This window comes from Larus michahellis, chromosome 4, assembly GCF_964199755.1.
Source record: "Larus michahellis chromosome 4, bLarMic1.1, whole genome shotgun sequence".
Lineage (NCBI taxonomy): Eukaryota > Metazoa > Chordata > Aves > Charadriiformes > Laridae > Larus > Larus michahellis.
Genome location: NC_133899.1, coordinates 39556581 through 39628044, shown reverse-complemented (window position 1 = coordinate 39628044; position 71464 = coordinate 39556581). Strand labels below are relative to the sequence as shown.

Here is a 71464-nt window from a genome sequence, read left to right as displayed (position 1 = left end):
CTGGCAAGGGAACTGCTCTCCTCCTGCCAACCACCATTACATTTGTCTTCGCCGCTTAAGTCAGAGCCAACTGCTCCCTGCGCTGTCACGCTTCGCCCTCCTGGGCAACCATTAACCGTCTCCTTCGCACAAGATTTCCAACCGAGAGAATACGGCGTCCCCTGGGACTCCCAGCTCCTAGACGTTGAAACATGGCTCTAAATTGAGCAGACGAAAACAAGGATAGCGAGAGGAAGCACACAGCATGTATGTACAGTGATCCAGATGCAAACAGCGTGGGCTGCATTTTGCTTTCATCACTGTCCAACAGCATCCTCGGGATAAGGCTGTTCCCCAGCAAATTCAGGTGACATAAGGGTGCTGCTGCTCTGCTTCCCCGGGGTGGCCAGCAGCCCCAGGATGACCTCCAGCAGGACCTCAGCCCCAGCAATGGGTTGGGACTGAAAATGGACCCAGTGCTTGCACAAGGGGCACAGAGGCATGAGGGAGAGATGAAGATGCTCCAAAACCTTTCACCTCCCCCCACCAGGCACTCCAAAATTGCGGCTGCACACCAGTACGTGACTGCTGAGCATGCACGGGTAACTCGGTGCTCGGAGGGCTCTGGCAGAGGGTTTTAAGCAGACAACTTAGGTCTCAGTATGATCTTTGCTTATGTTCAATTTTTTCTGTTATGAACTTTGGTTCCCGATCTGCATGGGTGTAATCACTTTCTTCCCTTTGTCTGGGAACAGGGAAGAAGTGAATCGCAAGCCAGCCAATGTGGTCTTTCTGTACTGAGTTTTTTGTTTGAGTGAAACTTTGCAGCATCCTCTGTGAGATGATGTTCTTGAACTTCTTGCATTTTCCAGGCACTTAAAGACACCCTGAATTACAATGTAATTGAAAAATGAGCCTGTTTCTTAGAAATGAAGTGTAACCAATAGCCCCGGTCTGCTGACTTAATAGAGAAGCTTAACATCATTATATCTATATTAATAACAAGGCCAGTTAGCCATTAGCAAGAGGAGTTCATTCATTGCATCTCTCTGACGCTTTCCAGCTTGCTTTTTTTCATGGTAAATGAGTGTTGCTTGTCCTCATTTTCTATTCAGATAATTCCCATTAGCAAGATAAACATAGGAGTGAGAGATCCTACTTCCCCCTACTTCTAAATACGCGCTGTTAGCAAGATGATGATAGAAATAATATCAATCCATGACAGAGGAAAATGCAAAGAGGAGGAGGACCCATAGAGAAAGCAGTTCTGGGGCGGGAGGGCAGGGAAGGATCGGGAGGAGGGACCTGGAGCCGTGACCCAGAGCAGTTCAAGCCTTTCTAGCAACTCACCCCAAGCTAAAAGAGATTCTCTAATGGGCAGCAGTACTGGAGGGCCTGGGACACGGAGACAGACAGCTGAACTCGCTGGGAGCTTATTGTGTTTAGCTTTATAGCAAGCTCCTAACTGAATCAATATTAGCCACATATATTCCCACTGGTCTGTCATTCTGCACCACAATCTTGTTTTGAATAAACATCTTGGCGTTTGAGAGGCAAGTCAGACAGCTTGGATGTATTTCATTGACCAGATGCACTTAATATAATCTGCTTGATATAACGCTGTGAAGGATCTGTTCCGTTTTCCTTGTCGCCGGCAGATAATGTGTACTCAACAGGTTAGCTCACTTATCTCAAAAAAAAAAAATCACAATTCTGCTGGAGACTAGGTATTACCAACTCAGCAAAGTCATCAGTTTAGTGGTGTGTAATAATTTCCTCTCTTCTCCTCACAAAGCTGCTCAGGGGGTAGCTGTTACACTCTGGGCTGCAGGACTACATCGTGTCTCCCCTTCTCCATCCACCTGCTCCATGGGTACCAACCAGCTTTTGCTCTTAATCAGTCAGCACTGTCGTTTAATCAGTTGTAACTAAATTAAACTCAGCTTGAAGCTTGCTGCCTGTTTCAGACCAAAAGAACGATCTCTGTGTTCAGAGGCTTACCTGCTTTTCCGACTGTATCAGTTGCACCGATAAAATGAATTTCTACACCCTTTCGCCTTGCTTCCATCTGCCTGAGGCAGAACAGCATGAAGTCTGGCAAATGGCAGTTCTTAAGGAAAAGCTATTCAGCTGCTGATGTGGAAAATGCAGATGCAACTAAACAAAGTGCAGCCTTTTTTTTTTTTTTTTTTTTTTTTGTGTCAAAGACACAGCAATCAGAATTTATTTTTCCTACAAGCCTTCCTGGAAATGGATTATCTAAATCTTCTGCCTGCAAATCAATATTCCCACTACCAAGCAATCTCTCCAGAGCCAACAAGCATTCAGGCTCTTAATGCTCACCACAGTTGGTAAACACCGGGCTGGTACGGCTTTTGTACTGGTGATTAGGGCTGCCTGCACACTGCAAACAGTGTTTGTAAATATTTGTGAACCTTCCCCACCGCCCCCCCCCAAAAAAAAACCCCACACTGCTGGATTCGTCCATGTTCCTGATCCACACACACTAGTTACTTTTCCGGATATTTCTAGAAAAATCCACCCCTTCCTTTATAATTAGTGGTGAAATAGATTTTCCCGACGGGAGCTCAGCCTGTAGAGGAGACTAAAGCAAAGGACAATGGTGTGCTGGTACGTTAAGGCTTCTGTGTACCACAGTTGAAAAAAAGAATGCTGAGTGGTTGATGGGCATGCTTGCGCCTTAAAATACAAAAGCGATTTTAGAAAAGAAAACTTCTTAATTTGTTCAGTTCTATTGGATCAGCATATGCCTGTGTTTTTCTCTATTTTCACTCATTTTTTGGTCACAGCTATTCCTGGCAAAACAGTTCAGATAACAAAATTACTCAGTCCACTGGTGACAATAGGTGGTTAAAAGGTTTTTAAAAGTCACTGTTAAATAAAAAAAAAACAATGAAAAACCCCAACCAGATAATTGTGCTGATCATCTTGTAGGGCCAGTTAACTTCCTCCCTGCCCCCCCCCCCCAAAAAAAAAAAGCTTTGTAAAAGGGGGATGTTTCATTCAGGGTATTTGGACCAGGTCTGCAATGACATTTTCAAACTCCACTTATTCCCTGTGCAGCTGGCGTGTGGCATTCACCCCGTGGTGGCTGGCTGCACTGGCCTGGATGTAATCTTGTTTGCAGAGTCAGTCACACACAAAACCAAGAATTACTCTACTGTATGAACAGGGTATTCATTACTTGCTACATCCCATTTTAAAGGTTTCATTCACCCAATCAAGAAACAAAAATGACACAATGTGACCTGGCTGAACTGAGACAAAATGAATTAACCCATTAGCTGGAATGTGGATTACCTAAATAGTCCAGGAAGTCATAACTGGATAATTAATGACTAATTCTTAGAAAGAAAAAGAGCTTTATTTTAGTCTCAAGTAGTTTCTGACCAGTGTGCTTGCATAAATATAAACTAAAGGAATAACAAGAATCGTAGAATCGTTTAGGTTGGAAAAGACCCTTGGGGTCATCGAGTCCAATCATCAACTCCACTCTACAAAGTTCTCCCCTACACCATATCCCTTAACACCACATCTAAACGACTCTTAAATACATCCAGGGCTGGTGACTCCACCACCTCCCTGGGCAGCCTATTCCAGTGTCTGACCACTCTTTCTGTGAAGAATTTTTTCCTACTGTCCAGCCTAAACCTACCCTGCTGCAGCTTGAACCTCTTGTTCTATCACTAATTACCTGTGAGAAGAGGCCAGCACCAACCTCTCTACAATGTCCTTTCAAGTAGTTGTAGAGAGTGATGAGGTCTCCCCTCAGCCTCCTCTTCCTCAAACTAAACAGTCCCAGCTCCTTCAATCGCTCCTCATAAGATTTATTCTGCAGGCCCTTCACCAGCTTCGTTGCCCTCCTCTGCACTCGCTCCAGCACCTCGATATCTCTCTCGTATTGAGGTGCCCAGAACTGGACACAATACTCAAGGTGTGGCCTCACCAGTGCTGAGTACAGGGGAACGATCACCCCCCTACTTCTGCTGGTCACGCTATTTCTAATACAAACCAGGATGCCATTGGCTTTCTTGGCTACCTGGGCACACTGCTGGTGTGGCACACTTCTCAAGAAGAGAAGGAAGAGACTAATGCATCCACATCAAGCCAGTGAAGCTACTATGCCAGAAATTCTTGCTAGTATTCAACGAAGCCTGACCTAAAGGTGGCACACAAAGGTTAAACAGCAACAATTGTTCGGGGACAGTTTTGTTCCGAGATGTTCTGGGATCACACCAGGCCAATTCAGCTGATATCATAAGCATCACCAGACTCTTGTTAGATCTAGCGCTTCTTCCCTCAAAACACATTTAGCAGCGTCCCCAGTTTGACCCACTGAGTTGCTTGCACTGGTGGAGACCCTGCACAGGGAACAGGGTCTGGTCCAGGGTCTGGCACAACAGGCCACCTCTGAAGCAATTCTAACTGGTGACAGAGGTGGGACACTCAAGTGTCTGTGCTCCTTTTCTTAGTGGTGGCCACTGGATTGCACAAGATACCAGCTATGTTCAAAATCTTGGAACAATGTCTGTCAGAAATCCTGTTGTCAGCTTTGCCCTTAAGATGACATTGCAGAATGACAATCTTTAACATGTTGTTGATTCTGAAAACAAACGAGGTTAATAATAGCAAATCCCCACAAACTATGAGTAAATCAAATTCCTGAAGATCGTGAGAAATTCTGTTGGAAAATAAAGATTCTGCTGAAAGGATATTTCCACCTGCTCACTGCTTTTACCAAGCCTTGGCTACTTGTCAGTGATTAACTCTGGTCTCTTCTCAACACTTCCACACCTAGAAGAATGGCTGATAAACTTCCTTCTGTTCTTCCAGAGTCCTCTAAATCCTAAATTGCATAGAGATGCACGTTTTTCATTGATATTTCTTATTTATTTCTCTTGTCTATCTTTTTAGTGATTGTTTCAAGACTCTGCTAAAGTCCAGCTGCAGTAAAAGAGAAGTTTGTGCGGGTGTATGTGTATTTGGAAGGAGATCAGACAGCTTGTGAGTTATCTAGGTCTGAAAAGCTGACAATAGGGTTCTAATGTTTGAAATGAATATTGCTGGGTTCATTACCAAATAAATCTTTGGAAATGTTCTGGGGGCTGATGGGGTACTTCTTTTTGTGGACAACATTCCTCCTGCTTTCCTTGCCTTTCATTATTTATACCTGCCTGATATTGTACCCTTGATGTTCCTGGTATTCATTTATTAGAAAACAGGGAAAGGTTACTTTCCATAATAGCTTTTCACGTTGCATAAGGTAGAGTGCAAAATGACTGCTTTTTGGCTGGAAAAAAAAGAAAAAAATCTCTATTGTCACAAATCACTGTCTGCATTTTACGATACTATATCTCTCTGAGCAGCTGCAGTCTAGTGTAGGGATTGCCCTTCTTCAGCAGCATGAAAGTGTCCTTAAACAGCTGGAGATAAGGGAATTCAGAGCCTTACTGAGAACACACCATCGCATTTCCATTGGTAATGAGCAAAGCATCTACGGTACTTTCCATCTGAAATGAGCTTTATTGTAAGCTAAAGATACCAGCAACCAAGAAAAAATGTCATGTCAGGTGGGCAGTGGCCTCCTGAAAGCACCATGGCTCTTGCCCATACACATTAGCCATCAAATTCATCCCTGGGATATCTCCATTATACACAGATGCTTACTTGCACCTACAAGGGAAGGTTTTCTCATTCCTGGGGTTATGAGAGAGATGATTTTGAACCAGAGAAAGGTGTCAGACTGTAAACAGCAGCAGTACTACATGACAGGAAGATGTAAGAATTACACAGTTGCTATATGCAGATATCTCTATCATTTTTTTTTCCCTCTTGGTTGCTCAAGTTCTGGTTCCTGTGTTTACATGGCAACTTTTATCAAAGACTGCATGAGACAACGTGCTGTGCAGCAACGCTGCCTGAGCAATAGGCTGCGTTTGATTTTTCTGGATCAGGGATCAGTGCTCATGGCAGAGTCTGGATCCAAACATCTCCCTCAATCAGTGAGTTTCTGCGGTGCTCCCTCAGGTCACATACAGGCTCCCGTGGGTGCCTGTGGCATTGCTTAGGCTCATGGAGCTCCTGCAGGGAAAGAGGAGTCCCCATGGCCACAGCCGGGGGCAGGCTGGGTTTGAGCCTGCAGGGATAGAGAAAGGACCCCACACTCACCTGCCCCATAATTTACTCTTTATGCAGGAGTTAAGAAAGGAAGGAAAAGATGACTTGGACATCATTGTGCTCCACTCTGATCCTTGGTGGTTTTGGTATGAAAAGCTCCTGAATTGGCTTTATTTCTCATGGGTTACAGTAATGTTGGTAGCAGCCGAAGAGCCTGCTGAGCATATAATGACGGCTCCTACCACTTCCTTGTTCTGGATGGCTGTTACATGGAAACGGGGCTGGCTGAAGCAGGAGCAACATTGCTGAGTCGAGACCCCAGAAGTAATTGTTACTAAAGGGAATTCTAACATGAGACATCTTTCCAGCTGTTTTTCCATGCTGGAGCAACACAAAAGCACCCTCCACTCAGTCCCTTTTGTAAACATACCTATGGTGTTTGACTCACTGGGTCGGATGAAGTGACCTTATAGCCAAACTTTGGGCTACACAACCACCTCTCACAAACATCACTGGCCATTTTTCCTTTGTGGCACTGCAGCACTGGGGCTGGGCTGTTGGCTAGACACGTTCTCTGGGCTCTTCAGGTCAGGTGATGTAGGAAGATGCACCATTAACTTCCTGAACAACAAAGTTCCTCAATCCCCGCACCAAGAGATCAGCTTCCATGGAGATGTGCAACAAGGGGAGTTGAAATGAGGTGTCAGGGTGAAGCTTTTCTTTTCTCTCTTGTGTCAAACTTCCCCTGCTGCCCCACTGCCCCAGGGTCCCCAGAGGAGGAGAGGTACCCCTCAGTGGAGAGGAGGCAGGTTGATGGCACATTTTTCAAATAAAGCTGCATCTGGATTTACATGAACAAGCCACCCATTGAAATGCTTCAGCATTTTCAAAAAACCTGATTAAAAAGCTGGACTTCTAGCTCCGAGCAGGAAAGGACTGCAAATAAGACATCGCCTCTCTCCTCTCACTCTTCTATTGGGGGAATTTTACATAAATTAAAATTAATGCATTTTTTCAACTAGGTCAGTGGAATGTAAATGTTCTGTTCCAGGGAGGATTATACATCGTAACTCAGTTAAGGGATGCACAGCACAGTTCAATCCTGCTGCATTTATCAAAGCTGAGCTGTTTGGAGCAGAAAGCAACCAAAGTTTTCCTACCAAACACTTCATTGCAGTATCTGAAGGCTCACGGGGTTGAGGATGGGTATTTATCTCGCTCCTGGGAAATCTCAAAAGCTTTGGCTTTTGTCTATGTATCAAATGTGTCCGCAAAAGTGGTCATGAAATCTGTAGGAATAAAATGGGACAGCAGAAACAGCCCATCTCAGTGCTTTTTAGCTCCAGCGGGAACATGCCTCCCCTGTGTTTGCAGGCCAGGCAGAGCAGCTCGAGACTCAGCGGCAAGTTGAGCAAAATTGAATTTGTGCTGCCCCAGGAGCACGGGGCTTGGCTGCTCCTGCCGCCAGGCCCACATCTGGCTGCCAGCTGTGTGCTGCCCTCAGCCACTGCCTACTGCATTTATACTTTGATCCCATAGTCAGCCCTAGATGCAGACACTGTGCCACTGAAGTACCACATCTGAACCCTTGATGGGGGTCTGCAAACCAGCAAACAATAAAGAATGTAATTTTGTGTGTCTCTATCTCTCTGGCTTGGATTTTTTCCCAGTTCCCCAAATCTGCAAGCATGTACACACTCATGTGTACCGAAATGAATGGCCACCCTGACTTCCAGTCACCCTGGAGAGATGCTTCAGAGGTGAGCAGGCGTGTGGGCTGTTTTCAGAACTGGACTGGGGCTTTTGTTTTGATGGGCTCAGTACTGTGTATTCTGGTGTAAGAAAAAATACAACAGCAATCAAAACAAAACCTTCTCAAAAAAATAACCCATTTTTTCATGATGGATGACACTTTGAATTATGTCTTCTCCCCTTAGAGCAACCTCATCTTTCTTGTAAAAAAGCATCATAAGTAAATTTTTCAGAGTTGCAGACTTCTTTTTACAAGCATCAAACCAAAATTTCTATGAATGCAGAATAGCCCCAAACAAACTTGTCAATACCAGGTGGAAGGAAATGGGACTTTGTTTTTCACAAGGTTCCAGTACACCTTCTCCTTGCCTCGCACTGCACAATCATACCCAGGATGCATTTTCCCATTCCTTCAGATAATAAATGCTCTGGTGAATGAGATGAAAGGTCTCTCTAGTCCAGTATCCCACCTGAGATGACAGCCTATGTGGATATTTAAGGAAGGACAGAGGAAGTACGCAGTGATCTGTACCTGATATCCTCTTCTGGCTTTTGACAGCCAACAGTTGCAGAAGTCCCTAAGCTAAAGGTTGAAAGTGGACTTTTCAGCTTAATAATGGTCCTTTATGGCATGACTTTGTCTAAATCATTTTTGATTTCATTTATACTGTGGCAACAAGTCCCACGGTTTAACGCATCATGTGGAAAATTCCTTCCTTACGGTTTAGACCTACTGCATGATAATTCAATTTGTTACCCCTAGTCCTTGCATTGGAGAAACATAAATTAACCTTGTCCTCTTTGCCTTCTCCATGCCATCGGTGATTTTGTGCATTTACATCAAGCTCCCTCAGGTAGTTTTCTTTCCAAGCAGAAAAGGTCTGCTTTAGTCTTTCCTCGTCAATAAACTGTTCCAAACCTCAGGCCATCCTTGCTACCTGTTTTATACCTTTTCTAAAGTTATTAGGGCAGTGCTGTAATACTGTTTTTTATTCTATTTTATTGTGTTCTCTCATTCAGCAATTCCTGCTATCCAATTTGCCTTTTGACTGCTGCAGGGAATGAGTGATGCTTTCAGAAACCTCATACCTTAGTTTCAGTTACCCAAGATCTCTTTCTTGAGTGCTGCTATCTAGAGCCCGTCACTGCAGATGTATAAGTAGAGTTATTTTTTCCCTAAGTGCCTTACTTTGCACTTGTCAATACTGAATTTCATCTGGCACTTCACTGTCAGTTGGTATTATAAGCTCCTTCTGCAACAGTCAGCTTTAGCTTTGATTATTATGAATAATTTTGTATCATCTGCAAACTTTGCCAGCGTTCACTGTATTTGACATGCCACATACAGAGATGGTGAACAGCACTGATCCCAGCGTAAGCCCCTGGGGCACTCCTCTGATAAATCTGCCTCCAGTCCAGAGGAAGTGTTGCTTTATTTATTCTGTTATTCATAAAACTACCTCTCACATTACTCACCTTTGTTCCTTGGGGTGGAGGCTGGCGGAAGCTCTGCGTCGGTAGCTCAGCAATTTCATATTTGAGCTCTTTTAGCACATTTAGTTGAATGACATCTCGTCCTTGCGGTTTGATCCAGGTCAGTTTATCCAAGTGGGTATGCTTTACAGAGGTTGTCCCTGCTTCTCTTTACCAAAGATGTACCACCTCACCGTCAAAGCTCCAGCTCTGGGAATGATGCAAGTGTAAAGACTTGTTTACAAGAAAATGCAAACTTTTGCATCTTCCTAATCCCTAAAAGAAGATCCCTGTACACCTAGGTTAAGCTCTTAAACTGAGGGTGATTTCTCCACCAGCTCAGGCCTGGGGACTCCTTCAGTATCCAAAATTTAAATTCTATTAATTATAACTGGAGAACTGTTTTAAATATATTGCATTGTAAACCTGAAGGGCTTGAATTAGCCTTCTATTGAGCATGTAACAGAGTGCAGTAATGTCCTTCTGAGAACTATTGTCCAAAAAGGGGAGTTAGGGGGAACTGACTGCTGCTAATCAAATGTTAACTTTGTAGAGTCCACCTGAATAAGCTTGCGTTGGCATCTGTTGAGTTTCACATAAGCTTGTGCTTATGTATTTCCCTGAACTGGGATCTATAGCAACACATATGTAGGTTTATACTTCTTACAGGTGGGAAGGAGACTCCTAGCTGGACAGCATGCTGCGTTTTGGCCCTTCCTTTTCCCATTTACTTTCAGTGCAGGCAGCTCTACGGTCTACAGATCTTTCTCTGGTAAGCAGATGCAGAGTTTTGCTTCAGCCAGGCTGGCAAACTGGTAAGCCACTGGTCTCTTCTAGTTTACCTTGTGCCATCCCTCTGTGCTAGAACAAACAGCGATCGCTAAATTGAGGATTGCCAAAGCTGAGCCAAAGTATTGCTTGTGCCACTCTCTTGGAGGAGAGATCCACACAATGGTGCACTCACCTCTGTCCTCGCAGCCTGGCTCCACAATATACCTCGTGAAGAAAATAACACAAATTCTGACTAAGTATTTTAGGTATGAAAAACTCCTCAGATATAAAAGCTTCATCAGATATAAAAGCCTGTTAGATTTTGTTGCTAAGGTGCAACTCATACTGCAAGTGACAGACATTTAAGCTACTATTAGAAATAGCTGTGAACACTTCTCATTCACCACGAGCTACTGATTATAGAACTTTGTGAGTGAAGCGCTACTTTAAAGCATCATCTATCCGGATTGATTTCTGTCGTCCCCATGATGGATCAGACCTGGTTTCCCAATACCACTGTCTCTCCTGTGGAGCCCTGCACATGCCTGGCAGCTCAATGCACCGTTCTGGCTTGTGCAACAGTGACAGACTTTCCCATGTACCAGATCCACTGGGGCAGAGAGAAAAGAAGACAAATGGTGGACTTGGCATCAGACTTGCAAAAATTAGTTTGGCCACCCAACTTGGACAAGATATTCCTATTGCTATTTGTTGTAAACAAATAAAATATTCATTTTGTTTCTTTATTAGCATTCTCTCTGCAAAAGATGATTGAAAAGACTGTGTTAGGGCCAATAAACATTCAATAAACATTCTTGTTCTTTCTTTCTTTATTTATTTATTTAATTTGTTTCAGCGTATTGCTCTCCTGTTCTAGACCCTTTACATTGCTGCCTCCCATCAACACCCACCTATAGCCTCCCAGTGGAAATAAACACTGTGATATCCCAGACAAGCAGAGTGTTAATCTACTCTCAAGTATGCAGCTTTTGTGATTTTAATGGAAAACTCATGGGGGAACCTAATTTGGCACCTGTAGAAATCCATGCCCAGCTCAAATTTGGCTTCAGTGGGAGTAACAACCCCAGAACTGCTGTAGCAAACACCCGAGGTCCAGCGGAGAATTATTCTGATCACTGATGCTTCACTTAATAATGGCTTTGTGATTTATTCAATTTCTTCACTGCAGACTCCATTTTCCTCTGAAATTCTTCCTATGAATGCAGGATGGGCCCCAGAGGGCTGGACTTGAGCATCTGGAAGGTGCTGAGCACACTCAGGCACCAGAGAACTGAGGAAGCTTCGAGGCTGCGCAGGGTTTTGCTCAGGCATCTTTGAACCTTTTGCTCGTGCAAGAGAACTCCTGAACACAGAAGCTCATTTGTTTGCCTGCAGCAGCTTCTCCTACTGCGCATCGTTTAAGAAGCAGCATGTGTCAGGAGAGCATCTCCCAAATGCACTCTGGCATCACGGCGTAAAGGGTGAGAGGAAAGTAAGGGAATTTTCCCTGCTAGTTTTGTTATAAAAAATAATCGTAACCCTGATGTTGGCTTTTCTGGCCAGAGTAAATCGCTTTTCTTTGGCAGCTGCTGCCCAGGCAGGATCATTGGAAAGAGGAAAACGAGCAGCGCGAATTTGCGGGCGCGGAGGCGGTGCCAGCCCGGCTCCCACAGTGCGCTCTAGCGGCACCGCCGCGCCAGCGCCCGCGGGGGCCGGGGGCGACGGGCATCAACGCCCACACTGCTGGCGTCTGGGTCTTGCTGTAAAACCAGCTGGGGACTCAGTGCCTCCCTGCCCTTCCCCGGAGATGGTTTCAAGGCCAGGCTGGACGGGGCTTTGAGCAACCTGGTCTAGTGGGAGGTGTCCCTGCCCCCGACAGGGGGTTGGAACTAGATGGTCTTTAAGGTCCCTTCCAACCCAAACCATTCTATGACTCTATGATTCTATGGTTTATGGAGACGCGAGTGCTGCTCCCTCCTGCTCTGTGGTTTCGAGGTACAAATACCATCAGTGCACTCCTGAGAAAGGCACATGGGCAGAGGTGGCTGTTCCCTGGAGCAGAGGGACGTGGCAGACAGGAGTTTTCCCCAGCTGATGGCCACGTATCTGTGTTAGAACAGCCTGTGAATCAAATGCATCACGCCGAGAGGCAGCCCCTGGCATACCAGCTTAGCCCCAAGATGCTTGGCACAAGGCTGCAGGTTTGGGCACCATCAGAGCAGTGAGGACGGAAGCAGGCAGCACTGCAGAGAAGCGCCTGTTTCTCCTGTCCGTATGATAGCCATTGCCTCTCCCGGGAAAGTTTCTCCATCTAGCCACCTTGCAGAAAAGTGGGCCCTGCAAGGCTCCTTGTCCCTGGGTTGCTCAGCAGGTGCAGCATGCTGTTTACATTTCCCGGCACTCATCTCCCGGGGACTCTTCCAGGGCTTCCCAGGGCGACCATCAACAGCAGCTGCAGCCCTCCTCACCTTTCCATACTCCTTTGAAGCATAAGGACAACTTTGGAGAAGGACATTTCCAAAATCGGGATGGAGGCATGACACTGAACTTGGTGCTACATCCTCAAGCAGCTTCTGCTTACAGTAGAGACGGTTGAATTTCCCAAACTATGAATAGTGCTAAAGTGATGAGTCAAGACAACAGACAGCACAGAGAGGATTTAGAGGTCTCTGTGGAGTTTTTGCAAGGCCTTCTGCATGGATAATTCAGCCCAGCTAGGCTGGACACTGAGCCTTCATCCTAGCATGCCTCTGGAAGGGACATTTGGGGTTGGAAGAGCTCCCCAGTAGCTCCCATATTGCAGATCACCAGGAGAGTTTGACAGCGTGGTCCAAGAAGAGGGGTGTAGTTCATCAGCTGTTTCTAGCTGTCATTATAGGTTAGAAGGGATTTATTTTGATTCAACAATAATGACCCATCTTATTTCTAACTTTGTTTCTCAACAGAGAGAAACTAAAATAGTAGTTAGGGTTAGTTTTTATTCTCTATATCAATGTTATGTATGAAGTATCTCAAACAAGTGTGTGTCTGAGGGCAATTTCTGCTGCACAAACACAGTCTGAGCCGGGATCACAATGTCACAGACACACAGTATGTTACAGCCACTGTGGCCCGTCAATGTGAGGAGAGAAAGGAGAGCAAAGACACATTTCTTGCTCAGACACTATCTTGCTCACCAAAGCTCTTGTCCTGCTCTGCACTCTGTGGGGTGTTTCGGCAGCGCTGGTGGGCAGACGCCTTGTCTGGAAATGCAATGAGACAGGCAGGCAGAAGGAAATGTTAGGGGTATAACCCCAGACTGGTGCCTTGCTAGAGAGCTGCCCACCTGCAGCTCATGGTCAGACCACCGCAGGGGGCCATCTGAAGGCTGCCCCCACCTTGTCTCACTGCCAAGGGCTGCGGGGCAAGGACAAGTCCCTGGCTACGGAAATGCAAGTGCAGGAGTTACGGGGGTCCTTTTCTGGCTGTACCCGAGCTGGAGAGCCTGGCACTGATTTCACTGCAGAAACACCCGCATGGAGAAGCTCCATTCAAGAGAGTGGAGCAGGGAACAGGGCTGTGAGCCCAGCCAAAACGTGGGCAGGAGGAGCACTACCCTGGCATTGCTCTTCTGTACCGTAGGTTTGAGACCCAGACTCAACCCCTGTCCAGAGCTTGCTGTGCATTTCTGTTTTGGCAGATTTTAAGAGAAGGTCTTCACCTTTTCACATGCTCATATTCATATCTGTATTTTTTAATCCTTTTTGCGGCGCTATTTCTCATCAACAGAAGCTCCACGTAGCACTTGGCACTGAATTCGTCGCTGATCTTGAAATACTTAATTACTCCAGAATTATGTAAAGAAACCTATATTTGGCCCTGCTGCTGCTTCTCAGTGCATACCTGCTGTGTGGGGAGGCCGGATTTAAACCTCCAGAAGGACCAAAGCAAGGCCAGGCTCATTTTTAAACAATATCTAATTTACCAGAAAGAGAGGCAGTGATAGGCAGGATGGGATTTGATCACACCTAATTATGTGAGTGTAATATTTGGATACATGGATACAATATTGCCATGGGTGGGGTTTTTTTTCTGCCCAGAAAAACAAAATTTTCCTTAAAGAAACAGCTGTGTCCTGCCTGCAGCCTGCAGAAGAATGGCATTAGTCACGTGCAGTCCAACACGTAGCACAATTGTGAAGTTCGCTCTATGAGACTGACAGGAGCTATTCATATCGGCCCCCTCCACCATCTGCCTGAATGGCAGGCTGTGGGGCAGCAGCAGCCCCCCCTCGCCGCCTCTGCGCGGCCTCAGCACTTGGTGCCTGCTCAAAGTCTGTCCCCAAGTGCAGAAAATCGGGGATTGAAAGCAAAGAGAGGATGTCACTCAGGTCAAAGCAGATTGTCAAGATGAAAAAAAAAAAGGGGGGGGGGAAGAGTTAAAGCTTCGTCCGGTGGGAATGCCAGGTTGCTCTTCTCCTGGGAGAAGAGGTATTGGCTTCAACAAGAGATGAGGAGGGAGAGCAAAGGGGATCACCAGACAGCACGAGTCTGGGAAGAAATCCCATATTCTCTCTCCTTCTTCCCTCCCTGAGCTTAGAGGACTCAGCTCCGGGGCAGGACCAGGCTGTGTGAGGGTCAGTGCCACAGGGAGACATCCCTGCTGCTGTCTGCAGTGCTGGCGTGCCAGGGTGTGGGAAGGGATGCCGAGGGCTTTGGCTGCATCCCTGTGCACACACTGTCAGACATCCCTTGGGGGCTGATGGCAGGGACCACAGACCTGCAACCATAGTCACAATTTGCCTGTCCCAGATGTCCTGCAGGTCCTTGGACCAGGAACCAGGCTGCTAGCTTTGCCCACACCAGTTTTCTCAAAGATGAGTTTCATCCTCAGAAATATTTATGAGGGTAACTTAGAGGTTTTTTTCTCTTTCAAAATGAACCTGTAGGTCCTGGGATGGGCAGGCTCACGTCCCATGCTGGGACCAGGCTCTGAGTCCAGAGAAAAATCTGTTTGGAGGCTTGAACACCATCAGTGCCCACTTTTGAAGGTCAGACTAGATGGAGAGGGATTCATTTTCATCCTATGACCTGTTTTTCCTTCTCATTTCTGGACAGTGACATCTTTCCTCATGGCAGAAACTCCTGCTATCAGTGCCTGAGGTGCGTGGCTCAGAGTTACTACAATCCTCTCCTCTTCCATTGCATTCACTCCTGAGGTCACCCAGTTCTTGCGTTATGATTTTAAATAACATCTTCCATGTTTATGCCATCAGTGCATCATTAATATCCCTCCACTTCAATCACTGTCAACAAGAAATCTTAAATCAGGACCCCAGAGGAAGAGCTTTAGTGGTCTTCCTCCATCCCAATACTTGTCCTCTTCAAGCCAATACTTCTGGTTTCACCATGAGCCACCATCACCTTCCCTCAGGCTCCTGGATCTCCTCAGAACCCTTGCTCTCTCTTTTTCTGAGTGTGGAGACAGACTAGATGCTTAGGAAACAGCAGGTGAGTGAAAAGATATCATGCATCTGAACAAAAAAAAGGGACAATTCACAGGTGGCCCATCTGGGAATTTTCCAGCTTATTTTCTTACCATGTTTCAAAACAATTGGAGCCCATTGTCCCTTTGCTTCAAAGTGCACATTCATTAAGCTCAACAAGGAATCACAGGACTGTGACCCAAATGGGGCAAAATACTTGAATTTTTCCACAAAACAACAGAAATTTGGGGTTTTCTCCTCTCCTCTCCTCTCCTCTCCTCTCCTCTCCTCTCCTCTCCTCTCCTCTCCTCTCCTCTCCTCTCCTCTCCTCTCCTCTCCTCTCCTCTCCTCTCCTCTCCTCTCCTCTCCTCTCCTCTCCTCTCCTCTCCTCTCCTCTTTCCTCAACAGAAGGAAGGAAAAACCTCCAAGGAATTTCTAAGGAAAATCTTTTGACCATTGTTAAGAAGCCTTATTTTTCAAGGAAAAATCTGAAAGATTATTATTTTTTTTTTAATTAATGGAGATTGCTTAGTTTTAACAACCATGGGGCTGTTAAACCTGAGCACCTATTGCTCAGTCTAGGATGGAGAAAAAGCTCTGTTTTAGGGGAGGAAAAAGAATTTTGAGTAAACTAGTGCCAAAACAGTGACTTCTGTATCATCTCTGTACCGCTCAGCTGGGCACTGAGCTGCTCTTTGCTTTACAGACCATTAAAACAACAGTGATTTGGGTGTTCATGCTATTTGAACTGCTCAGGGCCCTTACAGTGGAGGGACCCCGACCCCAGTTAACAGTGTGCGTTGTGGTTAGTGGGTCTGCTGGTGCTGTTAGTGGGTCTGCTCCAGCCTGATGCTGAAATACCTTTGCTGAATGGGCCCCTCAGCCTGGAAATAAGCTGTGGGAGGTTTTGGTGTAGAAGTGGCTAAAGGTTGACATCGCTTACAATGAGTGACACTTTAAAAACACTTCACAGGTATTTTTGTGTAAGGAAATCTTTTCTCTCTCCTTTATTCAGTCTTGAAGGAAATGCCGTGAGTTTAGGAGAGACCTGGCTGCAACTTTGAAGTGAATGGATTTGTTCTTGTGTTTTACTTAAAAAAAGGAGTTAGAAAACTTCACATACCAAAAATTCCCAAGAAGACAGCTGTCAGGGGGTGACATGTCGGCTATGAAGTGGCTCTCCAGCTGGTCCCTGTCTGCATGCTGGGAAGGCATGTGGAGACATTTTTTCAATTGCTGTACTAGTTTGACACGTTCACAGTGGAAAATGATGTATCATTCTTGAGCCTTTGGTTGGTGGACACTTCAAAGTGCATTGGATCCTCAGAGAGGAGTGCCCTATTGTTAATTGTTCCTTTCACATGTACATTGGGATGAACATGGCGAGAGCAGTGAAGAACAAAAGGGCTCCGGTGGCCTCTTAGAGAAAACTCTGTGCAGCTCAACCTGAGTCTGACCTTGAAAGGGTGGGTTGCTCTGGTTTTTAAGTCCTGCTCTCCAGTTCATTCCCCTCCGGCTCCCCGCCGTTACTCAGCTGCAGGGGAATGGGATGCCAGAGCAGGGAGTGCAACGGCGTACGGGGAGCCCCTCCACTGCTGCCACGTGGTGCCAAAGGAGTCATGTCCTGACCAAGCATCCTTCCAGGAGGGGACAGGCATGACTGGAGTCTGGGGGCTTGGAGATGGCCTCTGCAATAGGTGTGTTGGAGGGGTGTCAGGGTTCCCTTATCCTCCAGTAAGCAAGAGAGCCACATCAGCCCTCCTCAATCTAACTGGCCCACTAGCCCTCAGTCTCAGAGCACAGCCCGTGGGTCTTGAGCCCCTGTGATTGGATATAGGGTCTCATAATATGTGGCATGAGTTTCCCAGGCCTCTGAGGACATAGTTCATTAACATGTTGAGACAATCCTTTGCTTCCAGGCACCTGTCCTGTGTTTCTCTGTCTCTCCCTTTCACCCCCTTGGGCAACCAACTAGATCTGTTTAGAGACTGCACTGTGTGACCTGATGTGCAGGTTGTGTTCAAATGCTCAAGCACAGGAGGCAGTTGGTTGCTAAAAACAGAGATGTGATCCCTTGGCGTGCATGTCTCAATGAGCTGGACAAGCTCTCCTGGTAGCCTTAGCTGCAGAGAAGGATCTCTGTTGGGTCACAGAGGGGCCAGGCCCCGAAATAGATGCTCAGGCAGGTTGACTGGAAATTGCCCCCCGACAAAATGAGCAGAATGGAGAAGATCGTGCAGAGATTCTCATGCTGGCGCGAGGCAGATGATAGAGGCTGCAGGCAGAGCTAGCCGCCCCAGGTCTCCTACGGCATGAACGGCTTCTGAAATAGAAGCTGGGAGGGGAGAGGCACATCTGTGATGGCAAATCAGCCACTGTGTTGCAGCCTGCCACAGTGCCAAAGGCTCTGTAGCATCTTCTGCTGCAGGATATCCTGGCCCTGGGGTCTCCCTAGACCTGAGACACCTGAGCCCGGGTGCCAGCACATGTGGCTCGGGACAGACTGGGAGAAATGATGTGAATAGCGATGGCAGCACTGGGCACACCAATATGGGGACACTGAAGAGTCATCCCTGAGGCCTCTGCCCAGAGTTTGTTATAATTTGAATCTTGTCCTTCTCTGAGGAAAATGAAAGTAATAGAAATACAGTAAAATAACCATAAAATGTAGCTGGTTTCAACACTCAGTTCTCAGGCTTTTGGTGCTTTATATCAGTAAGGTAGATTTTACTTTCAAAACGGCTTGGACTTCAGTCCCTGCTTTCCCCAAGGCATGTGTGTGTTTAGTCCAGAGCTGGCAGCACCTCCCTGAGGGTGGGTGCACACCTCCTGTGCCCCTCTCCACTCTTCTCCCCCGCAGGGTGCTGCGGGCTGGAGATGGGGAGCAGTGCTGCTCTGGCCACACGAGACAGCGGGTCCCAGGCTGGCACACGGGCTCTGTGTCCTGTGTCCGGTGCACACCAAGGGCAGCCCTTCTGCTCTCCTCTTCCTCCAGCTCCTGGTTTTACCGTGCTATTAAGTTATTGCCACCCCTTAGGGACAAGCCTGCGAGAAGGCGGAGGGCTCACATAGCTCTGGATCAGTAAAGGAAGCAGCTCAATTAGCATTTCACACGCCTTTTCTTCCCTCTCTTCTTACCTTCCCTGCAGCGGGCATGCTTTCCCCTTAAAGGATTGTCCTGTTTCTGCTCCTTGCCAGCGTTGGCAGGGTGACAGTAGTCGAGTGTGCAAACTTGTGCTATTGTCCCTAGGCCAGGGGGAGTCATGGAGACCCACTAATATGACACAGGAAAATGTTTGCTGATGGCAATTCTATGGGCTTTGTCTAACTCTTTCTCCATCATGACGACTCGATTTAAGTCTCTAACTGTTTGACTACAGATGCAAGAGTACTATCCAACTCCATCCTTTTGTCCGGGTAGTTTGAATGGGTAATTCAGCTTTTGTGTAACTCAATTGAGGGGGCAAACATAAAGACAAGATTCTTGAGCGCTCAAGCTCCCTTTCCATGGATATCTGCACATCTCTTTAGAGATTTGTTCCTTTCCTACCTTTTTCTGACATCATCCTCCCCTTAAAAAAAAAAAAAAAAAAAAAAAGGGCTCTGATGGGGAACGGTTAAAAGTAGGCTAGCCCAGTCCCCCGTATTACATTGTCCTGTGCCAATGAAGCATGGTTAGTATCAGCCCTCAGACAGCTTTGGGGAGTGCGGAGAAAACGGTGTCAAAACTTTCCTAACTCATCCTCAGCGTTTTCACTTCAGCTTGTGCCATTTTTGAAAAGAAAGGCCTCGGTAGGGGTGAAGAGGATAGGGGAGAATGGTAGAAATTGTGGGGAAATGATTGTATTTATTAGCTGTCTTTCTGTGGCTGTCGCCATGGCGACAATTTGTGATGGCAAAGAATGCGAGGAGGGGAGGCTGATGCCTGATTGGGATGCTTTGTATTTGGCAAAGTGGCTTCTGATTGGCCTGGGAGAGCCCCGAACTCGCCGGAGTCGATATTCATTCAGCTTGCTCAAGTGCTCGCTAAACTGCGTCCAAACACTGGCGGGCCCCGGCTGCCTCCGCTGAGGTTGGTGGTGTGTAACCTGCCTAACGAGATTAGCAAGGAAGGGGCTCTTCTCCCCAGCGACGTCGCCAACGCCGCCAGCACCGGCCGGAAAAGTCGCCGCGCGCCAGGGTGAGTGTCCGTGATTGCTTGCGGGGAGGTGGGAGCAGCCGCCCCGGCTTCTTCTTTTCCACCTAAGTGCTATCTAACAAGATTAAGCACCGGGATGGCCGGCGTCCGCCGGACCTTGCGTGCCGGGGCAGCAGTGCGGGGCAGTGGGCTGCGGGCACACGGCGGCTCTGCCGGGAATTTGCCAGCACGGAGGTGAGCTGATGGACAACTTGTTTGTGCGGCTGAGAAGTTTGACATATTCCCCCACTTCCACCCTCCCTCCATTTGCCTAGTGCTATTTGAACTGAGACTTCCCGCTTTTAAGTCTGCCCGTCGTTTTTTTTCCCAGGTTTGTCCAGAGGCGGATTATAAACTTTTCATGGGAAACTCTGCACGGCACATCCAGTGAGATGGCATCAGACAGCGAGGTAAAGACCCTCCTGAACTTCGTCAACCTGGCCTCCAGCGACATCAAAGCAGCTCTGGATAAGTCGGCTCCTTGTCGCCGGTCGGTTGACCACAGAAAATACTTGCAGAAGCAGCTCAAGCGGTTTTCCCAGAAGTACTCACGGATCCCGCGGTGCCACCCCGGCAAAGCCCCCGAAAGCGGCTGGCGCAGGGTGGCGGAGGACAGGGGACGTGGCCCCCAGCCTGAGCTGCCCGACCCCAGCCCCCACGGTGGGGCTACCGCCGAGAAGGCGCTGCGGGCAGCTGGGGCAGAGGAGAGCCTCGCTGGGGAAGGGGTTTTGCAGGAGCAAAACCCCGAGGCAGCCAGGCCGGACCAGGTGCCCATGAGGAAGCGACAGCTCCCCGCCTCCTTCTGGGAAGAGCCGCGGCCAGCCCCGAGCCTGCCGGCCAGGGCCTTTCCTGCCGGCATCGAGGGGCTCCCGGCCCCCAAAGACCCTCCTCCCTATGAGGGGAAGAAAAGCAAACGCAGCTCAGACACCGCCGGCCCAGAGAGCCCCTCTGAGCCTGCCCCGCATGCGGGGGACAAGGACCCTGCTGGCGTCCTCTCGGCCCGGGCGGGTGCCTGGACCTGCTGCCCCTTCCCCTGCCCCGGGCCGGGGGTGTACCAGCCCCCGGGCACGCTGGCCCCATCGCCATTCCCCGGGCTGGGGCTGTGGAGGAAGAGTGTGGCTGCGCTGCCGGCTGAGGTGCCGCATTTCTGCAAGGAGGCCGACAGCACGGGGCAGAAACTCTACCGGCCCGTGGTTTTGAAACCCATCCCCACGAAGCCCACCGTCCCCCCACCGATCTTCAATGTTTTCGGGTATCTTTAGCCCCCCAGGGTCGTGGCGGGTTTTAGAGTCACAGCGAACACGGTAGCTCCTGAGGGTGAATTGAGACGCCCGGTTGGGCACCATGGAGGGAACGAGGCCGGCGATCGCACCCTCTTCCTCTTGGGTGGGCTGGAGTGAATTAGTGACTGTGGGGAAGCTACTCAGGCTCCGCTCTCCTCTCACTGCACGGGTGTAAATCGGGAATAAGCCTTACGAAGCTGGTGGGATGGAGGATGAGGCAAAGCAGGGCTCTTTCATCGACAGGCATTGTCTGAGCCGCAGCGCGCAGGGCTGCGGGCCATTCACACCCACACTCGTAACACCTAGGAGACCTCCTCCATGTGGGAACATCTTCTCGGGGTTGCCCTATGGCGGCAGCAGCAAAATGAAATGAATTAAACCCATTCAAAGAGTTTTTGTACTCTAAAGTAATTCCGGAGAAGTCAAGATATTCAGGTCACTTCCTTTTGCGTGCAAGAGACTGGAAGGACAGTATTTAATGTAGAAACCACGGCTGTGGATTGATTTAAGCTCTTCTTGTATGTAAACACTGAGAGAATTAAAAGAAAAAAATTAAGGGAAGAAAGGAGGTAATTTTATTTCGGTAATTCTGCAAATGCAGTCTGTTTATTCTTGCCCCACTGGGTAGAGGCAGGTTTGGTTTGCAACTGGTGGGTGGATATGAGGGCTGAAATCTCTGCCTATTCAGCGTGAGGTAAATCAAAAGTAATTCTGCTGGGGCTGGGAAATTAGCTGTTGTTAAGCTGGTGAAAACGAAAGCAGGATGAATTTCCACATCCTGAAATGTTCTGCATCAACAGAACAAATGAGAAATCGTATTAGTTGAATACAAAGCCATAAAGTATGATAGAAGAAAAAATGGAATAGCCTGCCTTGATTTCTGGCTCACAGACATCTTTTATCTTGCCTGATTTTAAGATACTATCACAAGACCTGGCTGCAAATGGTTTGCCCGTTGTTTTCCCAATTATTTTAAGAAATTTGCATTAGAAAAGTTAATAGTTTTTTTCTTTTTTTCTAAGTTAGGTTTCTTTTAAGCCCATGGAGAAAGTGGTGCTAAGGCACAGAACATGAGATCTGAAAGGTTTAATACTGCAGGTCTATATCTATTCAGTTATACTGGAGTAAATCACTGAGGTCAGAGAAGTGGATTATGGAGGAAAAAGGGCCAGAGAATGGGCACCTGTGATGTCCCAGGGCCTGAACCTGCTCTTTCTGAAGCTAATGGGAACTTCTCCCAGGATTCAATAAAAAGTGGCCTTGATGGTCTTGGTCTCTGGCTAGCATGGCTTCCTATGACTCTTCGCATCTCTATAAGGGGAAAAACAGGCAACGCTTCGTTTGAGCGCATTTCAGTCAGGAAAAAATTATTGTCTCAAGCAATTATAGAGTATCATTTTGGATCTTCTGATGGGGCTTGGTGTTACATAACCAGGTTGCAACTTTCACTGGGATACGAACTACTCTCAGGCTAAAAATAGCTCATTCTTTCCCCCAACCTCACAGTACATCCCACCAATGTTTACTTTTATGGAAATAACGTCTGTAATGTGTTAGTCCAGCAGGCCAAAAGTAGACACAGACATGGCTTTTGGTGCTTTCTCCCTGCTACCAGCACTTAATATATGTATCAAGCCTGTACAGGTTACTCCTATAGGAGAGGAAATGGCTTTGGTAGCACATACCTGCAACTACATGCAAGGTGCAAGGTGGTAAAGAGCTGATCGAAGGGTTAAAATCAGGTTAGCTCTTGATCCAGAAGTGAGGATATGAATATATTTAGATGTCTTTCCCTTTTTGTCTTTTTGGAAAAAAAAACCCATGAGGAGACTCTGCCCCTCTCCACGAGAAGAAGCTAACAGAAAGCAGGGGCAGTACTCCTGTTGAAGTTGATGTGAGGAGAACTATGGCTCTGAATTTGCAGACCTGCAGGCAAAGAATTCTTTACATGGAAATAGGGGCGCTTTCTCACACCAATAGCTCTGTGGCACCGTTGTAATCCAGGTGAAGCCAGATGCTGGCCTGTCCAAGTGCAGTCAATGCAAAGCAGCCTCCTTGGCATTGGTCTGGATTTCCATCTGGGTGACCAGAGCAGGTCGTGCCACGAACCACAAGTATTGCAGTGATTGCTGTGGACAAGTGTTGCTGCTTGAGTTCAGAAGGGAAATTTGAAAGTGCTGCGAATTGCACCAGAATGTGGATTTCTATCAGAATTAAAATACTTGGCAAAGTGGATAGCCTCCGTAGGAATTTTGTTTCTGAAGAAATCCAGAGAAAGAAGAGAGTTAAAATCAGGTTTCTACCTCCTGGATATTAAATTCTTTGTTTTCTTTTTCTTCTTTTGAACTGTTTCTTATTTGAATATATGTTTGCTGTACATTTTCCATGTAGTAGAATAGCACGTTTTTAAGTTACAATGAAGGATTGAACCAGACCGTTCCAAATGACCTCCGACACACAGATATTTATGCACTTACCCTCAGATTTAAATGGATGTTACTTTTTAAAATCCTTTGTGACATGGAACTTCCCTTCCCAGCCCAGGGCAGGCAGTGGCCCTTGCTGGGGCTCTGAGTTGGAGCAGCAGTGAAGTAAAACACAAATGAACAGAAGACAATTGTTAAGTATATTTGAAATCAATGAATGGGGATGCGTGAGATTTTCCAAAAGGTTTGCAAAGAATAGCAACTCTGTCTCCTCTGTAGCCATACTTACTGTTCTCTCACCCCTGAGATTAACGTCAACATTGTTGATTCCGACTTTTCCTGACTATTTTTGTATTTGGTTGTTCAATGTTGATATTCAGGACAGCTGATAGCCCTTCAGAATCCACTTGTTTATTCATACTTTATTTGAAAGATGGAAACATAACATTCTAGAGCTGCTATTTTACTACAACAATGCAAACTTAAACTGTTAAAACCACAATAGCTTTTATAAATAACAGGAAGGGAGAGGTAAATGAAAAAGCTTTCATACAAAATGAAATAAAAAAATCAAAAAAGTGCACAAGAACATCAAGTGAATTGCACATGTTGCGGTAAAAAAAAAAAAAAAGTACAGTAACCTGGTCATGAAATATTCCGAGAACATTTCACATAAAGTCATCATCTCTGAAGGGGTCTATCTATCACACTAGGTAAAAACAAGTCACTTTACCTTGCACTAGAACTACTGATCTACTTACAAAGCCTGGTTTGTTTGGGTTTTGGGGTATTTGTCTTTTCACTGTAACTTCTAGACAGGTGCATTAAATATACATTGAATTTGTGCAGATTCAGTATTGCTCACAAAATATTGTGTCAATGACTGGAGTGGAGAGGTAGCGTCCATTTCAGTGAGAATAAATGTAAACTGAGTGTGTGAAGATTTGCTCTAAGGATCAAGCAGAAAGGACTTAATAGCACTGTAATCACCAGATTTCCCCTCAAATAGCCTCTTCCCTCCTCAGTTTCTTTGCACAGTGTGCCCTTATCCTTCCTGCAGTTGTGGTATGTTCCCATCAGACCAGTGCTCTCCTGCTCAGGACAGATGGTTGAGAGCAACCAGAACGTGGGTTCCCAATAGAGACAAAGGTCTCTTGGTTGAAAGAAGAAATGGACTTTCCATATTTGCTCCGCTCAAACCCAGTTTCAACTTCTCTGAGGACGTAAAAAGAAATGGCAACTCGCGAGACTTGTGTACATAACAGTGTTGGCTTAGGGGAAATTCCCAGTTTGGGATAGCTTATGAAATTCCACCCCTGTGGTTATAGATGCAGTTGGTGATTGTGAAGCCTTCTATCGGCCAGCGGTCTCCAGGGCTGTCATTGCACACTAAAAAAGCATTTAAGTAAATGGTTTCCAACAAGCGGTGTCTGTATCCATTACCCTCTATGACTCTGCTCTGTTACACTCGTTTAATTTCAAGGAATTTTCTTCTGATCTATATCAATATGAGTAAGATCCAGCTGCTCAGCCCCATAAAGTGAGAGATGCTCGAACTCCACAGGTCATTTTCCATCTCTCAAGCTATTGCTTACCAATAGAGGGCCTTCATTGGCAAAACTGGTCTAAAGATTTCCTGTTCCCCATCCCTTTCCCTCCACCCAGTACTTTTCCAACCTGAAGCAGTTCCCTGTTCACGCTGCAGGAGACAAGGGGGTAGATCCTAAACTGGTAGTAATGGAAGTCACTGGATGAAATTTCAGCAGTGGAGGAATCTCACCTGCCTTTCCAAAGCTTTGCAAGAAGATCGCTGTTCTGTGTGAATTGAAACTCTTGTTTTTTCAACTTCTTTTGCATTTGGGAAGGGGACAGCTATGGACAGGGTGCCTGTAGCTGTAACCAGTTCTTCTTCTCACATTCTGTCCCATAACTGCTGAACACATTTCACACAAAACCATCACAGAATCTGAACCCATGTGCCCAGACAGACTTACATGTGTGCAACACACTTTTAGTCCTGTGTTAAGGCATAAAACTCCACACAAATAAAACTCGGTGCAATGCATTTTCCCTACTTACATTTCTATCTGATAGCATGGATGGTATGCAGGCCAGCAAACAGAACCAGATCTGTCAGGTCTCTGGTGGAGAATTGAAACAAACCATGGTGCACAGCTCCTTTGTCACCTAAGGTAAGAATGAGTGTCCTTCTAGCATAAGATCTGCAAAGACATAGTTCCAAAATTTAGGCTCTTCCATCCTTACTTAGGTGCCTAGTCAGGAATGAGGCACCCATTGAATCAGTGGTGCAGCAAGTCACACCTGTCAACTGAGCTCTAGTCACTGCCAACAACTGTTCATGGGCTCCTCGGCCTCCCCAGCTGTGAGGGAATGTGACTTGTTAAAAACTTCAATAAAAGAATTTCACGGACAATTATAGCAGTTCAGCTGATAGATGGTAACTTGTTAAACTGCCATAAATCAGTTGTGGATCTGAGCTGTAAATAGGTGACCTAATTTTCAAAGAAGCTGAGATAATAACTTTCATCAGTGTTAAAGGGAGCTAATAGACACTTCAAACTTCCAAAGTCAGGAAATTCAGGACTAAATCCTAAGACTTTTATTCTGCCTCAGTGATATTGGACACAAAATGTGGTTCCCATTGGCTTAAGTGGAACTACACCTGGTGCATGCAACATGTCATTGTTCAGGCACCTGAATAAGGATTTGGAAGCCTAATTATGGGTATTCATTTTCATAAATGTCAAAGTCTGACTTTCATAATTCCAAAATAATCTCTCTTTTCTTACAGTGATGGTATTGTTATAGCCACAGAGGTCCAAGGAGCTAAGAGAGGTTGGGTTTTGTAGGGACAAGATCTTCTAGCGGAGGAACAGGTAAAGTTGGTTTAGCAATGTTGCCTCTCCCTACGTACCTTGACTCTCTTGTTCACATCACTTTCTGTTCCTGGTCCTCTATGGCTTTGTCATGTTCTGACACCAGCTTCCTGACAGAGTAAAGCTACTGTTTACAGTGCAGCTACTTCTAATTTACACCAAAAAAAAAAAAAAAAAAAAAAAAAGAAGAAAGAGCTCAGAGTTGCTTTAAAATCTCCAGTCTAGGAAATTCTCTCAAGCAGAATTTCACCTACTTCTTATTGCAAATGTAATGCAAAATGAACTGTATTCGCTATGTGCAACTGCAATTCTTACATCCTTCTTAAATTAACCGTTCCTTGACTTTCAAAGGAATCAGCATTTCTGTATTTCAGTCTATTAAAAAGTTCTGATATTTGAATGTTCAGAAATCAAGTACTCAATAAGAAAGGTCCAAAAAATGAAAGTAAAATTGTTAGCCAGATGGTGTCAAAGTATCAGAGAACTAGCAACCAGCACACTTAGCAGAAAACCAAACAGTAGAATAGAAACGAAAATAAAAATCTCAGTTGGTGAAATGTGATTGTTTTCCCAAATATGTGTACTCTTGACAATTTCTGAATTGTGATCACAGCAAGGATGCTAAGCTCCACCACAACCCCAGGATACCTTTGAATTCCTCACTGATACTTGCTTCAGCGCTACTCAGTTTTCAGTGTTGGCTTTCACTTCTTGTTCTTTGCAGACCAAGCTCTGAGGTGAATCGTCAGCATTTTCTCTTGGAAAACCTAACAACAGTCCTATGTTTAGCTCTCTGTCTCCTCCGTTTTCTTCTCACTCATGCTTCAAAAGCATATTTCTCTTAGATTAGTCATTGGAGGGCGCTTGACCAAGCCAGCAGCAATTTCCTCCCCACCGTGCACGATGTGCGCCCTGGCCATGCTGATGACGCTGGGTTTGCCATGCCGGGAAGCCGCTGCGTGTCCAGAGTGCCTGGGATCACTGTGAGTAATCATGCTGTAAGTATCGAATCAGTCTGTCCGGGAGAGGCAAGGTATTGAGAAGCTTAATGCGGTTTCTTCCAACCAGGCTTCGTACCTTGATGCGGCAAAGATGGGAAAGAGGTCGTGGGGGTTCTGAAAGACAGGCAGGACAGAAACATGAGTGGAACAGGTTTAAACTTGAGTGAGACTGCTTCTCCTTGGGAGAGGGAGGAATTTAACATCACAGATTCAGTGACACCCCACCAATGTCTCTTTTTTGTACATCCTACCTGGTCCAAAATGTAATTCAGTCTTCTGTCAAGTTTAAGGGATGAATAATAAGGGGGGATGGTATCTGAGGTTTTGAATCCAATAGTGGGACTATTTCTGCCAGGTTCTCTCCTGGGTGACCATACCTGCTTTTTCTTTAATGACAGCCCAGTCCTCATAGCTGTCAATGTGCTCCTTGAGCCGGGAACAGAGCTGCACATTACCCACGTAATCCAGGAGAACATCGATGATCGGCCCGGCCCAGCGACTCATCTCTGGAGTAGACACCATTTCACAAAACTTCAAGGAAAAACAGAATGACTACCGTCAGTGGGACATGAATGTACCCATGGATACTGCAATGATAGCAACAACCCCTCTGCGTTGGTTGTCCCACCCTTCTACCAGCTGTGAGAGCAATTACCAGTTTCCTGTCAGAAAATTTCAACTAAAGCCTCTTTTTTTTTGCAACTCAGGGCAGAATCCCCTCTTTACAAGCACATGAGGACACAAAGCCCTGGTGGAGTCCTTGCTCTGGAGCATGGAAAGGATGCTGAATTGTTTACAGGGTCCAAAGGCCCTGCTTCCATAGAAATGGGAGGGCAGAGAAGTGCTCACAGCTTTGCCCCAAGCTAGTAAGGGAGCTGCTGAAAGTTCCACACAGCCCAGGGCGCTATGACCCAGCGCGCTGGGTCCTTTTCCTTTCTTGGGCGGGGCAACTGTGCATAAAGGAGACTTAGGGAAAGAGGGAGATTCAGCAGAGCACAGCACCTCCCACTTCTGGTGAACCCATTGGTATCGGCAACTTCTGGGGACCAAACACCTCACTAGAAACAAGCCTGGAGAAAGCTCTGCAGAGATGTATCCCAGGCAGTTTTACTCACCCATGGGAGAACTATCCTGGGCCTAATACAGGACAGAGGAGGCTGAGGGGAGACCTCATTGCCCTCTACAACTGCCTGAAAGGAGGTTGGAGAGAGGTGGGTGTTGGCCTCTTCTCCCAGGTGAATAATGACAGGACCAGAGGAAATGGTCTGAAGTTGCAGCAGGGGAGGTTTAGATTGGCTATTAGGTAGAATGACTTTACTGAAAGAGTGGTCAGGCACTGGAACAGCCTGCCCAGGGAGGTGGCTGAGTCACCATCCCTAGAGGTACTTAAGAAACGTCTAGATTTGGCACTTCAGGGCATCGTCTAGTGACAGAGATTGTAAGGGTTTTTTTCTGTGTGTGTATGGTTGGACTCGATGATCTCAAAGGTCCTTTCCAACCATGAAGATTCTATGACTCTATGATTAGAGGAGCCTTACTCAGTCCTGGATCAAGCAAATCTTCTGTTGCCCCCAGTGCGAGCTGTAGGGTATTCAGAGCCATTGCATGGAGGGCTACTTACGGAGATACTGAGGAATAGACTTAAGGACCTGACTTTAAGCAGTTTCATTTCAAAAAACTAGTGACTTCTCTTCCCGCTTTAATCTAAATATGCATATTATACCAGACAGCTTCATCTATGTCGGTCAGGGTGCTGCATATGATGAAGGTATCTGTGGACTTAGCTGCATGTGAGCAGCCAGAAAATTTAAGATGAATTAAATCACGCTGTGTGGATAAGAGCTCAGGCACGTGGCTGAGCCCAATTGAATGATGGTGGCTTAAGCACCATCCATCAGCTTAGTCACTGTGACTGTCTGCAGGCACCCTCCAAGCCCACCCCAAACGTGAAAGATAATGCACCAGCTTAACCCTCTTTCAGTTTAAGCTCCTGTAACTAGATCACATTTGATTATACATGCATGAGCCCTAACTCAAAATGCATTAAACTCTTGTGTGGATATGCTTATTCAGAAATAAAATTATATTAGCTCACTTAGGAAAGAATAAAGCTGCAGAAAATTGTAAGGCCATTTTATTTGAGGTGAGAGTATTCACAGAGGTGTTTACTATACTTCTGACTTATTTTTTTCACTGAGCATCACCATGTAATGTTTCTCAGGAAAATTAGGTACAGTAATGTGGGGAGGATGCCAGTGGACAACCCAGTTTCCTACCTGGAAGTTCAGTTTAGTATATCTGGCCGTTGTTCTCTAGCGCATATGCCATTGCCACGCAGTTATCCACAAGATGTGCAAACTGGGGATCTGCGCTAACACCTCCAAGCAGTAACTCCACTTTGTCAGAGTTTACATGAGGACACGTGTAGGGCAATAAAACACTGGATCTTATTGCTTTCCTCTTCTTGTCTTTGCCAGAGACCTTGCCTGCCTTTTTTCCTCTTCCCTATTTACAACTTCAGCCTACAAAAATGTTTTCTGGAATTAGAACTTTCCAAAACATGTTGCAGGAAAAGAACCACAGCAAAACGGAGCCACATAATGCAAATGTGCAACTACAGGCAATGGAACTGACTCAGGGACAAAGTGACTCCGAGCCTGCAGTCTCGGTGGGCCCCTGAATGCCCTCTCGCGGCAGTAGGATACTTCACTGCCCACCTTCACGGTTTTGACACGCCAATTGTGGAAACGTGGAGTGAGACAGCAACCATTTTTCTGCATTCACTTTCTCCAGGATACATTAACTTAGTAGCAACACTAATGATTTATAGTTATGCGTTTTTCAAATCCACTTCCAGTAGCTCACAGTCTTTACTGTATAAAGACTAATCATTCAGATTTATTATCCTTACGTCATCTTATACAAGAAAATAAAAAATGCACATCTTTCGTGTGGAGAAGGCTACAGTTTATAAGATCCTCTATATTTCAGAATACAAATTGTACCACAACTATACATGAAGCTACATTATACAAGATTTAATTTTATTAGACAAATTCCTAGCAGTAAGAACCAAATTTAAAAAAGTATTGGAGAGAAGGGATTGTTTTTTCTCTGTATGCATTTGTCCCTCACCAGTCTCTCACTAGGCACAGATATAATTTTACACAGCTTTTGCTACCTCTGCCTCATGTGGTCTGACCTTTGAGGTGATGACTCTGTTTGTGAGTGACCTAATATTTTGTTAGGCACTAAAAGTAGTGTTAGGTGAGAATCAGAGGGAAATAATGTGCCTAAATAGGTCAAAACAGAACTGGTTTTGAGTGGCTAGGATATCATAGAGGGCTACAAACAAACCCTCTCTCCTTGCCTTGGAATTCCAGCCCACTATTCTTTCTACATGCAACCATATTCTCTATATCATAGAGATGATATATTTTAGAAGCTGATTTTTTTCTTCCCTGATTCTTTGCAAAATGGAAAGACTGCCGTGCTGGGATTTCTTCGTTGTGTTGCATGATGAAGGGTAGCAAATTTTGATTGGAGGGTCGGATTTTGTTTGAGATATACTGGAAGGAGTCAACATACAGAGAACAGGAAAAAAAAATGAAAAAGAAGTGTAATTTGAGATTCTGCAAAGTCCTTTAAGGGATTGAGAGTCCAATTCCAGCCCAAAGGAAGCTGAGCCCAGCTGTGCTTTGGAAAGGACTGCAAAGATACACACGTAAAATGTGGGTATCTAAAATCTGTAAGTGGCTTTGAAAATACGAAATCATGCATCTAAATCTCCTAATCTCTTTTCAGAACTTCAAATATAATGTACAGTCATATAGCTAATGTATTGATTTACACTCTCTCTGAAGAGCTGCTTATCCAGTAGACTCAGAAATTGCAACTATTTACATTCAGTAGTTTACACGCATAAAATGAAGCACTAGACAATTTTAATTTAACCAGGAGATTAAATTCCATATCAGACAAAACAAATCTTACAGGGCAAATAAAACAAGCAGGATTCTACTGTCCATATGCTACTGCCCATATGTTACCACCCATATGACACTGCCTGTCAAGAAAACATGCTTCATGCCTGGCACCTCAGGTCCAGAGGAAAAGAATATTGCAGATCTGATGGCAAGGCTGTCAAGATGGCTATAATTCACTGCAAATTCAAGCTAGGGCCACAGCAGCTGTTGCCTACCCTCCTGCTGTCATTGAACATGGACTTGGAACATTCATACACTCTTATTGAGCCTTTTTTTTCCTGTAAATAAAGTAGGAATAAAGGCATCTTCTCTCACAGGAAATTTGGGAGAAAAAATACATTATAGTTGTGAAGATACACGGGTATGAGAGGTCCTCAGAAGTACTTTAGGTAGACAAGGTAGTGCTTACCTGTACTATGGTTGGCTCCTTGGACAGCTGAGGATCATTAAGTCTGTCCCGTCTGTAATTTAATGCAGGGTGTGGGCCGTTTCCATACTGACACTCAAAACAGGAACTTGCGTCACAGCCCAGATCCAGGAGATACTTCAGCACAGAAAGGTACTTCATTGAAAACATGATGGTTGCCGGAAATGTGGTGGGATGGCTTGATATATAGGCATCAATGTTTGCTCCATGGTCAAGGAGCAGTTTCATGGTCTTCAGGCAGCCGTGGCGGATGGAGATGAGTAATGGGTTAATGAGGTCAACATTGGGGTTGGCTCCAGCTTGCAGCAGGAGCTCCGTGGCATAGATATTGTTGTTAAAAACAGCAAAATAGAGGGGAGTGGTGCGTCTGTCCTCATAAAGGCAGGACCGTTCGTTGGAGAGGGCAGTGTTGACGTCATAGCCAGCATCAATGAGCTCTTCCAAGATGTCATCATTGTTGCGTTCAGCCGCTAAGTGCAGGGGGCTGATGCCACTACGCTTGACACGGGTGCGGCTAGTCACAGGGATCAGCATGGAGACAATCCTGCCAGGTGGAGAGTCAGTGAACAGCAGTGAGCTCTAGGGGATCTACAAGCATACAGCAAATTGTAGCTGTATGGTTGTAACCATAAGAGAGAGCCTGCTAACTTGGGCACAGGACCAGCTCTCTGAGAGAAACCAGTGTGTGAACCTGAAACCTGCCAACAACTCCTTATGCTCCTACCTTGCAAAAATGTTAGTTTTGTGACTCCCTCTTTCATGGAGGAACAAGGTTTTTTTTGAATTATAACCCAGTTTCTGTGAGGTAATGGCAGCTACAGGGGTGGTTACGATGGAAGAGACCATGTGCTGGCACCTCACCTACCCTGTTGTAACTTCTCTTAGGTGCCACAGCCCAAATGCCAGACACCCAGCCAGGATCTCCCAGAAGTTCTGCACCTTCATCATGGTGCTGTGGGTAGGACTGGAGGAACAGGTGCATGGCCTGAGGTGCCAGCAGGTAGGCTGTATCTCACCACCTCCATCAGGATTGCTTTATTGCTCGGCAGAGAAGGGTGCCAACACAAGATGTTGGTAGGCCTCATGGGTCCCAGCCACAGCAAGAGCCTTGAAGCCAGAAAGGGGGTGAAACCAAACCTTCCTCTGCATGACTGAGCTAGGATAAACAACCAAATTCGGTTCCCAGGCCTCCCCACAGATTTTACAATTCAGTTATTACCCTGGATTGATCCCCATCCTGGGGGCCCTCACCGTGTGGCTTTTGGCTGTGGCAAATCCATGGGGCTATCAACGTTCAACCCAGATCATGGGGAGCCAAAAAGGCAATTAGGAAAGGTGAGAAAAAGAAATAAAAATATTTTCCAGGCTGGTTTCCATCCTTTAGCCCAAGGAGAAAAAAAGTACAGCCAAGTCCTAAACCCGAGTAATCAGGGATTGCTATTGGAAAGTGTGATGTGGCCTTAAACACAGCAACATAAATCAAGCTGCTCTCGTTACATAATGTCAAGTTCAAATATATGATGTACAGGAGTCCCGCAGTCACAAATCTGTGATCATTTTTATGTCTCCATAGGTGCCATTGGAGCTGCATAACCAGCCCCATGGGTTAAACCCTTATTTCCTGCTCATAAAGTTGGATGGACTAGCCAAGGCACTGGGTTGATTCTGTAAATGCAAACAAGATAAAGCTACTTCCAGAAAGAGCCTAGGGACAATCCAACGTGAGTCTGCCTACTGTCTCAGGAGATGCCCATGCTCCCTATATAATGCCTGCGGAGAGAGGGATATCTAAAAAGGAACTTGTGGGAGCCAAAAAGCTAAACACACCTTCTCCTCCTCTTCTTCCTCCCATGCAGACTCCTCTATCTAGCAGTCAACAGCTCTTCTAACACATCAACATGCAAAGCTCAGTTTCCTACCATGTAGCGTGTCTCCTTTAAAATGCTGTGTATCTTCAGCTTGACTGCAATGGCTGGTCCCAACACTGGGCCCTCGAACATATATTTACATAATGAACTAAGCCAAATATAAGCACTAGTCTCAGGAAGACCTTTGTCTGTGATGCACGGAATGATCCTGTGAAAGACTGAGCCTCCAACGCTCCCAGGAGCTGAAATAAGAGTTGAAGACGCATAACATTTTACAGGATTATCTTCCTATTTACATAATGGACTGTTGATGTCTCCAAGTTACTTCTACATCTCATTTTTAAACAAAAAGGCTTTTAAAATTATGTAAATATCTTGGGAAATTAAACATGGGGTTTTTTTCTCCACGCAGCCTCACTAATCTTCCAGCGCTGTGACGCTCACCAGGGAGCAGGAGGTTTGGGTGCTGGTGAGCTGGCAACTTCCCACCGTTAGCAAATGTTCTGCAAGAGCCACAATAACAAAAAGGGCACAGAGCATTATGAGGACACCATGCCAAGTGCCAGCATTAGTCATCCCATGATCAACTGTTTTGAAGATTTAAGGGTCTGTTTTGTTCTTTCCTTCCAGCATATGTGCTTCAGCCAGCTCTTCACGTCTGAGTTAAAGAGGCATTGCATCATTTCTTTCTGCAAGGAGGACCTGAATCTCACCACAGGGGTGCTCTGCATCCCAATGCTGCAATGTCCCAGACCTCAGTACACTCCCTGTACCCCAGATTTATTTTGAGAGGAAAAGCAGGAAACATCAAGTTTTGCAGCTTGAGCCTATCTCTCTTCCTCATCCTCCAAAGTGGGTTGGTTCAGTAACATTGTGCCTCCACCTCTGCAGTCTTTCAAGTCTGTCTAGAGGGAGAAGGCACCTCAAGTGAAGGCAGCCAAAGCCAAACAAGCCAGACCACATCCTACACCTGTCAGTCGGCTGAGCTTCACGTACAGTTTTGAAATAGTGCTGAGTTTCCCCTTATCCCTGACACCTGCTTCCATGATTTCTATTTGTTAGAAATTCTATGGAGCAGGAGGCAGAGCATCCTTAGTACAAGCATGCCAAGAGTTTAATGACTTGTGCTTACTTAATAAATCTGCCCACACTTCACAAAGTCTTCCCTTCTCAGCATCTCAGTTCCAAGGGGGAAGGAGTTAAATGACTGCTTGCGATTGTCCTACAGCTGATGAGATGACCCTTATGAATTTCAGGTCAGTGTTGACAAGGTGTCATTTAAAATAAACAAACACCCAGCAACAAGAGTTGACAGTTGAGCCTTGGGACCACATTCTTGGCTTTTTGATGGTAGGGAGCCTTCGTGCTCTGGCAAAAAGTTGAAGAGTGGAATTCCTGCAGAATTACGTATTAAATCTGCAGGAATACAAAGAGAGGTCACCGTGAAGGGTGTTATTTTACTGAATACCAAAGGAATTAAGAATGATCAGCCAATTGGGCTAAAGCTTTGTCATTTAGATAAATATTTATAAGAGAAGATCTTTTCCTTTTTTATTTCTTTTGCACTTAGTTTGCAGCAGTTGTGCACAAAAATTTGTGCTCAGTCTTTTACAAATGAAGGAACTCAGCATTTGGGCTGAATTCTGGTTTCATTTGTGCTGCTGGGTGTTGGGAATAATGGATGTGAGGTCTCAATCAGGCCCTTTCTTTCATAACATGGGGATAGACTCAGGTTGCAGAGTTTACATATAAATTACTTTTCAGGTCAGGACGTGGAACTATTGAGGAGAGGAAAAGATTCAGAGAGCTGGTCCAGACTCTACGTACAAATTGGATTCAGATCAACTTATTGTACTTTCAAATGAACTTTTTTGAAAGTGAACAACTGGAGCTGGGTTCTGTCTCTGGCACATTTCTCGTCTAAATATGTTTATTTTCAAGAAAATGTCTTTGTAACTCAAACTCCGGAGAAAATTTTGAACCATGGCTGCAATAGCCTATGGAAGGTATTCATGTACATGCCCTGAGCATATTAACCCATTACCTAAATTCACAATGGGCTGCCCTCTGGAATACACAGCTTGCACAAAGAAGCAGGCCTACTCCAACTACAGAAAGTGAATATCCACAGGTCTAAGGTCTATCAAAGTCAGTTGAGAAGCTTAATTGGGATTCCCAAGTAGACTTAAACGCTAGGACAAAAGATGCTATGGGAAGGTGTAGCGCTGTCAAAAGTTTTCATTCCTCAGACATCGTAAAATATATAAGAATCTGCTCTTGCAGTTGTTTGCAAAGATAGCTTTACTACCCAGAAACAGTCTTTGCAGTTGGATATGCTCTCTCCTTCGACTATTGCTGAAAGGATTTTATTAGAAACTGTGATAGTCAGGAGAGTCCACTACAGTCACCAAAAGGGTCTGTCACTGCAAGATGTGACTGTGTTTTGCAAAAATAGCTGTGGGTCGCTGGCCCTCCCAGCAGCAAGGGGTTAAAGGCAGGAGATAATACTTGCTCTAGGATCAGAAGTAAATGCTAAGGACTTCTTCAGAAGCATGCTGCAGTGTCCCAGGTCTTGAAAGAACTAGGTAAACACTATTTACATGACAGTCCAACAGTCCCATCCCCAGGCAGCATCTTCTAAATTGATATCCTTTATAGCAGGCTTAGCAGAGTTTCTCCCCCTTTACATCTTTATTTAAAACATCTTTATTTCAGAGGACTGGCATATCTACCTGATTCCTGGTTATTTTTTCCATTAGTTACTTTTCTCACTGTTTAAAGAATGTCCTCAATTCTATACCAAACTGGTTTCGTTTCAGAAACAAACCACTGGATCTTTTTATGCATTTGTCTGTTACATTTAAGAGTCATTTAATCACTCACTAATAAAGTGTATGTTCCAGACCGTGAGTAATTCTTGTACTTCTTTTCTGAAGCCTTTCCAATTTCCTGAAAGGTTTCTGAAAGGGAGGATACCAGAACTGGACACCATATTCTAGCAACAATCTCACTAATGCCCTAGAGATTCACTTAACCACTTCCCGCTGTCAGCATCTGAATTATTGTCAATAAAACCTGAACACATCAGAGACGAAAGGAGCATGTTCCGCCTGTGAAGAATAATTACAATAGGCTCATGTAGGAAAATGATTGCAAACTATGCTGCAATATGTATTGAGGACTAACACACGCACTCACCCGCCACCCCACCCCCTTTTTTTAATGTTTTATTCCATTTTTATTCCATCCCCTGCTTTTTTATTCCGCCTCAAGCAAATTTTGTGGAGTTCAGTTTAATTCACTTCCAAGATACGTGAGGTTATGTAGGTGATATCTTGGCAAAGCTAAAGGAATCTTGCACCCCACGTTCCTGCTCACCCCATCTCATCCATCCCAACCCGCAAACACACTCTTCAGTTTCTAATTTCCAACCTGAGCTCCACAAGCGGAAAGCCGCATTCTCAACTGGCAGCTCCCTTGCTCGCAATGCTCAGAATTGGACCTAGGACATTACGTTCTCCTTTTCATAAGGACTTTGCATTCTTGTCTAAAAGATGAAACTATGAAATGAACTAAAACTTACTCGCAAATCCCTTTTTTTGCTGCTATGTGAAGAGGTAACAGGCCATCCTTATTGGCTTTGTTAGCATCTGCTCCTTGGGACAAAAGAAACTCCACAATAGGTACGTGTCCGTTTTTACAGGCTTCATAAAGAGCAGAGGCGTTATCACTGGCTTGAGTATTTATATCAGCACCTAGGAAGGAAGAAAATCTTTATAGCACCAAAAGGTTAAAAACAGACGGAAGAAATGTACTTTGAACGAACACATACATTTCCATGACACTGGAGCTATAAAATGGGCTGGATGGGGATGTGAATGAGGTCATACCAGAGGTGATACAGTCTTATCAGTTATATACAGTTATATCATAGATCTCCACTGGCTTTTAATATGCTGTGAAATTTATGAGGGAGGGTTTAACACGGGTGGCAGCCATTAGCTCCCAATCATGAATCCAGACTCCATTCAGCTGTAGCTCCAAGGCAAAAAACTTTAAAATGTGCTGTTCTTTATATAGCATGGCCTTTTCTTTAGACACAATAATTCCATTAGTATTAATGTGTTTAAACTATGTATATACGCTATTCCTGAGCAGGAGTTTGGAGTAGATGATCTCAATAGGTGCTTTCCAAAATTCTGTGTTTAAGTACATATGATAAATATTTATTGCACCTTGAATACAGTGTCCCATTTTGGGCCCCTCACTACAAGAAAGACATTGAGGGGCTGGAATGTGTCCAAAGAAGAGCAATGAAGCTGGTGAGGAGTCTAGAGCACAAGTCCTGTGAGAAGCAGCTGAGGGAACTGGGGTTGTTTAGCTTGGAGAAAAGGAGGCTGAGGGGAGACCTTATTGCTCTCTACAACTACCTGAAAGCAAGGTGGGGGTCGGTGTCTTCTCCCAAGTAACAAGTGGTAAGATGAGATGAAATGGCTTCAAGTTGTGTCAGGGGAGGTTTAGTGGATATTAGGAAAAATTTCTTCACTGAAAGCGTTCTCAAGCATTGGAAAAGGCTCCTCAGGGAAGTGGTTGAATCACCACTCCTGGAGATATTTAAAAGACGGGTAGACATGGTGCTTAGGGACATGGTTTAGTGGTGGACTTGGAAGTGTTAGGTTTATGGTTGGACTTGATGATCTTAAGGGTCTTTTCCAACCTATATGATTCTATGGTCCTATGATTCTGTGATTCTATTGATATTTATACATATTATTTATAATCTATATATTCACACTGTAAGTACATTTATACTATTTATACTATGTTTTAATTTTTAGTACATATCCAGGCTAAAATAGGACCCTATAACATGATATCTGCAGAGTACCAAGCAACAACTCTAATCAACATTTATTTGGTTGTGCCTTAGTCAATGAATATTTCATTTCAAAGCTCAACACCTGAGGCCGTATCTCTTCATTTCATGAGGGTTGAAGTTAGGCTCCAAATGGTAAGTTTTTCCAACAAAAAAAGGATAAATATTACTAATGAGCTACTAGATTATTTTGGAGCATTTTTTCTTGAAGTCTAGTGTGTTCTTGGCTTAATAAACAACACGCAAGAATAAACTGACACCTAATACTTGGCCAAAACCTATTCAGAACGTGGTGTTGTCTGTGCTGGGTATTTAAGGCCTGAAAACCTGGGTTTCGACTGTAATGTACTGCACCATGGTGTCCTCAGAAAGGCTGCTCTATGTGTATTCTAAATGGGAATGACAGTTCACTGGAGTTTTGCTTCTAAACTGCAATAAAGAAGCCGATCAGTCACCCGTTTGATCATGAAAACTCCCTGCCAAAGAGAACATTTCCCTGTGCTCTCACCCCAAGCCGAAACATCTGTGTTGTGTTTGGCCCTTTGAAGATGTTGTAGCTGGAAACATCAGGAGAATTGCAGTGACAACACATAACACAGGACTATGTTCCTAATGAAAAAGAAATGAAAAAGAAACCCTTTTTATGATGAACTTTGCTCATGCAGTGATATCATTGCTGGAACTCTCAGAGGAGTTTTTCAGGGCTTGAAACAATTGGACAGTTTTATTGGATTTTCTCCTGTGTATTTTTCTCAAAATTGAACTTTAAGGAAATCCTAATATCTATCTAGGTTGAAACACAAATCACATTCTGGCTTAGTTTCTAAAATTGTAGGCAGTATGATGGACTAACTGCTCATATAAAACTGACTTGACAATGCTGGCTGGACAGCAGAACACATTTTTTTCATTCCCCAACTCTCATATTTTTCTTAGCCATACTAACTGCTTCAGAAGTTTTTCTTATCTTCATCACTGTTTGGCTCTTGTTTCAGAAGTGCAGGACCCAGTTCTTACCTACATTGAAGATAGTAGCCGATAGTGGAAATAAAATATGCCTCAGAATAAATAGTAAAGTATGTTGTGCTTATTGTAAAGCTGTTTTACATGAGTGGAGCACTAAAAGGTGGGTTTAGTATAAACTAGAATCAAATTCGCTCAGTTTATATGTTTGAATATATCCACATGAGGAGAGTAGGTTGTCTTCTGCTTCGTGTAAATCCGTTAACTATACAATAGTGCTTTATCTATTTTTGGCAGGGTTAATTAGTGGAGGAGAGCTAACCTTGCCCATCACTGCACATGTTCATGAGCAGATGGGGTTGGCTAATGTTCAGCTTCTGCCATCTATTGCCACCTACAGTTGTCTTCTATGACTGATTGGATTTTAGGCTACAAGTGTGCAGCAATACGGATTTTGAAAGCTGTCAGGCAATGCAAGTAGAGAGCACCACATTCAATGTGAGTAGAGAGCACCATATTACTTCCCAAAGTAAGTGACCATGAGTGAACGCTGAAGAAGCGTGTGTGTCTAGACCATGCTCTCTGAAAGACCCTACACAATTCAGCCATCTGGAGCAACAGGGTTCCAGCACCTCTGCAGGCTAGGCCTTGTCTCCAGAGGCAGAAAAACTGAGCCAGGGGAGAAATAATGGGAACTTTGGAATAGTAAGAATGAAATGAGTAAAGCACATTCTGTACTCACCACATTTTGCCAGGTACCTCAAAGCTTCCAACTGCCCACTTTCAGCCGCCACAAATAAAGAAGTGATCCCATAGGCGTTTGCAGACTCAATCTTGGCACCCCCTTTCACAAGGATATCAATAATCTCCAGGTCATTTCGGGAGACAGCCTCGTGGAGAGCCGTCCACCCTCGATTGCAACGATGGTTTGTGTCAGCGTTGTACTGTACCAGGAGCCTTGCGGCCTCTGCATTCTTGCGCTCACAGGCTGTTTTGGGGAAAAAGCGAAGTGATTAGGACAAGCTTTTGAAAGATTCTGGGTGTTGTGGTACCCATTTCATGTAGCATAAGGTAACATAATACAATTAGGCCACAGTGAGTAAGATCAAAGATCCACCTAGGTCAATATGAGGGCCAAGGCTGCTGCCAAATGACATTGTCTGGGGCTTGCAAAGGATGTGGCAAAGGATGTGGTAAAGGATGTGACGCCAACCGTCAAGCGTGACCTGGGGGAGGCTAAGTATCACGTGTGGGACTGAGGGGAATCCAGCCCAGCACATTTGTACCAACCGGACACCACAGTGACACAGGGAGGTGACAAGGTGCGGGAGGTAATTTATGAAGAACAAACATATTACAGAAATCACGTGACCTGCACACATTTTTTCAAAATTCTGTGCAAAAACTGACTCTGTATCTCACTGCCTTGGACTGCTGATAAAGCTGTATATAGACAAGAAAATAAAAAAAAAGCCCAAGCAAACAGTCTCCCAAAAAGGATGCTTAGCAAACAATAATGGTGTGAGTCAGTAGCTCTCTCTCGGCTGGCAACAATTTATATCGTTCAGGACCATCCTGAACTAAAGTTATTTTCTTGATAATTAATAGTGTTTTGTTGGGGGTTATTCTACCAATTTGCTCCATTGCTTTTTGAATCCCAAATCATGAGGCTTCCTACACATCTGTACTGTGGGACCCCAAACCAATGGTACCTAGAATAAGCAGCCACATTTACAAACCCCAACTAGCACTTGTTTTGCAATGTGCAGAGAGGCCAGCACATTCCGTAGCAATTGATTTTTTTCTTCTTTGAAATAATAGTGTCGTCTTTTCACAGAGCTCCTGTCTTTTGGTTTGATTCTTCCCTTGGGACATCGCCATAGCTTCTGCTCCCATACATAGGTGTAATTTATGTGTACAGAAAGCAACTATCTGATTAGACACTGCTGTAATTACCTATGCATAGCTCTGCAGAGTTTAATTTGCTTCCATACTGGGGATAAGTAATTTGTTATGCTAATTATTTGATTCTTTTTCTTGCTGGAGGATAGACCAGAAGATTTTTGCATCGATACTAGCACATTCTTAACAGGTTTTCTCTGGCTAAAGGGTTCTTTCATTTTATTGGTATTATTGTTGCTATTATTATTACTATGAGTAATACTACTGCTACTACTACCGCTACTACTGTGTGTTTAATGCGCAGCTGAACAGCTTTCCCTTTGTTGACTATAAGCCAGAATTTTAAAACTAAAGCATTTTAAACTGAGCAGCTCTAGTGCCAAACATGCAAAGTTGGAGGCAAGATTACTGTCGAAACCAGCAATATATACTTTTTAATATTTTAGAGCACTAAAAATAATCATGACAAGACCAGTCAATAAAAGTGAGAGGGACACGAAGGTGTGAGAGATCAGCTCCTTCTCGGAATCTTTGTGAAATCATGAATGTAATGCTAAAGTAAGTGTTCTCTCTGACCAGCAGCAAAGTTGTATGTAGATGTTAAATACTTTGTCTTCCTTACTGAATTGTTTATAACTTTATGCATCTCCCATAGCACACAGCCTGGCCTGGCCCACACAGTACATGAATCACTGGCACATCTACAATTACTATATTCCCACATCTTAGTTAGGTCCTGCTGTCTAGAAAAGCATATATATTCCTGTATTACCCGGCTTGCCCTAAATTTGGGACATTGTGTGGACGCCCTGTGCTGAAAGGGCCCCTGCTAAGCATCACCCCAACACCACCCTTAGCATCACATCCCACCCCGCAGGGCAGACACTAATCCCAGCTCTGACGCGGATGAGAAGAGAGGCTGTAGCATGGCAGGTCAGGCATAGGAGATAGAAGGGAGAAGGAAGGGAGGAAGAAAACAGGAGGTAATTGCTGAGTTTCAGCCCCACGCCACAAGCGATCCTTCAGCTCTCCCTTGGTGCTGCCAGAAGGTGCTGCTCAGCATCCCTGGAAACACAGCCTCTCACCTTTGTAGAGCGGCGTTTCTCTGGCCTTGTTGGAGATGTCAGGCTCGGCCCCAGCCTGCAGCAGGGTGAGCAGGCAGTCCAGGTTGCCCCGGCTGGTGGCCAGGTAGAGAGCTGTCTCCTCGTTGAGTGTGCGCTGGTCGATTGTGCCAGGGTACGCTGTGAAGAAACGGTGAGCCCAGAGTCATTATGGCACCTAGTGCACAGCACCATCACCTGTCAAAATCCTTGGAGTTTGAGGTGAGTTTTTGTTGTTTATTCCTTCTTTTCTTTCACTTGACCATGAACAAGGTTAAGAATATACTATAAAGCCCATGTAACTCAGATTAAGTATCTAAACTAGTCACTGGCTCAGATTAAAATGTTCAGCTCTGGCCACTAGTGATGCAGAAAGCTGTTGAGTAGCAGTTTGAAAACAGCCTACAGTAGTTAACCACCTTCAATCACCAGCAAAGAGGTGCTGGGCTGGATCTCCAGCTAGTGGGAAGAGGGGTAATTGCTGATATTAGCAGCCCAGCGGCTCGCAACAGCCAAGAGCTCAGCTACAAGGCTTTAGGGTAAGAAATCCAGGGCTTGGCAAGATCTGTCCAGAGATCATTTTCTCCTGAAGATCCTAAATTTTAGAGGCTTCAGTCTGCAAACCTATTCTCAAAGAGGAGGTGAAATTAATATACACTCAGAGAGGTTGAAAAAAAGCTTCACACACAATCCCAGGCAAGGATTGGGCTGCTGCTAATTCTGCTTTTTAGTTTATTCGTGGTGTTCTCCTTTTTGTAATGAATTACTTTTAACTTCACTGACCTTTTTGCAACAGGCTCAGGCAACCCGCTTGGCCATAGTATGCAGCTTCATGGAGGGGTATCCAGCCGTCCTTATTAGGTTGAGAAAGGTTTTTTCCTGATTTCATCATGTTACATACCGCTTTTTCATCTCCATCCTTGATCGCTGCCACTACAGGGTCAAGTTCTCTTTAAAACAAGATAAAAATCTGATTACTGCTTCCTTCATTACTGATAAACTTTTTTCAGCAACTATATCATTTGTCCAAAATAGTGAACCCCTACAGCCTATATAATATTTGTGGCCCTAACGTGTCTTGTTACAGGGCCTGCAGAGGTAAAATTTGTCTGCTCTAATTTGGCCATTTACAGCAGAATAATCACTGGCTGGAGGTGCTGATCTCTTTCCTTGGAATGTAAGGAAAGTGTAGGTGTGACTAATCTCTGACATAAACATTTATATTTTAGATATCTGGAGCTGGGGGAGACTAGCTCTACCCATGCTCTGTACACTGCCATGAGCGCCCATGGCTGTGGTAACTACATCACTCCCCCATGTGGTGAGGTGTTTCCATATGAGACCTCTTAAACAAGATCAGCTTTGAAGAGGATTGCCCCTCTTCATCCCTGAAGAAAATTTTAACTTTGATTTGCAGGTGGCTTAGCCCTAAAGCAGAAATTCTCCCTAAATCTTGTCCTTGTGTTTTAAAGATACTTCCTATTTTTCTTACGCAAACCTGTTTTCAGAAGTTAGCTGGACCAGTTATGAAGAAGGGAGAGCTCTGGTTAGATCATGTGGACATTACAGTCTTGGTCTCAGCTCTCCAGCCAGGGAGGAATAAAAAAATAATCCACCCACCAAAATGAAATTTTGAGCTTCCCTTCATAACCATGCCCTAGAGCCACCCAGCTGCTATTTCAGCATTGAGCACTCAAGTTTTCAGAAATGATAACTGCTTTGGACTTTATAGACCTTCAAAAGCTTTCAAGAAGAGGATCACTGTGAAAGTCTACAAAAAACATGAAGTGTGCTCCATGGCAGCCAGAAGTGAGACACAATGAGCAGCCTACAAGGGAGCTTTGCTCTGATCAGCCTTCCCTTTGCCAACCAGGCATTCCCCACAGCCTAGGCAGCAACCCATTTCTCTGAGCTCTGTAAGAGCAATTGCAGAGCAGGGCTGACAGGGCACATCAGTCCTTCTTGCAGAGCAACAGCAGAGTTGCTGTGGGGCTCCCGGTCCTGCTGGAGTCACAGCACTGCCTGGCCATCACCCTACCACTGCTCAGCAGTGCCTGCAGTGGGGCCTGGGGTTCCTCTGTTCCAGCAGGGAATGGGATGCTCAGAGAAGACCTTCTCGCTCTCTACAACTACCTGAGAGGAGGTTGTAGCCAGGCGGGGGTCGGTCTCTTCTCCCAAGTAACAGGCGACAGGACAAGAGGAAATGGCCTCAAGTTCTGCCAGGGGAGGTTTAGACTGGATATTAGGAAAAATTTCTTCACTGAAAGGGTTATCAAACACTGCAACAGGCTGCCCAGGGAAGTGGTTGAATCACCATCCCTGGAGGCATTTAAAAGGCATGTAGATGTGGTACTTTAGGGACATGGTTTAGTGGTGGACTTGGCTGGACTTGATCTTAAAGGTCCCTCCCAACCTAGGCAATTCTATGATTCTATGATTCCAGTGCTAGCGCTTGGTCCTGCTGTGGCAGAGCTGTGCTGAGAGAAGGCAGCCACCAAACAGCTAAGCTCCAGGACAGCAAATGCAGCAAAGGAAGAAGCATTTTCCTGGTTCTAATGGGGAATCGCAAAACATGGATGTGGGCTATATTTTCAGAGCGAGAGAACAAAAAGGTGTTGAAAACATAGGAGAGTTTGTGGTTTGAACTAACTCTAAAGAGAAAATCTTGCAGCCTTGAAGGCAGAGAGACTGGGGAGGGAGGTGCATGCTCAGAGAGACTATTAGCATCACCAGGGCAGGAATACAGCGTGTGATGAAGGTCATGCAGGACAGTGATGATGGGAACAACCAGAAACTCTGCTCATAACAGAAGGTCTAAAATGCCACAACAGAGTGAGATCAGAGACAGAAAAATATGGGCAGTTCAACACAGGAGTCTTCAAAAAGCAGATCATTGCTATGACCTCTGCATTTAGTGCAGGTTACAGGGGCAGCACTGGATTCATTGCTTTGCAGGGGCTGGAGAGACCAACAGTGTGAAACTCACACAAGCGTCATTAATTTCAGCTTGCCCAGACATACACAATCTGGGCAATAAATACTGATATTAGCACTGAAAGAAAATTCAGCAAGCTGATTCTCTGAGGATAAACTCTCAGGGCCTGGAGTGGAAGCAGCTGAACACAACAGGTGTACCAAGGAATGGGAAAAGACACCATTTCCCACATGAGAAAGTAGTTAGTGCCACCCGCTCCTTCTCTATAGGTGTAAGCAGTGATCTCAAGACAGCAGGGTCACAAAAATAGCAACACTGGAATTGGGGAAGATATGGGACATGAAGCCAGGCGTTTTGCCTGGGGAGATAACAGCTAGAGCGGGCAGCTGCCTTCCTGGCCACAGCCCACCCAGGAGGAACCGACTGACCTTCTGATAAGTGCTGGGCTGAAGTCCCAGGGACGCTGCTGTATCTCCATGCTGTTCAGAGTACCCTTGGGACTAAACTTAAAATTGCTAGCTTTATATAGATAATAGATTTTTATATAGGCGTTTGGAATTGAGCATTTTGTTGAAGTCAGTTAGCAGCAACAATTGGCGTGTTTGGCCGGGAGAGGAGGAGGAGGAGGTGGGGGATCTTGGTCTTGGAAAGCCTCTGGCAGAAGGCTGCTGGAGCCATCTGTTGTTCCCTGCTAAGGTTCATGTTACACACACAGGGCTGATCACTGCGACCTCCGGATTTGGGCACATGATAGAGTTACCAGCACTTAATGAGTTACTGCACACCAGGTGGGCCACGGCAGGAGGCTGTGCCTGGGGCTGGCACACGGCAAATACAAGGTGGATCACCTTAGGTGAGGCCTCTGGGAAAGCAGAGGGTACCTCAGATCTGTGGTAGGGTTAAAAATGTGTGAAGAATCAGTTACTATTCTGCCTAAGCCCTCAGATGTTGAATGAAGCAAACTTCTGTCAGGCTCCTTGACCTTAAATGATTCCTGAGTAAAATGAGGGGGCTTGCTGGACCAGGCTGTAGATGCTTTAGCCAAGCAAATTCCAGATCAGAACAGAAAGTTTAACGAATCTCCACGTGAAATCCTTGTTTTCTGCCTGGCTCATAGTTGGCTGTTACAAAATAACAACACATTCTGCTGCTTGTATTTTGCCAGATGCAGAAAAAATGAGTATTAGAACTATGGAGGAAGCCTGAAAATGTGATGAAATCTTAACCTTATAGACGAATCAGAAGAATTATTGCATTTCAGAGGCCAGCAGCCAAGATAATAAATACTCATTGCTGATGAGATGTATGGTGGGGTCAGTTCTGAGAGCTGCAGAAGAGGTTCAGTGGAGCACAGAAATGTTCAGGAAGCTCCTTTTCCTGGCAGCCTGGTGAGATGCAGGCAGAAAGAAAGAACAACTTCTCCCCGGGTGAAGCCAACTATCATCCCTGCCTGGCTCTGAGACCAGGGCTATAAGGCAGTCATGCCATCATGTTCTCCTGTGGCTTCACAGCCATGTTTTTTGCTCTCACCTGGCAGCAGAGGAGCCTTATCCCAGCCTTCTTGTGGGCTGAACTCTATTGAACTACTGATGCAGAAGAAAAGCTTGTCCTCCAGTCATCGCACCCAGAGCAGGAGAGTGGCATGCAAGGTGTGCAGAGCACTTAATAAGAGGATGCGATTTCAGCGTGGCCAAGGGGAGATGGCAGCTGGCAGAGGTGAGGGAGGCTTCACGTGTCAGCAGAAAAGAGGTTTTCACAAAGTCGGGGGGGGGGGGCGGGGGCAGCGTCAGTGGAGAGCCAGGGAACGAGCCTGGATCAGGCAGGGTGAGGTGGGGCAGATTGTAGAGCTGGGTGAGGGATGAAAGGAAAAAGAGTGGTGGAGGGGTAGTCACTGCAACCATGCATCCAGGGAGGGACTTGTGAGATGGATAAAACAAAGTGGATTTCAACTGGGTAGATAAAAAAGGCAGGGAAGGGTTTTCTGCAGGACCCAGAGAAATGCTCCAACTTTCCTCTCCTCATCTGGTAGCTAAAGGCAGGTGCGTGCATCTACTCAGCCCCTCAGAGAGCTGTAATAAACCCGTCATGTCCCACACTCTTCCACTACACACGGGCACTGGGCAGAGCTGGGGCCACCCCTTTGCCCGTCTGCTTTCCTCATCCATGACTGTGTTCACCTAAGCTTATTGACGGCCTCTGCCAACAGCAAAACGTGGCCAGGAGGATCAAAGTCAATCAAGCTGGTTTCCTCCCTGGGCAGGGCTCAAGCTGTGGCACGGCTCCCCAGCAGCCCTCCTCAGCGCGGCAGGACAGCGCAGGTATTGCTGGGAACAGGCATGGCATTTTGGGAGCATTTATAAAATATTTACTTTGAAGGACTGGACTTTCTCACCCCTTTTTTTATACTGCAATAAAATGTTTGTTTTCCCCACTCTTCCCCACTGCTGAACCGTGAACTTAATACCAATGGAGTTACTATCAGCACCTGCCTGCCTCATCTACTGTGTTGATACAGGAGTCAGCCTGTATAAATAAACCACAGGCATCGCTTCCCTGCTGTCCTTGTCACCTCAGAGCTACCGAATGACCCAGAGTCCCCAGGACACATTCGCTGGAGAGGAATGAAGAGGGAGGAGAGAACAAGGGACGTTGGAGGTGGGTCACCCACAAGAGCCTGGTCCTGGCCCATGGGAGGTGGGAAGGCAGAGTGGGGAGGCAGCGAGGGTGCAGTGCAGGTACCAGCAAGACCCCTCTAAGCAGGTCATGACCTCCTCCAGGTGAACACCACCATTTCCCCCCACCAGACACCATCGCTGCCTAGAAGAGCTGGCTCCGGGGGGGCAGAGTGGTTAGCGAGGCTTGTTTTGACCGCGGGGGGAAAGCAGGAGAGGGAGAGGGAGGCACTTACATGGGCTGGGATGTGCTGAAGAGGCTGCCGTCGTACCTTCGCCTGACCCCCCAGGCAGCCCCTGAGCTGGACGGCTGAGCACGGCCTCTCGGCTGGGCTGCCAATCTGGAGTGGCGATGACATGAATGAAATAAGGAGAAATACTCCGAATAGGAGAAACAGGTCATGTTGAGGCAGAAACAGAGACGCGCATCCACGGAGACGGAGCGAGAAAGCCTGCTGGTCAGGGCTTTGAATAAAAGCAGATGGCCACGGCTTGCTCGGCACTGGATTCAGCTGCTCGCTCGGCTCGAGATTATTTTTGGCCCTCTGAGGAAGCGTCAGGGGATTCAAATGACCATATAAGACAACAGTGAGGTTAACCCTACCCCCGCCGCACAGGAAGCGGGCACGAGGCGAGATGACATTCATCACCTCCAAAGTGCCACGCAAGCAGGTTGGCGGTGGTGGTGGAGGCGGAGGAGGACCCAGGGCCCCCCAGTGCCTCCTCCGTTTCCAGCCCAGCTCTCCCCCAGTGGCAGAAGAGTTCAGCAATGCTACAGATCTGGAGCTACAAGGATTTTTTCCTGCAGTGGGAGGTCAAAAGCTGCTGGGCTGAGGCAAAGGCAGGGCAGGCTAATGCACAGAACTGCGGATGCTGCCAAAATAGCAGGTGCCAAAGGACCCCCAAGGAGAACAGGAGCAAAGGGGCAGGGAAGCCCTTGTTCTCCCCATATTGGGTCCCCACAGCAGAGCAGACAGTACAAGTAATGAGACCAAGAAGCAGCAACCTTCAGTGGGAGCAGGACTGTCTGCATCCCGATTCTGCAGCTATCAAACATGCTTACTGCTCCTCAAGCTGTCCCCAGTTTCCCAGCCTTGGAAACCAGACAGTCACAGGTGGTGAGGAGTTAGAGGAGAGTAGCGTTTTGAGATAGAAGGAGGAACAAAACTTCAGTTACTCCCAGCTTATTAAAAAAAAGTTTAAAATTATATTTTTCCTTGGTTTGGGGGTGACTTTGTAACCCCTTCCCTCCCCCCGCTTAAGAAATCTGCCTTTTAGAAAACGAAAGGAGAACAATGTCTGGGTTTGAAACTGTCAGCAGGTCTCTGTAACCCACAGCCCAGCACTACAGGGGAAGGGGATGCCGCCACGCTTTGGTATCCGGATCCGCTCCTGGCTGCAAGCGGTGTGCTTGAGGTCAGGCACAGTTATCTGAGGTTATTTCAGTTATCTGAAATAACTACATCCTTTAGAGACTGCAGCATCTAAAAGGTAGCCAGCTCACACTGTTTTATATGCCTGTTTTTGGCCTCTCTCCTGTGTTTTCCCGTAACAAATGCTGCATTCCCTCTCAGGTGAAACTTAAGCTCAGCATACAGTGTGCCCCAGTGGGGGAAAGGAGCCGCTGGCTTCGGCAGGGCTCCTGTCGTTCAGGAGAGCTTGTAGCAGTGCCCCTTTTCTTATTTTATTTGTTCCTCAAAACAGTCAACATCAAGGAATTTCTCATTTTGACGTGAGGGCGTAAATTGTTGACCTCATCGCATTTATGGCAGACTCCGGCTTTCAAGCTAATGACAGACTCGCAGAGCAGCCGCCCAGTAAAGCTAATTAGAAAGCACGTGTTTAGACGAGGGAATTGTTTTCGTTTTGCAGGGACGGCACGGCTCAGGCGGGTGCTCACTCACCTTTGCCATGGGTAGATGCGGTAGGGCGGGTTGTGGCTGCTGGCGTGGCTGGGGACGGCCACCTCGCCGGGACCTGCCACCATCGACTTCTGGTGGCTCTGGGCAGCTGGCTGACCCGCAGGGTCTTCTTCCAAGCTCTGCTGGATGGCCATCTTTATAAGCTCGTCTTCACTCAAGCTGCTGTACAGGCTGTATTCCTCACAGCCTATCGTTTGTCTTTGAGTATTTGCTGCCGTTGTAGCCATTTTTTTTATTTCCTTTTTTTTTTTTTTTTTGCTTTCCTGTAAAAGGAAAATGTGATCATCAAAATCTGGAAAATGAAAGAAAGACACTCAACTACTATCTTGTGCTTTTGTTCAGCTCTGATTAGACCGACCAGAAAACCCTTCAGAAATGCTTCACCGGGGAGAGAACATTATATAAACTTAATGAACTTTATGTCACCTAGAAGTAACTGATTTAGCTGGTGTTTGAAAGAGGGAAGGGAGCTGCTGCAAGCAAGGCAGGTTTTTATCTACTTATTCTGCTTACCACTGTTCAAGAAAAAAATAGGTAAAGGAAATCCACCTAAGATTAAAGAGATACAGCTTTCAAATGAATTTAGGAGAACACCAATGGACATCTTTTTTTGTGTGGTTTTTTTTGGATTTTAATTCTTGCTCTAATTGCAGAAAATTAAGGGAAGAGGTTTGCCTGTCTGTTTGCTGGTTTTCTGCAAGGGCAAGTTCTCCACCACGAAGTGTAAAGAGATTTCATAGAGCAATTTTTTCCACCATTATCTGGATATCTCTTAAGCAACATGCAAAGCTATTCTCTGAAGTGTCTTTCTTTGTTTCACTCATCTAGGAGAGCAAAAAGACACCACTCAGTTTCACTTCTGATTTTTGGTTTTCACAGAACAACGTTCAAGGTCATGAGCTTTAAGACTTATAGTCAGACTCTCTTCTAAAAACTGGTGGTTGATAGCTGGAAATGAGAGAACGGGGAAACATCACACTCAGCAATCACAGAATGACTGTGAACCATCACTGCAGCATGGACTCAAGAAAGGCAAAGACAATCCAAAATTCTGAGGTATTTCCAGCAGTGAGAGGGAAGTACTAATGCCATGAATAGTTTGATGCTCTAGCAGGATCTCATCCGGATGCCAGAGAGCACTCTGGCCACTGGTGTTCAAGTGCCAAGGGCTTATTTCATGGGGGAAGATGAAAAACTTTGCCTCTTTTAAGAATCATAGAATCATAGAATCGTTGAGGTTGGAAGGGACCTTTAAGATCATCAAGTCCAACCTTTAGCCTACCCTGACAAGAGCCACTTCTAAACCATGTCCCTCAGTGTCCCATCTACCCTTTTTTTAAACATCTCCAGAGATGGTGAATCCACCACCTCCCTGGGCAGCCTATTCCAATGTTTAATAACCCTTTCAGTGAAAAAATGTCTCCTAATATCTAATCTAAACCTCCCCTGACGTAACTTGAACCCGTTTCCCCTCGTCCTATCACTTGTCTCCAGGGAGAAGAGGTCAGCCCCCATCTCTCTACAACCTCCTTTCAGGTAGTTGTAGAGGGTGATAAGGTCTCCCTTGAAGATGACAGCCAAGGGGGCATAGGTTTGCTTTTTATAAGCAGGCAGCAAGAACTGTGTAAAATCATGGAGAACATTGGGATGAAGAGCAATGGCTACAGGCTGCCTGTGGACAGCCTGTGGACAGGCATCAAGCAGAAAGGTACTGTGGAAGCATGTCCCCCAGGCACAGAGAGGTGGGGGGGCTGGCTGAGTGCACCTGTGGGGTAGCCAGCAAAGCCCAACCTGGGGGCTGTCACTCCCTGCCCCAGTGATGCCACAGCAGGGCTGGTCTCCAGCTCCCCACAGCCCTGCTGGGCCATGGGCCAAGCCGGGCCACCTGGCAGAGCCACACACATGAGGCTGGCACAGCCAGCCCAGCCTCCTGCTGCTCAGAACCTGCCTCCCACCACGCTGGGCGCCACTGGATGCAAAGCCTTCAGCTCTTCCACCTCGTCGAGTGCCTGGGGCAGCCTGGCTGCCCAGGGACAGGCACCCCCATCAGTGGCAGCAGGGTCCAGCATGCCACGAGCCTCATGCCAGGAGATTGCCCTGCTCTAGAAGTTCTCGCTGCTGCGTGCTCGGCCAAGAGATGGTCCTGACCTAGAGGAAATGGTAGCTCACCAAATCATAGAATCTTTATGGTTGGAAAGGACCTTTGAGATCATCGAGTCCAACCATACAAATGGCAATAGAGCTGTATCTATGCATGTCAGGATGCTTATGTTTGTTTCTTTAACCATAATTTTTAAAAAAAGAAACTAATACAGAGTTTAAATAAACTGAAAGAGCTTGAATCAAGCCATAAGCAACTTAAAATCTTGGATTTAAGCGTTTCACTTCAGAAATGGTGATATATCCCACATCAACAGCCACCTCAGACTCCAAGCACACCCCAGAAGAAGTGGGAAGAGTTCAGGGTAAAGGGAAGCCCAGCAGGTTTCAGATTGACATTATGACTTGCAACAATAAAGGATGTATTTAACAGCCTTGAAAACTGCCAAAATAAAACCTTCTGTTGCTGTAAATAATGCAACCCAGTTTTGTTGGGTTTTCTGTTTTAATTTTCAGCCAGATCTCTCCTGGCTGCTATTGGATACCTTCTCCAGCGAGAGCTGGTGTGCCTCAGCTCTGCTATGACCCTTGCTGTCCCAAGGAACAAAGCCCAGGCATCAAGTCGCTGATGGGTCCCATATGGAGCTGCTCCATAGGCATAGCCCTGTGCCCCAGCCGTGCTGGTACCTGTCCTTGCTTGCTCTCCAGCCCGTCCCTGGCCAAGAACCATGACATAGCTTTGTTTCTGCTGCTGCTTGGCTTGCTCAGCTCCTGGCATGCTGGGCAGCACTTTCATTGTCCGTCAGCCTACGTACTCACTCAGTAACCGGCGCGCTGTGGATGCTTGAAATCCACGGGCTGGAGTCAGAGGGCTTGTCTGCAGCATCCAACTCTGCAATGCCTAAATGTAGGGACCTGGCCCCGGAGGTGACTCAGAGACCAAAACTAAGTTAATGGAGAGGGCAGGATCTGATCATAAGCTCTTAATAGAGGTGATGCACAACGACTCTTGGGAGGAGGCAAGAATGGAGACATAAGTGCTCCTTTGTGAGAACAACCTGTGCCAGCGGAGCGTGGGGCACAGACCCCTCCTCTGTATCCTCCCCAGCCCCACCTGACAGCACAGCAGGCAGCAGGTCCAGCCTCATCGTGCTTCTGAGCTGGGTGTTGGAGTCCCTTCATGGGCAGTCGAGGCTTTAAGGAATGTCCAGGAGACCACTGCCAATGGGACTCTGCACTCCGGCACAGAGAGGCTCACTGATTTAGGTGCCTCACTAAATTTCCAATGGATCTAGGTATAAAGGCCATTTCCGGACACCTTCACCTCCCTCCTTCTTTTGTTTCACACCTCCTTGAGGCACAGGGAGGGGAAAGGAAGATTTTGAGTTCGGCAATCACTCCTATTTCACCCTCTTATTCTTTGTATGGGTTAACTGGGTCCCACCCACTCTCAGAGAAAAGGGAGAACCTCCCCTGCATGTTGGTGATCCTCACTAATCTAAATATTATGACAGGAGTCCCACAGAGTGCAGAAACAACAGTGCTGGCTGCAGCTCCCACCACTGACTCATCCTGCGGGAAGAAACATCATGGGGCTCAAAATAGACAAAGCTTTCATTTCTGCTCATCTAACTGGCACGACCCCAATGAAGGTGTGAGGGTCACATCCCAGGGCTGCAAGAGCTTTTGGGTCAGTCCTGATAGCCAAGGACAGCCTTGGCTCTCCTGACTCCTGGCAGAGACAGTTCCAGTTGGGCTTCAAGCCGTTCTCGCTTCCCTCCACCCATCTCCCCTACCTCGGACTGACCTATGTGGTGTGTCTGAGTTTGGCAGAAGGTATGATGCGTGTGTCCTCCATACAGCTCCCTGTGTGATGGCTCCGAGCAGAGACAAGCCACCACCCTCCCCTTCCACCTGGAGATGCTTTTGTTTGAAGCTGCAGAGCCACAGTGCTCTGTGAAAAGCCCCAGTGAGCCAGCTGAGCTGCAGTAATGGCCAAGCTCATCGCCCCAGCTGGAACACAGGTGGATTAAATTTAACCTTCTTTGGCTGCAGCTGAGCTTGGTGGCATTGCCTGGCACTGCTGTGGCCACCCAGACCCACCCTGGCTCAGCTGAGAGAGCAGGGCTAAGGTAGTGCATCTGTGGCCAGTGCCAAAATACCACAACCTTATGAAAGGCCACTAGACTAATGTGCCATAAGCTACGAGCTTCTGTAATGAAGGTGCGAAACAAAATCAGTCTGGGTTGCTAGGTATGGTTGAATCAGTTTGAATAAGTAAGATCGGGCCAAAGTGGTCTTTCTAAACACAGCTTGAACCTATTTGCTTGCTCTAAGCCTCCTTACTGTAGGTATAAATTATTTGAATCGGATTTATAAGTTGAGTGCTGGGTTTACTGTTCTCCAGGTTTTGGGGGGAGGCTTTAAATGTTTGGCTGCGCCCTGTGTTTCTCTGGCAGCCCAAGAACCCACCTCACAGGCAGGGAGGACACAGCATTGCATGTGCTCTAAATATCTAAATATCACAGCATGTGATATTTAAAGCCGTGGGTATAGTGCCCTTATTATTCCTTACAGATCACTTTGCCTTCAGGTCTGAATGGCTTCATTAGTGATCTCTCTTGGCAGAGACACGTCTTAGGATACCGCTGCCATTTCATAGCTCAGTCTGACAGGATCCTCTGGATCTAAATTTACCATCATTTCCACACAGGGCCTGATTCTTAATTTTGCCATCCCTATTCCAGCGCGAGTTTGTTTATTTAGATGCAGTGACCAGGCCTATGCCATGCAGAGGTGCCTTAGCTGCATCCAGGGACCAGAAGGTAAGGTCAGAAATGAAATGCTTGTGGCAGGGCCAGGCGTTGGCAGATGCTCTGCCCTGCGTTGAGGAGCAGCTGTACCTGGCAGATCTTCGAAACCAAAGGTACTACTCACCAGTGTGACTTAGTTACCACTCACACTATGGCAAAAGCCACAGACAAACGCAATTAGGTTGCTATTATATTTAGACTGCAAGCTCTGTCAACATACAGTGTTTGGGAGAATGGGCCTCTGATCCCTGATGCAACATAAATAAACAACGAGGATTACAGCTGGCTTTGAGCGTGCAGAACCGCGCTATTCAATACCATTAGCATCTGAAACAACTGGTCCCCATTGATAGCACTTCCTTAAAGAAAAGCTTAGCAAGGCTGCCTGTCCTCCTTCAATAGATCCCAGGCAGCAGAATTAGCAGAATTACTTATTGCTGTCAGAGGAGGGTGGCAGGTGAGTGACAAGGTCATTAAGGGAGCAGAGCCAAGGACTTTGCCTGCCTTTGCACGGAGTTTACCCCAGTCAGCTTGTAACTCAATCCAGGACCTCGGTATTTATGGCTCAGGGTGCGACAAACCACATTTCTAAAAACAAAAACAAGTCTTTGGAGGCTGCAAAAGAGGGAGGAGAGGAGCCCCTTGCTCGTTTTGCTTTTTGCAGGGAATGGTTGAGCCCCAGCTTGTGCAGACACGCGTTTGCCTTTCCGTGTGTTTGCCTTTTTACTTCTGAGAGCAGCAGGAGCACACGCTGGGGGAAGGCAAGCGCGGCTGGAAGCCTTCACAGTAAACCCAGCCTCCACTTCTTTACCTCTCACTGCGGCACCTTTCAGGCCAGACCCTCTGCTGGCAACGGCAACCAGACCAATTTGCAGCACTTCCAGTTCTCATACTCACATTTTTTGCTGTGTTTTAGGTCAGTTTCCAGATAACTGTTTGCAGTTCTCAAAGGATATTATATTGGATAACTACTGCTGGGAAGCAAATGGTTTCAGAAAAACAGAAAGATTTTGGTGCCCATCAGATCTGCCGGAGCTGGGACGTTAGGAGAATGACACCTCGTGCTGCCCAGCTGCGGCAGCAGGCAGATCTATTTTGTCATGACAGTTTATGCAAACCCCTCCAGTTCTAGCCCAGCGCCGAAGGAGCAAAGCCAGACTTCCCAAAAGAATCCTCCAGGCAAACAAATCTCCTTGTCCAGCCCCAGCTGTCAAAACAGGTCTGGCATGTGTTATGATGCCATCAAATTGTGATTCTGTGTAAACTCTTTACTGGAAATGCATACACCTGCAAGTTTTTGTTTCTTTTCAGAGAGCATTAATTCACACTGCATTCAGTGCAACATTAGCTTCGTGTCATACCACCTGGAAATTTATAAATGAAAGAAATCGTTTGCTGATGCCATTTCTCTTCCTTCACACTCTGACTTCCACACTACATTGTACGTTAGCATGCCGTTACAATAGTGACAGTTATTTCTGAGCAAGCTATTCCAGGGACAAAGATAAAATCGTCACCTGCAAGTAAAAAAAAAATAAGGAAAAGGCAGACCTACAGTTCTGCTTAACACCAGCGAGTGTTTTATGGCTTATTTGAAAAAAAACCCAAAAGCAAACCATGAAACTCCCAAGATTGCGTTAGGGTATTAGGTTATAGGAATAAATATTTGCATAGACAAAGCAAACTGACAGATTGAAAACGCTAAATAAGTTCAAAACATGCATATTTGCATTACCTTTTTTGTTCTGAAATAAAAGGGTAATAGTACTGCTGAAATGGGTTATCTCCTTGATTAAGTCTTAATTCAGAAAATCCTCGCTGGCATTCATCTCCCTGCTTTGCCTGGATGTTTCGATCAACTGCAGGACAGCTTTGAAACACTCTCGCTTTGAAGCCTGGAGTTTATTTCTGGATCACCCCATGATCAGCGAATACAAGCCAAAATATAAGTTGTTCTGAATCTCAGATTTCCTGTTTGAAGATGCACGGCAGAAACTTTTATCCATCCTAAAGTTCTTCTTTGTTGCATTGTCTGAAGAACTTCATTTCATCAAGCATCCTGTAGCTAAATGACACAAAGTTGACCCTTCTATTACATCATTATTTATTGTCCCTGACAAGAAGACCATATATGGACATGTTTCTGGAACCTAAAGAGAAAAAAAAAAATTGCCGTATAATTTTGAAGTAAAATATGTTGTCCTGGAGAGTTTTATTTACTTGGGGGGAAAGGAGCTCAATTTACTTTTCTTTTAGCTGCTGCTTGTTAAACGAAACAGACAAATATTATGTGGGTATTTATTGATGTTTTAGAGCGGTTCGTATATTTTTAAGGCTGCAAGTTTGAGACTTTGGGATTCCAAAAGATGACAAAAGCAGCTGTGAACCTGTTCCAAGCAGTATTTGTAGGAGCTTACTACTGGAAAAGAACTGCTTTCGTACCACAAAAATGTGAACGACAGACCCTCTCTCAGACTCCTCAAAGCCATTAATGTGAAATGGTAGCCATCTTCGCACATCTGGCAGAGGGCAAGCTGGCCAAGGGAGAGATAGCACTGATCCGGGGATGAGCTAGAAGAAAACAATCAATCAGGCACATACAGGAGAATTGTCACTGTTGGACTAGCTGGAACATGGGAATAATACTCCCTTTGGGAAGGTTTCTATGTATTTGTCCAGCTAATACGATGAATGAAGGAAAACAGTATAATACAGAGTAAAATGATGCCTATGCTTTTTCCTTCAGCTCCTGCTTCACTGATTCCCGTGGCAAAACATTGCATATAAAGAGAATAAAGCCTGGATTGCTTTATTCTGGATCTGGTTTCCTTTCCGAGTACCTTGTCAAGCCCCAGGCTGGCTGTACTCACCCTGTCAGTGCATAAACACCCCCTGGCTAAAGCTTAACAAGAGCAATCTTGAAGGGAATCAATTCAGCAAGACCATATCATCAAATAATAGCTGATCCCTTTCAACTCACCTGCTTTGCTTTTAGGGTCTTCCAGGACCAGCATCATTCCCTCTCCATGCCTGCTCCTCAATCTGCCTTGCTCCAGCGTGACAGGATGGCCAGTACACGACATGTCCACCTTCTCTGCTGCTCGCAAAACCATCTGCCCCTCATAACTAGTTCTAGGGCTGTTGTTTTTTCCAAAGTTAAGGACATTCAGAAGCTACTGTGGCAGGCGAAGGAGCCCTGGATGTTGTCTCCAAGTGGATATGAATCTCTTATGCCCTTGAAAATGTAACAGCCAACCCTCCGTGACTTTTAAACAACACCCAGAACTTTTTTTCCTGATATTACTTTAAGATTGTAACCAGCCTTGGCTTAAAACCAAGAGTGAATGCCTCCCCCATTTAACACTTCTGTTTGCCTTTTGGCGGTCTCACTGGATCCACACCCTTGGCACTCTTGTGTCCGGCTTGATGTCCCACTGAACTCAAGGAAAAATGTCGATATTGTGATGCAGATTTATGTTTGGCAGAGGCAAGGGTGCCTATGTCTTCCAGGATGGACTGCTTGGTTATAAAAAGGATACTGGGGCTGAAGGTCCCATCAGCTACGAACGTTGCGGGTGGTTCCCCATGCCATTCACACCAAGAACACTGCAATTCCCTTCCCTCCCACATTCCTGGGTTTCCTTGCAAAGCCCTGTGCACCCTTTTGATGTATTTGGAGCTCCTACGAATGCTGCTGCACCATTTTCCGAGAAAAGTGCAGGTCTCTGCTTCAGAAGATCTATTTTCAGATACCACTAAGTCTCTCTTTTGTCTTGAGTAAATCATTTAACTCCTCTGTGTCTCATTTGCTACACTAGTGAAGTGGAAATAATCAAACGCATTAACTTTAGAGAAGAGTCCAAAATTCCTTGCAGATGGGAAACCAACGAGACTACTTATATGGATAGAGATTGCCGAATAGGACCTTATTTAATTAGTATCTGTGAAATACTTTGGTATCCACAGAGGAAGATCTCATAGAATTTTGAAATATTAGTTACAGAAACATTACGATACAAGAATGAAATCATACATTTGGGGGTTGATCTTTTCTTGCAATAAAACAATGTTGTGGCTTTATTACAGCACATCCAAAGCATAATAATAACAATCATTATGATTTATTAGCTTTGCATCAGATTTGTTAATATTTCCCTCGGGGCACGCGCGGTTATGGATCTGCATTTTCAGCTTAACCCCAAGACATTCCAAGAGATTACAAAATGTCACCTGCAAAAATAAATACATAAATTCATGCCTTTTTCTGGGACAGATTTCAAACTCGGGTACTGCATATTAGATCTGTTTCCTTTCTCTTTAAATAGAAAATGATGGAAATAGCCAACTCATGCTGATGGGGGAGTCAGCTAGGGTCTCACAAACAGGGCACAATAAAAGAGATTTGAATCTGAGAGAAGACAATGAAGGATGACCACAGGAAAATAATAAATGGTGAAATAAACAGCAAGATTTGCTTTATTCTTCATGTTTCCTCAAAATAGTGAGCAGGTTATATTAGGAAAGTACACCGAACATTTCCTTAAGTTTTGGGTTTGTTCAGAGGCTCTACTTCGATTAGTTGAATCAAGTAGCCCTTCAGCTCTACTAAGTGCTGTTTTGTTTTAAGACAAAACTGAATCAGGCCACCGAGGCTGGTGAAAAAGCAAAGTTCATTTGTGCATCCCGGTAGACCGATGAGGTTGTAACAGAGTCATTCTGTGTGCAGAGCTACCATGGATGTGCCAAAACGTGATGAAATGCAGGTGAGAACTGACATTAGCACAACCTGTATTCTTGTCCATGTAACTACCAATGATGAGTAACTTTACTGCACCCGAACACTCGGCTCAGGGGTGGCTCTTCTGAAAGGAAGACAATACTGATTAGTTGTGACAGTAATGGTCCCTGGACAGAAAATCCTCGTAATACTTTGCCACAGAACAGCATACTGCTTTGTGCACCGATTACCTCAAACTGTTCCCTTGTTACTCGTGTCTTGTCGGAACGTTTTTACTGTAGAAAGACAGCAAGGTGCGTGGCATATTTCACCGAGAGCACAGAGCTGGGGCACGCATCTCTGTACCTTTCGCAGTCGCATGGCAGTGAGCAGAGCTTCGCGTTCAGTGTCGCCACGCCGTGCTTCCATCAGACACTCCCAAAAATTAAATGCGAACACCAGAACCAAAAGCACCCCCGCTGTGCCTCCTGCTATACAACCCACGTTCAAATAACGAGAAGATAGAAACTCCCACGGGGGGACGATGGTTTCAATTTCCTTTGCAAGAACTAATGATTGCTTTGGCCCCAGTCCCCTGAGAGAGGTGAGGAGCCAGAGGCACTTGTATGGGAAAAAGTGCAGGATGTCACACATGCCCAGGGGTAGGGAATACAATATACATCACTTCTTGATGACTCTGCTGCCTAAACGCTGCCGCAAAGAAGGAGGTGTTTCGAGATCACTCAGAACACAGTTCCCCTTTCTGGAGGAATTTATCCCACGCTAATGGCTCCTGGCGCACGCCCCCGCATCAGGGTGTGCTTCGGCTGAGTGTGCAACTTCCACCTCGGCACGGTGGCTCCTTACAGCAAATTTTTACCTTTCGGATACAAACAAAATGGAGTCCTCGCTCCTCTGGAGATATCGAGAGTCCTAGGAGATCCAGGACCCAGTACGCGGGGTCCTAAGCCCCATTTCAGGTATCTGACGACTCAGCCCGGACCTGCCCTGCGTTGGAAGAGCGTACAGCTACCGCAGTCACTGCCTCTCTGCAAATGTCACCATAAGGTCACATCCACTGACTCAGACTGAAAGAGGAATCAGTCAGAGGGAACATGAAATGCTAATACGAAGTGAACACAACCCCAAGACTGCATAAACAAATACATGTTCCTTGGAGGAGGAGGGAAAGTATAAACATTATCTTTTAGTCACTCTTTGCTGTGCAAATACCATTTATCTTATGTTATAATGTATGTTAGTAAGAATTCTAATGAAAGACTTGTCTTTTTCTTGACCTTTACAAAATCCACAAAATTCAGAGATGTTGCTGCAACCCTCTTGCTCCGAGAATCTTGCGGGGGAGCAGGAGGATGAGAATGGCAGCAAGAGACACAAGCTGCGGTGAATAGCAAAGGTCCTGGGAGGAAAAGTGACTCCAAAACAGCAATGATGGAAAAATGAAATTGATTTTGATGGGAAACAACATTTCCATAGTTTTTTTAAGGCAGTCTTTGGAAATATACAATGGTTGTTTACCTCTCCATTTGATCCCTTAGGCTAGTTTATGAACAAGGTCTCTTTTGATGCTTTTCTTTGGTACCCTCTAATTCCTTTAAGACTGGTTTTTTTCTAACTGTTGCACTTGATGTATGCAATGCATTTCTCTCCTTCCCTTCCCTCAAAAACATGAGAACAGCAGACTTTCTAGATACGGATAAACAGCCCTCAAAAACCAAAAGATGCCCCTACCTACATTCAGCTGCTTGCAGAAATGTGTGTAGCTTGGCGCATAATGAAGTTCAAGGAATTATGACTTTCTATATGCTTGGAGTTAAATTAAGTCTAGCAGGAGCTACTGGAGCAGCAAGGCAGAGCAGGACCCTCCTATGCACAGCCCAGGGAGAAGGGGGTGGGTTTGGATCCTGGGAGGTGAGCTCCAGCCTGGCTTGGGATGGATGCTGAAGGTGGCTCCTGGCCAGCCCAACTGGAAGCAGGTTTGCTGCCATGGGGCTCAGAAATTCCAAGCAGGGGGACAAGCTGTCATCCACATTGACTCCAGCCGTGACACACTGGCCTTTTCCCCATGATGGTATGGCCACGACTGGGACATCATTGGTTGCTGTGCAGGCAAGAGCAGCGAAAGAACCAGAATAGACTGTGCTAAAGGACACCGCACCATCATCTCTATTTACCCGGTGCTGTTTTAGCTGTGCGGTCAAATTCATATGTAATAAACACAGTATCTGAAGCTTGATCAAATGAACTGTCCTTTATACTGCCACTGAGAGAGCTTTGTTGCCCTGCACTGTCTGCTTTGAGCACGACTGAGAGAGAACCAGAGGTTTATGCCTCCTTTAATTTCAAATAACAATGCAACAGGTTTGTTTTGCAGGGCTGACATTTAATTATTTGCCCTACATCTCTCAGGTTAAATTTAGACCTAAATTTAGGACAAGTGTCTGGACAGAATGTCATATGACACCAGCGTATATCTGCTGCACAACATGCCATACGAACATGTAACGTTCAACTCGGTTAAAAATAACCGTACACTTACCTAATTCAGCAGGCTTCTGGACTCTATCTACTGAGCCTGTGAGCAGACAGTGCAATAACAAGAGTCATAAGCATACTGAGGGAGGAGACATCATGAAAAGCAAGAAGACAGAAAAAAAAATTCTTTTTCTGTATTTGTTCTCTCTTTTTTTGTATCAAGTAGTAATTATTGTCCTGTAGTAATTCATGTATGGCAGTCTATATTATCTTACAAAAGGGCATGAATAGGGAAATTAGAGTGGAATTGTGAAAAGAATTGCAGAATTTTTTTCCCACCAAAGTGAGAGATCTCTGATTCCTCAAGAGCAGAGTTAAATGGCTGTTAAAACTCCCACCCCAAGCTTACAAGAGAACAGATTCTTCCACAGTAGAGAAGTAACTTGCTACATGCATGGTTTCCTCAGCTACAACAGGGCTAGATGACACCAGTCAGTGTGGCTGAGGCAGGGAAACACCTCCAAACTAAGCATCATTGTCTTCCTGAGCTGTGTGTGGAGATCATAGCTCCAGGGAAAATCTGAGCACAGGGAAAAAAACCTGTCATGCAAGTGTGAAAACCACAAAGTGAGATGGAAAATCTGTTTAACACCTTTACGGATAAGATGAGAACAAGCACACCAGCATGGATGAAGGCTGGAGTAAAGAACTGAACTTCAGCCAGGCTGCCTTGATGGTAGTGAGAGCTGTAACGATAAGCAGGATGCGTTTTCTCCGTTTGAACTGCTGCCATGCTTCTGTCCTTTGGCATTTATCTAGGTCCACTTTGCTGATAAGGAAAGGTTAAGGTGTTTTCCCCAGACCTTGGATGGTGGGGCTGTTGATGCTCTGGCCACGTGTGGGCGATGTCCATCAATGCTGAGCTCTCCTCCAGTGTGAGGAGCTGGTGGCCTCCATGGCTCCTTGCTGTGGAAACATCCTCATAGGTCCCCAGCTGGTGCACAGGGTCCCAGTCCACCCGTGTCCCTGGAGCTACAGCCTGGCAGAGGGAGGGTCCCCGGGATGAGACAGAAAAGGTTGAATGCTGCTGGCCACCAAATGGAGGGGCCACCAGCTGTAATGTGCAAATCGGCTTGTTAGCAGGGTGCCCTGCGAGCACCAGGGCAGTGTGCAGTGCTGCTGAGCAAGCGCTGGGGGAGTGTGGGCAACCAATGCTCCGGTGGCAGCTGAGCAAGGAGAGGGGTTTGTTTCAAGGCATTAGAAATGGGATACAAACCGCTCCCTGGGTCACTAGGGCAAAGCTGGTCCAGCCCAAATGGAGGGGGCTGATGCCTGGCAGTTGCCCAGTAGGTGATAGGGGCACATGCAGGCTCGGTTTGGGTGTAGGAGCAGGGTAATTGGCCACATCATGGGCTACAGCAGGCACTGCCTGGTCTCCTCAGTCAAAAAAACTCTCACCCTTGGGTGGGACAGTCTCTTGGGACCAAAGCAAGGTCTGCTTCAGTGTAGGGAAATCTGTCCATCCACTTTGTGCTTTTTCTCTGGAGAGCAAAGCGCACTGCTATCAGCACAGTGCCTTTCCAAAGTGCTTAAATCATGTGTACCATTTTTTCCTTTAATGAGGGATTTCCTTTTGAACTGAGATTGTGAGACAAGTTTAGACATTTTAAGCTACTCGCACTATATATGAGTGTAGGTGGGTCCATGCAGAGTCTCAAAGATATTTTTATTGAAATGCTGCAAAGACTGAGTCATTTCTTGGTTGGCACGTTCTATTTTTCATGAAAATGGTTTTGCTTTCTCTGCTGCAACTGTACATCATGTCTGTCACATTAGTTGTGGTCACAGCTATATAACATGGATTAATCTCTGATTTAATCTTATTTTCTGTTGTTCAGTACCCGAAAATCAATCAGGCCAGTGGTCAGCTAAAACAGAGCCCATCAGCTGACTCTGACACCGGTCTTTTAGCAGCATTTGCAAGAAACTTCTGGCAGGATACGTTGTTCCCCTCAGAGACATCCTGCCAGCTCGTAAAGACTGGTTTAAGTCTTCAAAACTTGGCACTTCGCAACTCTTCCAAACGTTTTTCTGATTATTTACTTCTCAACAGTCCCTTTTTCATGTAACGCTGAACCCAAATTTGAATCTTGCTAAATTCTTCATCTCCGTGACATTTTGAAGCGATGAGTCCAAGAGCCCCAGATAGCACGTTTCTGGGCTATTGTTGTCAAACTTCTGACAGCCTCTTGCTGTGTACCAGCACGGACCCACATGTGGCTTTGAACACCAGGAGCAGGGATCTCCATCCCTGATGGATGCTGGCACTGCGAGGCAGGCAGCAGGGCAAAGCAGGGCTGCACGCACCAACCCGCCTTTTGACACATTGAGGCCCACGGAAATGACACTGGGGCATGCCGCGAACACGGAGGTCAAGTTTCACAGGAAACCGTGGCCACCTTTAAAACGTAGTCACGGAAAAACACAATAATCCCAAACCCCCCACGTGCATCAAGACTTCACTTTTGCAGGCAGCAGCTCCCAATGAACTTGGGTCAGCCTGGGCAGCACATGGCACCAGCAGAGCTTTAGACACATTCATGTCTGGCAAGACCCAAAACACTCCTACCACCAAAAACTGATTGATAGTGTAAATTTTCACCAGTGCTACGAAATGTCTCTGGCTATTGGTTCAGTGCTCAGGATGTGAACAGGAATGGAGTGTTTCATAATCATTTTATTAATAAATTTTTATTTATTTTTTAAAAAGGGGAAAAAAAAAAAGGAAAGATTTACCAGAAACCACTGGAGTAATTGGAGGGTGCTGTCCTCATCACTGATCTTTGTAACCACACCACATGTTTGGCCTCAGGGTCAGCTTGCTTCTGCTCTGCGTCACATCTGTGTAACAAAGCATGGGAACCAATAATCGTTTAGTGGCGTGTTCAGGTATATTGGTTCAGTACCAGAGAAGCTGATGGAGTCACACCGGAGTAAGTGAGGACAAAGCAATTAGTCAAAACCCACTAATGTCTCATAACATGCTGGAAATAACACAAATATGCAAAGAAAGATCAACCAGATAATACTAACCTTTTCTTTTCCTAGAGTAATTATACTTTATGACAAACTATGTTCGTCTCTTCTGACCCACCTGTCATGTAAACCATACACATGAATAGGCACTCACTGTCTCTCTTTGCATGTACATGTGCACGTGTACTGATACCTTACTGGAAATCGGCTGGACTTGGGTGAAGAGGGTGAAGTCCTTTACCCAAGATATCCATTACAGGCACAAATCAGTGTGGCAAGAGAGTAGCTGGGGAAAATATTGCAGAAGGTGCAGGCTTTCTCCACCTTTCTTCCAATAAAGGATTCCTTCATATAGCTAAAACTCCAGTTCCAGACGCTTTCCATCCATCCTTAAGTTCTTCACTGCATGCTGCAAAATTGACAGACGAGGCCAGGGAATGCAGTCTTTTGCATTTATTTATGTCAAGAACGAGAGGAGCTTTAGCTACTGGAAATCACTATATCCCTGTTTATTTTACTTGTACTTACTCGTTCCCAAAGAAGATGCAGCTCAGGCCGAGGAGCACAAGGAGCACTTCAGGGAGAGGCATGTATGTTCCATCAAGAGATTTTTTAAAATTGCGTCTCAGATCTGTGAAATAAGGTGACATGCAAATGGCATACGCTGACTTGCCATATGAAGTTCTTACAACACATTAAGACTTTTTCTTTTTGAGCTCCAGAGTGATATCATATAAAGAAACAATAAGACCTCAGGCTCTTTGGAGATGAGTGAAAAGCTCTCTGCTGATCCCGTATGGTTCAGGGTAATTTGCTGACAACCACAATCGCAAACAGACCTGGAAAGGACCTGATGATGTATTTGTGCAGAGAGTCCACCACTCTGTCTGAGGACAGCGGCAATGAAATATAAAAAATAGGTGTGCATTATGCAGATGCTTAGGCTGAATAGGAGCAAGCAGAAAAAAACACAGTTTGATTTAGGAAGTTATGTGCCTTTACCATCGTGGGTGGACAGGTCAGAGTTCTGTACTGGCTAAGCATCCTCAGGAAAAAGACACCTACTGCACTCCCAACTCATCGTGAGCGACTGGAGGCCCCCAGCAGTCTCACATGAGGTATTTGCTGCAGCTGCAGAACAGCAAAAGAAAGGTTTTGTTGACCCAGTTGGGTGAATACACGTAGGCAACTTAATTTCAAACTCCACCATACCCTTGAATTTAAAAGAAGAAACCTTTATGGGGACCTTGCTTATTGGGGATTTTCAGAAAAAGCAGTGTTTCTAAAGAATTTGGTACAAAAAGGAAGAATTACTGAGTAGTAACTTTCCTGTACATGATAAACAGCTCTATCAATAAAGTTAGTGCTGTGCATTAAAGGGTGGCATCCCAGAAAATAAAAACAAACTGGGATGATGTCAGTAGGCACTGATCGAATTTAAATCTATCTTGCAACATAGGGAAGGGAGATTGGAGAAGGCAATGAGAAGATTCATCATGGCAAAGTCAGAATTTATAGCAGATAATATGGAGTCAATAAAAATAAAAAGATAGAACACCACCATGCATAATACGACACATATGTGCACAACTGGTTGACTCAGCCCCAAAAAAGCCGAGGACAGATCTGGGAAACTGAGTATGTGCAGCTGCTGCTCATGCGTGACTCCATCTAATCTATCCCTCAACCATGATGTGGCCACCACTGTGAAATCTATTCACATACTGTAGACCTCTGACACATACATGCATCAACCTGCTTTATCTAAGTTGCTGCCCAAACCTACCCACCTAGTTGCCTACATCCAGCTGACTTGCCCATTGTCCTTCTCAAAATGGTGTAAAAGATCCGAGGGTCACAGTCCTTCCCACGTGTGTTGGCAGGATTTCGTTCCATCTCTTCAAATGAATCAGCAACATACCAGACGTACCCGTTAGTTTTGCACATTTCAAGACCTTTCTCTTGCAGCTTGCCCTCAAAGACCTCTGCCACGAGTAATAAAAGACTCTAGACTTCCAAAATTTATCACCATAAACAAATCAAATGCATAAGATCACTTAAGACATTTTGAACGGGACTAACCCTGGAACAGAAGCCTCATTTTTCATCCCATATCTGCCAGGCTTATTCTGTGCTCAGTGGAAAATTAGTAGCTGGGACCATATCTCTTTTTTCCATTTGTAAAACCTGAGACCAGGTACTTTCTCCAAGACTACAGCAGTTGTGTCCACTGAATTAATCTCTGCAGAGGTGGCAGGACAAACATCTCATCTGAAGAAAATCCTCAGGAGAGGCTTGGCATCCATCCATACAGAAGGATGCATTCAAGAGACCATCACACTCTGAATTACACTGATAAATATATGTCAATCTTGCCTATCAGGATCTGGGGTCACAGATTTATAAAATTTCAAATCTTCAGAGTCAGATGTTGATGTCAAACTTAAAAGAGAAGTGCGATATAAAGGCTGTCGCGTGAGGGATTGGAGCATCTCCGTTATGAGGAAAGGCTGAGAGAGCTGGGACTCTTTAGCCTGGAGAAGAGAAGGCTGAGGGGAGACCTTATTAATGTTTACAAGTATCTAAAGGGTGGGTTTAAGGAGGATGGAGACAGACTCTTTTCAATGGTTCCCAGTAACAGGATGAGGGGTAACGGGCACAAGCTGGAACATAGGAAGTTCCGATCAAATATGAGAAAAAACTTCTTTACGGTGAGGGTGACAGAGCACTGGAACAGGCTGCCCAGGGAGGCTGTGGGGTCCCCGTCTCTGGAGACTTTCAAGACCCACCTGGATGCAGTCCTGAGTAATGTGCTCTAGGCAATCCTGCTTTGGCAGGGGAGTTGGACTAGATGATCTCTAGAGGTCCCTTCCAACTCTGAAAAAATTCTGTGAAATTCCGTGAAATTCCATGTTGGTAATTTCTGGGTTGAGTCTTCCTGTTGGAAAACCCGCCAGCCTCCTGAATGCCTTTCCCCATTGAGCAATATGACGCAATGTATTTGCTGCCTGGCCCCTGAGTGCCCTGCTAAAGTATAATCTTTGCACCAACTTGTCAAGAAGCTGGACAGGTCTGTTTTATATTCCCCCAGCCTGTATTTAGTCCACTTCATCCTCATAAGGAGCCCTACCCATATAGATATACATGTTTATAAAAACACCCATCCATTTTGCCCACAGAACATTTCAAAATACTGTCATCTCTATAAGCACTCAGACCAAAACCCCTTTGGCATTGAAAGCACTGATGCCAGAGCAATGAAAGAGACTCTTTTCTTTGTCTCAACACCACCCTTTGTCATCTTTGCTATTGTGCACTACCGAGCAGAGCCAGGCGATTGTTTGCCATGACAATGCATCACACATCATTACTATTATCAGGGTTAAGAAGTGTATCAGGAAAAAAATCTCATCACTGCAAGCTGGTGTTTCTCATACAAAGTCTGATTCCAGAAGCATAGTCTTGATCTGTCTGTAAGCAGGCAGTGTAGTCTTTCTTTAAAAAGCAAAACCTAATAAAATACATCATATTTCTCGTTACATTACCATTTAACTTAATATTGAACCTAAGCGATAGGTTGAAATTGCAAAAATGACTGAAATGACCTTGCTTCATAAAATAAAATTTTCAAAGTAGTGTGATTGCGCTTGAAACCAATCAAGCTTTATAAAAATCAGAATATTAAACTTCCCCTGTCATCAACTCATAAATTTTTAAAGAACTTTTCAAACCATCACGGCATTCAGTATGCTGATGACAGATCTATTAGAGACAAGGGATGCATCCTGCCCTCAGCTCTTCTAACTTATCTCCTTAAAACACCAATGAATGCAACCATTTCCCTTTCAATCTACGTCAGCATCATTGAGCTTATGACTTGAGCAAAGAATTAAATAATTGTGTCTCAACAGAAAATCAGTAACTAGAAATAATATCAAAAGAAACCTGACGAAAATTATTGCCTGATCAGTCTTTGCTGGTAAATAAGCAACAATAATTTTTAAAGAACATGTCAATTGAATAGTTTTTTGGCTGATGCAAACATCTTGTCCCACATTGATGGTGTTACCTGCCAGCAGAGAGAGCCCAAGTCTGGAAGGAAGGTAACCAAGGCGACCTACAATTGTGCCCTGCATGGCCTAGATGATAGACAGCATCGTCAGTACCAACATATGGTCAGTCCCTTCCTCTGGTCCCCAGGGCAGAGGAGAAATGGTCACCTCCAACCCTCTCTGAGAGATGAGGGACGGGTCTTGCTCTCCTTACTCTCATAGTGTGGGTATGAGGCCAGAAAGATTGGCACTCCTCCATGACATTCAGCTTTTTCTGCATGTTCTTGGGTGACTCTCTTCTTTAACAGCTTCACGTAGAGAAGGGCAGCTATGAACTCTTTTCTAAGGGCAAAATGCCTGCTGAAGCCAAAGGCCATTTCAGCAGGTACAGACAAGTGAACATCAAGTAAGAAATTCATGATTTGGTGACGCTTTGGTTGATTTGATTGACTGTTGTGTATCTTCCCAGGGAAGAGGAGGACAAAGGTGTCACTCATGTCTCAATCATCCATGAGGTTGGATAAATCTCTTTGCCTATTCATGTGTATGTCAGACAATCTCAGGGAATGGCATTTTCTCCTTAAATCAACACAAACTCTTAACTCTTAAAATTCTGCCCTCTCAGTGCACAGAGCGTCAGCCAAGCTCAGCCCAGATGTTTCCAGCTATTTGTCTGTTGTCATTTGGATTCAAGTTTGGGCCCCTGGAGAAGTGAGCGCGTGGCACGCTGTTCTTCAGGAAAATTACCTTAGTATGGTGTATCGACAGCTGAGGTGAGACGGTGTCATGAGTGCAGGAAGCCAAGCACACAGTAGATTCAAAGTGTCTGTTCAAATTTGAGCTGAGCCACATTTCTATATGGGGATTTGTCTCAAAGAAAATAATACATCAAAAAAATATGCATTTTTATATAAATACAGCAACCCAAATACAGTTATTCATTATGAGAAAAAGGTAACAAATCAGGAATGCGACCAAAGAAGAAAAACATCCTGTGTTAAGGAAATAACTCTTAGTTCCAAGTCTTCAGCAATAGCAGCTGTAGTTACGGATGACTCCTGTTTGGTTCATGACATTTTTCAAGTCCTACCTCAGGACCCATGAGTCAGTGCTGCATCCTGCACAGGCTGAAGCCTAGGTCTTTGCTTGTGCTGTAAAATTCTTTGGGTTAGGTACAGCAATGACGCTGGGGCCAGTTATTACATGAACATCTTCTCCCAAGCTCCATTCCCAGTGTAGGCACTTCAATCATTTGGGACTTGATCTCCGGGAAGCTAATAAATCTATCCAGGACACTGGACAATCTGGAAGTTTACCAAGTCCCTGAATGGAGTGCCTCATAAAATCTAGAATTATAGAATGGTCTGGGTTGGAAAGGACCTTAGAGATCATCTAGTTCCAGCCCCCCTGCCCTGGGCAGGGACACCTCCCACCAGACCAGGTTGCTCAAAGCCCCGTCCAACCTGGCCTTGAACACCTCCAGGGATGGGGCAGCCACAGCTTCTCTGGGCAACCTGGGCCAGGGGCTCACCACCCTCAGAGTGAAAAATTTCTCCCTGATATCTAATCTAAATCTACCCTCATGCACCTGTTAAATGCACCATTTCATTTCTTTTGTGACAGAACAGGAATTAAGCTCTTAAGTTTGATAAGATTTTATGAGGCTAATGGTGTGAAGAGGAAACGAGCAATCCCAACTAAGAAGCAAAAGTAGAGTTCAATGAAATGACAGAGGGAGACTAAAATAAACTGGCAGCAGAGCTCAAAAAATTGAGAGTCAGGTAAGGACTAAGCTCCCCCTGCCACAATATCAGACTGCGTAATACAGGGCTGTCTCTGTCTGCCCACAGTCTCATCCAGCTTCGTGTATCTCCGTTGTTCCAGTTATGCATTTAATAAATTAGCACGATAGTACGGTATTGGTAATCGGAGCAAGGTACTCAAAAGGGACCCATTGCATCTGTAAGTCTTGTCCCCTGCTGCTGTTAGTCAGCATTTAGTACAGTCCTCATTTGTAATGTAACGAGATGCATCAAAAACAAGCAAGGAAATCTGGGCTACACGCATGTCCTGGTTTGAGACCAAAACCACGACAACACAGTAAGGGGTTGCAAGACCTGCTGAACCAGGCAATGCAAATCCTGATTTATTGCCAAAAGGGGACTCGAGATTTGGGAGCTCAGGTTCCTTCTGCAGTCAGTGGGGATTATCCTCTGTTACCTACCCTGGCGGCCAGTG

General features: G+C 45.5%; 2 protein-coding genes across 2 annotated transcripts; one reads left to right on the top strand and one right to left on the bottom strand.

Annotated features, from left to right (window-relative positions):
- Window positions 1–19571: 19571 nt before the first annotated feature.
- On the top strand, window positions 19572–21016 carry FAM181A (family with sequence similarity 181 member A). The gene is made up of 2 exons (XM_074582408.1): window positions 19572–19757; window positions 20086–21016. Exon 2 carries the CDS (start codon window positions 20147–20149, stop codon window positions 21014–21016), a length of 870 nt encoding a protein of 289 aa, XP_074438509.1. The 5' UTR covers window positions 19572–19757; window positions 20086–20146.
- Window positions 21017–23854: 2838 nt separating this feature from the next.
- Window positions 23855–56992, bottom strand: ASB2 (ankyrin repeat and SOCS box containing 2). Its single transcript, XM_074584130.1, has 10 exons — window positions 56661–56992; window positions 49995–50275; window positions 48327–48431; window positions 43267–43433; window positions 42469–42624; window positions 40224–40469; window positions 37226–37397; window positions 31757–32318; window positions 27739–27892; window positions 23855–27475 (listed from the first exon to the last, which is right to left on the bottom strand). Exons 2-10 carry the CDS (start codon window positions 50237–50239, stop codon window positions 27339–27341), a joined length of 1944 nt encoding a protein of 647 aa, XP_074440231.1. The 5' UTR covers window positions 50240–50275; window positions 56661–56992; the 3' UTR covers window positions 23855–27338.
- Between the last annotated feature and the right edge of the window lie 14472 nt (window positions 56993–71464).

Bases quoted from the DNA above. Each gene is read 5' to 3' on its own strand.
- FAM181A (XM_074582408.1), top strand. From the start codon at position 20,147: ATGGCATCAGACAGCGAGGTAAAGACCCTCCTGAACTTCGTCAACCTG.
- ASB2 (XM_074584130.1), bottom strand. From the start codon at position 50,239: ATGGCTACAACGGCAGCAAATACTCAAAGACAAACGATAGGCTGTGAG. The intron at 40,470-42,468 runs GTGAGAGGCTGT...TCCCCAAAACAG, and splicing joins AGAAACGCCGCTCTACAAAG to CCTGTGAGCGCAAGAATGCA. The intron at 32,319-37,225 runs GTAAGTTTTAGT...TCCACCTGGCAG, and splicing joins GCAAAAAAAGGGATTTGCGA to GATTGTCTCCATGCTGATCC.